Source organism: Halichoerus grypus, chromosome 1 (genome assembly GCF_964656455.1).
Source record: "Halichoerus grypus chromosome 1, mHalGry1.hap1.1, whole genome shotgun sequence".
In the NCBI taxonomy this organism is placed as follows: domain Eukaryota; kingdom Metazoa; phylum Chordata; class Mammalia; order Carnivora; family Phocidae; genus Halichoerus; species Halichoerus grypus.
Window position 1 is genome coordinate 87,191,237 of NC_135712.1, and position 63,358 is coordinate 87,254,594.

The 63,358-nt window shown below is 40.6% G+C and overlaps 1 long non-coding RNA gene across 1 annotated transcript; it reads left to right on the forward strand.

The window, feature by feature from the left end:
- Window positions 1-7,278: 7,278 nt before the first annotated feature.
- LOC144379893 (uncharacterized) lies at window positions 7,279-43,769 on the forward strand. Its single transcript, XR_013443385.1, has 3 exons — window positions 7,279-7,435; window positions 7,885-7,930; window positions 43,723-43,769. It is a non-coding gene; the product is annotated as an uncharacterized LOC144379893 (long non-coding RNA).
- The last annotated feature ends 19,589 nt before the right edge of the window (window positions 43,770-63,358 follow it).

The following is a 63,358-nucleotide window of genomic DNA, read 5'->3' on the forward strand; positions in this document are numbered from 1 at the left end:
AAACCACCACAGTCCTGTATGTGGCCCTGGTCCATCTTGCACCATGACTGAGGACAATATGGCAAACCGAGTTAAAATACTTAGAAAATGAGGATGCTCTACTGTATGAGGATGGGAGAGATACTGAGAAACAAACTGAATTTGCACATACGGAAACTGGGTCATGAGAAATCAAGGAGCTGTAGGAGTCACAGGGCTCATTAAGAGCCGACTAGAAGCAGGTCCCCCCACCCCCACCCCACCCCCTGCCCCCGTCCAGAGCTCCTGCCATGCCCCACATTGCTCCCACTCCAGCCATAGCTGGATTACTTCACAGACTGTAAAGTACTTAAATGCTGATTACCTATTTTCGACCTCTGTGACTGTAAATGAGATTAGAAAGTTTGTATGATGGGAAATTCAATGGCGTATCATGTGAGAGCAAGAAAAGAAATGTACTTATGATAAAATCCTTTCTGACACAAATAATTCAGCAAGCTATTGAGGAAGGCCAGGTCTGTACACATCGAGGTGTTATTATTAGCCAAGACTCTGGCTATGTTTATATTTCTGGTCAGGGGCAAAGAAAAAAAGACACCAAATTCCTAAAGAAAGATTTACCTAGTGTGCAGTTCTTCAGAAACTGAGTTATTTCCTGTTTCAATACGAAAATGTCTATTTTTATTAAATCGTCTCTCCCGAAACATGCCTTACCAAGGAATATTGTAAGACTTTCTCCCATCAGAAAATGCTCTGATAGAATCATCAGAGGCTTTTTGAGTGGAAAAAACAAAACAAACAGAACTTCATACACTTGAAAGCCTGTACTTACTATCAGGAATTATGGTCGTTGTTATTTCAGCCTCTCTTTCCAGGAGGATCCTATATGAACATTATTCAAAATTCTCAGATGGACCCAGCAGGTCCCAGATTGTGGCAGCCTGGCCCAAAGTCGGAAGGCTGAACGGGCTGTCACTGGGACTGATGCGGGAAGGGGAGGGGAGGAAGGTGCGGTGGCGGGAAGGAGGAGAGCCTGGTCACCCTGAACTGCTTTACTGCTAGAAATTCAGCCAGATTCACACAGATGCAGCTTGTCCTGCCTCAGGCCTTCCCCATGTAAGCCGAACATACGAGTATAGATTTCTAAAGAACAGCAACATTAACAGTTCATGTGAATCCTGTGCTTGCCACATTGCCAAACCCCAAGCTTAGCACTTTCTCCATCCAACTACTCTGAGAGGGTATAAGGGGAAAGAGAGAGAGGACGGGGAAGGGATGGGCTACAAAGATGACAGAAATATACTCTAGTTTGACCCATGAAGAACCCGAGAGCATGGATATTGGGGAGCTTGAGTAGCCTTTGCCAGAGTCTTCACTGGATTCACTATTTCATGCCTTCTTTCTCTGCTGCCCAACAATTATTTTTTAAGACGGTTTGTAGGAACCGTAGATACGGAAGACTTCCTGCAGGACATGTGATCTATTGATTTCTAAACGGTGCCGTGTGTATTTAGATCCATCATTTGCTCCCACACTCAATTCCCTGGAAGCACGTGCTCTGATTCGCATTGGTTGTTGTGCCTTTGGCTTGCACGGAGGAATACGATGAGAAATAGCGGCATGAATTCACTGCTGTATCTACCCAGAGGGTGTTCTTAAGGGGAAAATATTCTCTCTGGCCTTAGTGTGTGTAAAAGCTATGCCTCTCTTGAATTGATTTTTTTTTAATCTTATGAATATTCAGAATTTTAAAATCGCTCATCTATCCCACTTTGCTAAGTCTACTAAGCAACTCAGAGCCAACATTGACACCCTTCTCCAGACACTGAACAAAGACTTTGTCATATTTATTTCTGTGTACAGACTTTACCTATCTTTATCATTTTCCTATCAAAAACACAACTTTACCTTCACCCTAATTGTTCCTATTATTTATTTTCTATTTTTATATTTTACATAGAGAGAGAGAACCTTGTGAGATGAGATGGGTACAGCAACATGAATTTGGTCCTAGTTGCAATTCGGAATCTATGCCCGGGGTTATTCAGAAAGACAAATGTGACAGATACTCCCCAGCTGTCACACTGCCTCGGTGAACAGGAAACCCTGTCAGCAGCTGACCCTCCAAGCTGATCTCAGGCCAATGGCATTCTTGGTGGTATCCCCACAACATCTTAGTGGTGAAAAGTGCCGAATGTGGAATGTGTGACAAAATTGCTCTCTTTGTTAGGGCCTTTGCTTAATGAGAAGCTGTGACAACATGGGACCTGTGGGAATGGTTTAAGAATTACCCGTGTGCTCGCACTGCAAATCTACCCAGGCCAACTAGCTGAGTGACCTTGAGCAATGCACTTAGCTTCTCTGGGCTTCTCATGTCTTTATCTGTAAAACAAAAGGCATTGGACTAGATAATCTCTAAAGCCTCCTATAGCACAATAAACCTGTGATGAATTCTTCATACACATTAAAAAAATTATAATCTCAAAATTTCCCCAAGCATTTTAGAAATACACGACTATGTCGAGAAAAAAAAAAAAAAAGCTAGTGGGACACCTACACATGGTAAAGCAGGCTAGTAGTAAAGGTATTTAGAAACCACCACAGTAAAAGGTAGCTGCTTATCTTTATCTTTCCTCTGTGTACAACAGGAGGTCACAGCTCCACCGTACAAACATAAAGGTTGTATAGACACGATGTATTAATCTGAGTTGGAATTTGACTGGGGCACCTGGACAGTTACTCCATCTCTTGGCTTCAGGAATCCGATACCCGCCTAAGAACACTGCTGCGGAATTTCTAGGGCACGCTGGACATGGGAATCAGCTTGCTCCATTGGTGGGTTACGGAGGGGCTCATGTCAACGCAGCACATCTCCCCGAACCAGCCCAGTTTCCTGACTGCCCAACTCAACATGAACAATGTAAAGCATCTCTTCACTGTAATCCAGGAGGACTGTGAGTCGGCCACACCACTTGCAGTTCAGGACCTTGTGCTAAAAAGACATTTTATGGCGAAACAAGGGATTAGCTAATCTTTCGGGCTAACGGAGGGCCAGCTACAAGTGTTTCCTGTGTGTATTGTGAAACCCTGAGATGACAGAGAAGTTCCGCATTGCTCTCTGAATTTCCCTTCCCCCGTGACTTCCATTGGTCACACAAGCTGAGGCAAGCTGGCCAAAGCATGATGTTGTAATTTTTCTTGGTTCAGACTTCTAAATTAAATCTGCTTAGAAAAAGACTAAAAAAAGAAAAAAAAATTTAAGTCTTTCTCTTGAATCATGGAAGACTTTTCTTATTTTTCTTCACCTATTGGCTAGCCTTATTCTTTGTTAACAAATCCAGTCTTTGGATACTTACTCAAGGGCCAAAAACAAAAGAAAAAAGAAAAAAAAAAAACACCCTAGAAACTGGGTACTTAAGCAATAAGAACTCAGACACTTGTGGTTTGAAACAAATGCACTGACAGAGAACACAGCCCCTGAAATTTCACATATGAAGCCAACACCAACGATCCACTTTGATGAATAAATGTTAATACTATTTTCTTTGACTCATAGTGTATGCATTTAATATTCTCTTCGGCCTTACTTATAAGAGAGTTTCTCTCTTTCTTTCTTATTTTTTTTTGAGGGTAAAGGCATGGGAATTTCCCAACCACATTGTTCCACTTCATATCTTCTTCTTTCTCTTCTGATTTTATTTTCACTGCAGCCCGGAGGGAAGGCAAGCGTGTATTGTCTGGTGGCCTATGGGAACCGAGGAGAAACTGACTGGGGCCTGCTGGGGCAAGGCATGCGTCTGAAACCAGTAGGACTCCCACGTGTACATGGTACTGGCTAGCAAAAGCAGAGTCCTAAAACATCCAACGCCTCTTATAGCTGCGTTTTATTAATCTGTAAACACAAGTATAAGATGTCTGACATAAAAGAGTGGGGGACTTACCTTTGCAAGGTAAATGGGGAAATATGAGTATGCATTTGTATTTATTTATACTTGTACTAAAATATTGGAAAGATACACAAAAAACTATGAAATTGATTTCCTGAAGAAGAAAAAAGAAGAGTAAATGACTATCTTCCAATGATCATTTGCTAATTTTGTCTGACCTCTTTCTTTATTTCTTCAATAATTAATCTACGGTCATGCACTTAATTAGAGAAGGCTGAACCACCCCAAAACCTAGGCTGAGAGCACACTCACCCTCCCCAAAAGTATGAGCTTGTTTCTCCTTAGTTTCATTAATGCCATGCAAATTCCGAAATGATACTGGACAAGAGCAAGATTTTGAATGTTATCACACCACCAGCTGAGAAATCTCAATATACATTGTTATTTCACTGACATTCAGCACACGGCAAAGCAAACGTGGCGTTTCAAAGCCGAGCGAGTTAAAGCTTCGCAAGAGAAGTCTGCAGCCACAGCTTCCTGAGTCCTGTTTACATACCTCATTCGTTAAACCAGATTCCTCCCAGAACTCATCTCACCAAAGTTCGTGTTTGATTCCACTCTGGTTTGCATCTCCGTGAAAACACTTCAGTGGCCAAGGTGCAGGAGGGTCGCTGAGCTGGTTGAAACACACATCAAACCAGGAATTCCTGCCCCACAGCTGCCTGGGGATGGAACGGTTAACCAAGTGCCAAAGCTCTGTACAAAACCTCAACACCAAAGGTTTTAAGAGGCAAGGTTTCAGGAGAAATGTTTAGAAGCTGCACACCACACAGCTGGAAAATGAAGGCTGAGCTATTTTCTGGGGAATTTGAATTCTGCGTACAGCCAATCAGGAACAATAAATGGATTTGTGTCCAGTGATCATAATTCCCCTTAGTTACAGGTGGGTTTACAGTGGATACAGCATTTCCTATACATTGTCTCTCGCTAAAGCCTCGAAACAGTTCTGTGCGGCAAACAGGGCTGCTACGTTCGTGCTGTTTTAAGAGCTAAGAGCTCCAAGGCCTGGGAGATGAAATGCTTTGTCCCTTTGAACCAGATACACGTGGCAAGCTGGAACTCCCAAGTAGGTTTTCTGAGGATACTTTCTACTGAGCAGGCTGCCTCGGGCCTTCAGATCCAGGCACTGGATTAAGGAATTCGCCCACTTAGCCAACTTTCCATCGGACAAACGTGAGCGTCCTATTCATCTAATATTGAACTTTCCATCAGGCTATTTGCATTGTACTGAAACGCAAAAGATACATTCCCATCACTAAGTAGCTTGTGACAGTGATGGCATTTTAGGTCTCTTTGCCCCTCCTGCCTGTGTTCTCTTTTCATTTTTTTTCACAGCCTTTGTAACTCAGGCTGCATTAGCAATTAAAGGAGGCTTGAAACTAGGTATATGGTAACCAGGGTCTGGAGGGTGGCATCCAGCCCCTATTTCTAGGCTTTTGTGGGGGAAGATCTGACAATAGGAGCAGTCCAGTCAGGCCACTGTGTTCTCCACAGCGTCAATTTATTTTCCTGAAAACATTTGTCCTTGCTACAAGTGGATTAGAGGTTAGAATGCAGGATTGGCAGGCAGGATTTGTGGTTTCTATTATTAGCCCTGCCACAGTTTTATCACACAAGGGTGAGCCTTGAGCAGTGTGGTTTATTGGAGAGAGAACTTGATTGGGAGGCAGTGCCGGCCTTCCTGTGAATGAGAGAAGGGTAAGCACCACATCCAAGCGCCAGCCGAGGGTGAGGGTCCACAGGACAGTGTCGTTGGGTGCCAGTGTTGATAAGACTCATGGCCACAAGTCCTCTCTGGACAGGGGAATTGCACGGAGATCCTATTAGGCCTCCTCTCCCCAACTTTCTAGAGTAGGAACAACCTTTTAGGAAGGCCTGTTCAAGGAAGAGGGGAGGCCCCTGAGATTGTTTCCCCATGTGCTCCGGGGTCTGTGCACAATCCTCTAGGTTTCCAGCAGCGAGTGAATGTGTGCGTATACAGGTGCACACGCGTGTAGCAGGCCGAAAGAACACTAAGGCTGTTTGGAGAAGTAGGGACAGAGGTGGTCGTGGTACGTTCTCAGACGATCACTGGTGTTTCCGTGACCACAGATATCATACTTGAGGCTGGATCAAAGAATCTAGGTAGAGAAGGGGAGAAAAAGAATCTTACATGTGCTCAACTCTGAGAGAGATCTACATTAGCCTTCAGAGCTTAAAAAGACGAATTGAATCAAATATGTTCAAAACACAATGTGTCAGCCCTGCGTTGCTTCAGACAACATAGCCCCAAGACCTCTGCTGGGAACACCCGTGGGCACATACACTCGGTCCTAATCCAAAGCCCCAGGACCTCATGTTACCCTAGGAAGGTGAGACAAAGAACTTTGGCCCTGGATTCTGAGTCTCGGCACCTATGACTTACTTTTCTGGCCCCAACCCATCTTCATTTGATAACTGGGATGTCTGCCTTTTCCATCAGTGAAGCACCATGTGACTGCTCTCCCTGCTAACCCAGCCCCTCTGGGAACGAATGCAATGAACTCTAATTAGTTCACTTATCCAGTCAAGAAATATGTACCTCCCTGCTTATTATGTGCCAAACACTGTGCTAAGCCTGAGGATAAAGGAGCAATGATAAAACAAGACAAAAACACATGGTGTTTGCCAAAGGGGAGACAGATGCCACCCGCCTGCCTTCCCGGACTTTTCAATATTGCCCGCCCTCCAAGTCTCTCTCCATTTCTGGGAATTCTGAAGAATTCTGGCTCTAGATCCAGACCTCCTCCTAGAACCTGTGGTGGGCCACCTCCCCCCAAATGCTGCCCTTCACTGTGACAGCCCACTCAGCTCCTTCAGATCACAATGACCTTGTCAGAACTCAGTGATAAGATTCTGACACTTGGGCTCTTAGCAATGGCCCTAATGTATGGGAAAATTTCATTCATTTTCAAAGAAAAATTTTAAAAGCAAAACTAGTCCTAAATTTGTGGAAACGGGACAGATCCGTTCAGGGAAAGGAGAGTCCTGTGGCAGCCCGGGGCTGGTGCTTCATAGGTCCCTCCTTTCTATTCTCCCTATAAGATGGCATGGGTGTTATGGACTGAATATTTGTGTCCCTCCCAAGTTCATATGTGGAAGCCCTCACCCTCCAGTGTGATGGGTATTTGGAGATGCGCCTTGGGAGGTAGTTAGGTTTAGATGAGGTCTTGAGGGTGGAGCCCCCATAATGGGGTTGGTGCTCTTAGAAGAAGAGACCAGACCAGAGCAATCCCTCTCTGTCCCTCCCCCTGGCACCCCTCCCCATCATGTGAGGACACAGTGAAAAGGCATCTGTCTGCAAACCAAGAAGTTGGCCCTCACCAGTCACTGAATCTGCCAGCACCCTAATCTTGGACTTCCCAGCCTTCAGAACTGTGAGAACTGTGAGAAATAAATGCCCGTTGTGTAAGCCACCCCGTCTATGGCATTTCGTGATGGGAGCCCGAGCTGACTTAGACAGAGGATACTCAGAAGACACTGTTGTGAAGGTCAGGAAACCTGGTCCCTGGCTCGACCACTAACCCTGTCACCTGTGTCACTGTCTAGAGGTCACTGAGGAGTTTGATTTGCTTACTATTGGGGTGAGGCTCAGCTGTGGGGTAAGAGTATCTGTTGAGCACATTTATGGATTCTTTTCTGGAAGCTGAAAGTTTAGTGGTTTATTTTTTAGGTTATATCAAAAAGTTGCTTCTCTGTCAAAGCTACCACTTCTAGATGCCATGTACACTTTGTACATTATCTGTGACAGCCCAGCATCTTGTCACTCTAAATCATCCACTCTGGCTCTTGGATAACAAGCAAAGAAACCAGCTAGGAAAGAGTCAGGGCTCAATATGGAAGGGGGTGGGTATAGAAAGGGAGAGCGCGTGAGAATATGTGACTGTGTTTGTAGCTGTGAATACATTTTTTTCTTAATTTTTGTTTTTTGTATTAATAGCATTCTATTCAAAAACACACATCTCCGGACCACTTCTGACACACAGGTATTTCTTTCTTCCAGTAATCAGCATATATACGAGGAGCCTGAATTCACTGTAGATTTCGTTTAAGTAAAGCATAATTATGGCAGTATATTTTCATATGGTTTTATGAAAAAAAAATTATATAATGCATTCTAAGATCAAATATAAATGATTTTGGCTTAGCTGTATTTTTAAAAGTATCTTTGCCATTGAGTAGAAGTGGTTTGGGTATGATCTGTGGTTTGCATTATCTGTGCTTTTTCTCCACTGGGACATATAGTAATTGAAAGCTGAGTACAGACTTCATGACTATGTTTTTGAATTGACCAAATCATCTTACAGTTGCTTTGTAAAGCTTAATTAATGCTTCTTAAATGCTTTAAGATCTTATTAAAGGCCTGGAAAGAAAGTTTTATTCTGAATTCTAAAATATTAGACTTCCACATTAGATCTACAAAGAATATGAGATTTCTTTTATGTCTAAATCTGCTAAAGCAGAGTAGGAAAGGAAAGAATTGAGGAGATGATCCTGTCCAAAATAAAACATAAATGATGACATTTCCACTCTGCTTCTTTGTGCAACGCATTGCCTAGGAGAATCATTCCTATCTTCAAAGCTCCTGTAATTTACATCTTAGAATTCATAATGCCTAGGCTCATTGTGTGCCATGCTTACCAAAAGATGACCTCCAACATTCAATCAGAGAAGTTTCCCATGCAATTTACTCAAAGCCTGTATGCATAAAGGGAAAAAAAGTAATGCTAAAATACTCTTCCTGAATCCTTATGTACAGTTTCCACTTCAGTGATAAATGTGAAATAAAGAGATTCCAATTTCTTTGTTAATAATAGTCTCTTTAAACCAATGAGATGCATATTATTCAACAATAAATTAAATGGGCTGGATTTGATTATCAATTATGAAGAAGAAACCATTTAATTTTTTAAATTATTTGAAAAATAGATCATTCTTCTACCTGGAATGGCTAAAAATCATAATAACAATCCCCTTTATTCATTCTATTCAGGATAAAAGTCTTTGTAGAAATGTTAGGCAACTATTTTGTTTTTGTGATATTCTTCTTTTGTATGTAAGGCATTCAACAGAATAATTGTTTAAAGAAATGACAAGAACATAATCTTTTGTAAAAAAAAATCTTGGTTCACCACCATTTTGCTACGTAAATATGTATGTAGTAAGGATTTTTAAAAACTTAATTAAAGACTGGATTGCTAAAAGGGATTCAAAATCATGATGGTGATTCAGGAATATTAAATGGGAACATTTTCAAGAGAGAAAACAACTAGTACCCAAAGGACCTCCACAGATTAAACTGTCTCTTGTTTGGAATACCACACTCCCACCACCACTCACCACCACCCTAATATCCTCTTCAAGGTCTATCTAAGATGTCTCTTTTCCTGCCCTTTTTTTTTTTTTTTTTTTTTGCAAACCTACACAGAGTTAGTCACCCCCTTCTGAGAGCCAGGCCACGGACTGAGATACCAAGACCAATAGGAAACAGCCTCTGTTCTGCCCCTGAAATGGGGGGGAAACCATAATTAGATAATTTACAGTCAAACACAGAAGACATCATTAGAATATGATCAAGTGGGATCTAGGCAAAAACAGGAACATATATTTATAAACCTTGATGTTTCCACAAAACTCTCTCCATACTTCTACCCTATCAGTTTATTTGTATTCAGGTCAATCTCAAAAGTATGCATTTAGTTTTCCTCTATGGGCTAGGCACACCAAGCCTCACCCTGGTTCTGATCCAAAGGTAACCCTTGCCATAATGTACGCAGAGCCCAGCACAAGCCCAAAAAACATATAAGAGGAGCTTGATGAATTCTTGTTAAATAAACAAACAAAAACGAATTACTGAATGAACTCATGTTGGCAAACAGGGGAGGCTTTGAAAAGTGCAATGCAAAACATATTCGTTTGGATGTAATTGGGCATGGCTCAGGAAGTTGATGCATATCTGGATGCACAGAACCTGTGGTTTCATTTGGTCCTTCTCAACACTATGTCTATAACTTATCATCACTTGGGACAATTTAACTTTTCAAAACTCCTCAATCTTGATAACAATTGCAGAAAATCAAAACAAAGTGAAGAAACCAGGCAACAGTTTGTAAGAGTTACTGTTGAAGAACTTTTAGTGCTCTGAGAGATTTAGCCTGAAAAATGAGAATTTAAACATAAATTTTAATAATTTTAGGAAAATATTTATAGCAGCCTTAGTTGTGATAGTTGAAAACAAGAAACAACTCAAATATCCATCAACAGGATGATGGACAAACAGCTTGTAGTATCTTCATGACAAATAAAAAGGAATAAACTTCTGATATATGTAGCAATGAGCATGAACCTCAAAAACATTGAGTGAAAAATGCCAGACGCAAAAAAGTACATACTGATTGACCGCACCTCTATGAAGTTCAAGAAAAGACAAAACTAATCTCTGGTGATAGAATAGTGGTTGCCTGGGAGGGTGGAGGAACTGACTGGGAAAGAGCAGAAGGGGACTTTCTGGGATGATGGAAAGGTTTTACATCTTATATTGAGTGGTGATTACATGGGTACATACAGTTGTCAAAATCCACTGAACCGAACCCTTACGGCCAGTACATTGTATATAAATTGTACCACAATAATAGAAAAACAATCTTAGGAACATTGCACATGTTCTAATTTTGGTTTCCTTTCCAGAATTTTTATTTAAAATGTAATCTTAGAATCCTCACCTTTAGTTTGCAGAATTTCAAACATGCTTCTTGAAATCCATATCATTTTTGTAAATTATGCCACAATATATATATATGTATAATTATATATATTGTGGTATAATATAATCGGGTTAAAATGTTTCGTATAGATAAGATGTGGCCCTAAACCGACTAATGACAGAGCCTTCTACCATATCAGATTCTATTCAGAAACTAGAGGAACTTGGTTTGATATATTTCTTTTTTGTGAATCAGTTCAGATGGAGCAGTGTGTTCTCTCCTTTATAGGCACTCACACAGATTACAGGCATATCTATAGGACATTGAGTTTCTGCCCTTGGAGATGGCGAGGCCTTGTGCTGACTACTCACACCCTCTCACCTGGCCTCCCATAACCCAGCGCACATATTTGTAAGGCAGTTGGTGCGGGTTAGGGATTTAACCTGTGGTGACTGGAGCTGAACTTCTCTCTCACTAAGTGTATTTGACTGTACAGAAATGAGAGCCCTGACCTTGGCTTCATTAGCACTCTCCTCCAAACAGCTACGTGAATCAGCTACTGGCACATACCGATAATAAACTGAAAACATGTTGGGTTGATGGTGATATTAAGGTGCACATAAGGCCATTCTTTTCCCTTCAAGCTCTCTAATGCCCAGGACCTCAGTCCCATCATCACCGCTGCCCTGCTTTTCCCTTTTGTGCCCCAAAATAAAGACACAAGTAGGAGGTGGGACTTTTAATCCACACACAAGATTTTATGAGAAATGTTGCAATACTTCATTTTGTTCCAAAATCAAAATACATCTGAGCGTAAGTCCTCATCTTACTGGGCCTCCCTGTGTCGTACAAAAGCCCCTGGGAACTTACCTAGGTCACATCACTTGGGTGAAGCCCTCTTGTCTTCAGCCCAGACCAATAACTACCCATGTGCTCATTGTCTAAGCTCTCACAGTGCCTCAAGTTCAGACAGCTCTGCCATTCCTGCCAAGTTTGGCACAGAGCTCTGCCAAAGCTGAAAAGACCCAGAACCTAATATCCAGCCTCTCTAGCTACACCACATAGCCATTCCCCTCCCAAGTTCTTCCCCAGGCTGCTTCAAGGAAGCTGGGTGTGGATCTCTGCTGTGTGAAGAACAAAGTAAGACCACCATTCTTTCTCAGTCTTAAAAAGTCCCTTCTATTCCCCTTATGATAGGAATTGGGAAGGAAGAAGAGAGAAAAATAAGAAAAATATGTAAATTAATATTTCAATTATGTAAACATATGCACATCTCCCTAATAATATCACCTGTATCCGTATATCAATCAATATAGCTGGTTTTGATTTGAAACTCTGTTACTGATCAACTGTGAGAACTCAGACAAGTTCCCTGAATAGAGAAGACCTCACTTTCTTCATCTATACAATGGGAATGCACCTTAGCCTGTTTTACACATCTATTATAAGAACTAAAGTAAACAGCAGTGACCTTGCACCATTTACAGAATCTGTTTTCCATTATTAATTCATATATCTTCCACATAATTCTTAAAAGATGTGACAGTATTTTATAATGAGCAAAGAATGGCACAAAAGTCATATGATGTCCTTTTTAAATGAAGACCCAGTAATCCTATCTTGATATATTTTTAAAAGTTTCTCCCATGCCTGCTCCCAAGAACCATATTAGGTGCCACATACGCCACATTCTAGTTATTGTGAAGAACTTTATTCCAATTATTTTCCCATTATCTTCCAGGCCCAATTTCAACCTTTCATATGATGGCCCTATATTTGGGCAGCTATTACTCTAATAATGCTTTTTTTCTCTATATCAGTTTAAAATGTAAAATGGACTACCAGAAAATACCTTCATCATCTTGTCTTAGGGCCATGTCAAGTCTCTCGGCATAATCTAGTCTGCAAGGAACTTAATCCTGCAAGAGATTAAACCGGTCCATTGCACAGAGGACACCATGATGTTTGAATCTGATGAACAATAGGTAGCACGTCCATTAGGTACCCAAGACACATGCTCATCAAAGAGTAGAAGTTACAACCCATGAAATTTAAGAGTCAGTCACCTAGATGAAGTTTCTAGGAATCCAATACTCTGGATCATACTGGGATATTCCCTCCAAAGTGAAAGACAGTTCCTTACACCTTGCACCAACTATAACCAAGAACAATTTCCACCATTTGGTGGGCCTCCATATTTTGGAGGCAACATATAGCTTATTTTCAGTGTGCTTCTCGGACCAATTCAATGTTTAACCCATATGCAGCCAGAGTTGTGTGATGACAAAGTAAAAGAAGGCTCAACTAGTCCAGTGTGCAGACTGTAGACTAATCCAGTTTAGACTACTCCGTGCCACTACAGGGGCCTTATGTCTCAGCAGATCCAACAGCACTGGATGTCTCTGTGGTAAATAGGGGAGCTGTATGGAGCCCATGGCCAACCCTCAAAAGTTGACCATGGTGCATACCCTGAGGGTTTGAAGGAAAATGGTGCCCTCTTTTCCAGATTACTATTCTCCTTTTGAAAAACTGTCCCTGCCTTTCTATTGGACCTTGCAGAAAATGAACCTCTGGCCTTGTGACCAGCTGCCCATCATTGACTGCATATTATCTGATTCATTAGGCCACACAATTAGGCATGCACAGCAACACTTCATCCTCAGCTAGAAATGGCATATGCAATATCAGACTCAAGCAGGTCTCAAAGGAACCATAACGCCATGCATGCTGATGGCTCAGGCTCCTATGGCACATTCTTCTCCTGCATATCTCTCTTTCCATCATCCAGTGCTAGATTTTTATGGAGATATCCCTGTAAACAAATGACTGAGAAATGGTCTGGTTTACAGATGTTTCCTCCTCAATATGCTGGCAAACTAGGACTAGAGCCTTATAGCCACAAGCAGGAGTATGCTAAAAAGCAAACCAAAAAAAAACACTAAGGAAGAAAAGTCCTCTCAGTGGGCAGAACTTTAAGCAATCTATCTCGCTGTCCACTTTGACTGGACTGAGAGATGGCCCAAGATATGGGTGGACCTACATTGCTTCATGGGTAATAACTAATGGTTCGGCTGGATCATCAGGGATTTGGAAAGAAAGGATCAGAAGATTGTCTGTAAAGCGGTATGTAGAAGGACCTCTCAAATTGGCACCAAGCGTGGGGGTATTTGTATGAATTTTAATTATCAGAATGTTCACAAAGACATCTGCTGCAGACAAAGCTCTCAATAATCAGGTAGAAAAGGAAGACTGTCTGTCAGTTTCTTTCTCCAAACGCCCAGGTACTTGGTTAATAGGTTCGTGTACACAAGACAGGGCAGCAGGAATGGAGGCTGCGTTTGGGTCCAACAACATGGACCTCCCATCACCAAGTATGATCAGGTTACCACCACTACTCAGTGCTCAAGCTGACAGTAGCAGAAGTCAATGCCAGTTCCTATTATGGCACCATTTGGTGGGGCAGGGGGATAATTCAGCCACCCACTATACTGCACCCCTTCCATAATGGAGGGGCTGCAATTGTCTTCATTGGAATAGGCAGTTGCTCTGCTTATTGATTTGTCTTCTCTGCTTGCAACACTTCTGTGAACATACCATCTGTGTTCTTATGGATTGCCTTATTCACCTTCATGGTATCCCATACAAACTGCTTCAGACTCAGCAATTCATTTCACAGAAAGAAAAAAAAAAGTACAGCAATGGTTCATGATCATGGAACTCATTGATCTTACCACTAACACCTGGAAGCAGCTGGCCTGAGAAAGGTTGCATGGCCTCCTAAAAATTCAGTTATGGTTTTAGTTGAGAGAACATCCTGTGAGGTAGAGTCCCTATCCTACCGGAGGCAGCATATGCTTTAAACCAATGACCGATACATCGTGTTTTTCTCCCATAGTCCGAATCTGTGGATCTGGAAACAAAGAGGTAAAAATGACCCCAGTTCCTCTGTTACCCCTAATCATTCACTTACAGAATTTTTGCTTCCTATTCCCACAAATTGGTGTAATGAGCACTGGTTAGACAGCTTAGTTTCAAAAGGAAGGATGATAATTTTTTCTACTGAATTGGCAATTCAGATTGCTATCTGGCAATTTGAGTTTCTCCATGTCACCAAACCAATGGACAAAGGAAGGAGTTACTGTACTGGGTTGGAGTGACCACGTCTGTTGACTTCTATTGGTTGCTACACAACACGGGCAGGGAAGACTAGGTTTAGAACTGAGGGGATTCTCTAAGGCATCTGTTAGTAATTGATTATGTCCAAAAAAGATAGGAGCTAGGGGGAGGCGGATAGGGAGAGACTAGAAGGGAGAAGAGATTTCCTGCCCCCTGCAGCTGTCAGCATCTCTCTAGCACAGATAGACAGCAAAGACCACATAGTATCTTTGGGCACCCATGACAGCTCCGAAGAAACCCCTCAGGGGCCTGGATGCCAGCCATGCAGCACCCTCTCAGAAGTCCCAGCAGCCCCAGGGCTAGCCAAGAGAACCCTCCTCAGAGGCTTGAGGCAGCTGAGCGATGCCCTCCATGGTCTGAGCACGACTGCATGGCACCTTCTCAGCTTGCTCAAGGAAGCTAAGCAGTGGCTTCTTCCCACACCCCCCTCTGAGGCAGCAGCCTCTCAGCCCAGCTCCCTGGGTCTGCTATCTCTGCCTGTTCTCCCATCTGAAGGATGGCAACTCCTTCCACCTGACTAATTTCTGGGTTGGCTCATCAACCTGTGTTTTGTTTTGTTTTGTTCTTTCAGGCTACTCCTTGTATTGAATCCCTTCTGTTTAAAATACCTAGTGTGGGGACACCTGGGTGGCTCAGTCGGTTAAGCACCTGCCTTTGGCTCGGGTCGTGATCCCAGGATTCTGGGATCAAGTCCCACATCGTGCTCTCTGCTCCGTGGAGACCCTGCTTCTCCCTCTGCTTGGTGCTCTCTCTCTCTCTCTCTGACAAATAAATAAAAGCCTTAAAAAACAAAATAAAATACCTAGTGTGGTTTCTGTTTTCCTAACTGGACCTTGACTGGCATATATTTTATAAGTTGGTTAATAAAATATCTTAAAACACATAGGCAAAATAGAAATATTTGATGTTTATGAACATCTTTTATTATCCTGAGTTTTAAAGAATGTTAAACCTCTTCCAGAACCCAACCTGTTTCTGTCCCTGGATATTATGAAACTTCAGTATCCCCTGGGGTCACATAACTAGATGTCAGTCTACCAAGAGGTGTTTCACCCGGCTTCTGGGCTTCTTTCCTCAAACACAGAAACAGGATATATAGCCCCTCCCAGAGTGCTAAGAGCTGAGATGAAACATATTATTTAGATGTGAGTGTCAGGAAGTCAAAACAATGACTTTTTACAAAATTGCAGCCTCAGCATGTGCCCATTACACAGAATGTTTTCTACTTCTCAGCTCATGTGCTATAAAAACATAGTGATCCACTTCCTGTCTGCTAATGGAGGGGTCATGTGGGTCAATTGTTAGGCTGACACAAGTACTTGCTAGTTCTATCAAATGTCAGAATGAGAACGAGGATTTAAGTAGACACGTGTGCCAATGGAAGAAATGTTTTAAAGGACTGACTCCTAAGAAAAACAATCTTCCCTGGGAACATGACATTTACAGGCTTCCTAAATGTTCTATACAAGTGAGGTAGTTTCAAAATGAGACAGTGAGCAGAACAATCATGTGTTCCTCTTTGCTTTTCATTTTATTTCTGTGACCCACCTGTACATAAGAACATAAAGTAGTTTTCCCTTTGGGGGCTCCTTTGTAAGCTGAGGTAGAAGAGAGCTTCTAGAATAAAGTGAGGGCTCCCACTACCACAAGGTATGAGAATTCCTATTGTGGATAAACAAGCAAGGGCGCACTTTCTAGAAATATGCTTTTCTTTCACTCATTCAGTTCGTCCCACAGAGGTGGAGATGACAAGTTGCCATTGCACTGGGAGACCAGGGCTTGGGTTTAGTGTCTTCCCGGCTTCTGCAGATGGGCAACAGGCACATACAAGCTAATGCATTTGTTCACACTACCATCATGGGCCTCCTGTTAGCCTCTTGCCACCAGGTTCTTATCTTAAAGGGGTTCCTCTGAGTCGTATTACTTGTCACACCAGCTTGAATAATTGTCAGGCTATTGGAAGAAGAGTGAAGACGGGAAAAAAAAATCAGCCATTTATAAAATATTTTTATATGCAAAAAAGGGGACAATGGTATCATTCTGAATGTGAACTGCTGTTGATTATAAGAACAGTCGTTTTGGCCATGCCCTACAGATGAAGTAGGAGAAGAAACAGCACAGGAATATTGAGAAAGGGTTCTGTTGTTTCTTGGAGGGCTAGTCTTTCTAGAAGTACTTTGCCTAAATCTTCTCCTTGCTCCAAACCACAGGGACAGAATAAATTGCCCCACTGAGAGTGGAAATTTAAGATTAGAAAAAATGAAAAGAATCTGAGAAACCCAATAGAAACATCACCTCCTCCAGGGAGAATTAATTTCTCTTTCTCTGTACTCTGATGTTCACATTGGTTGTAATTATTTGCTTAGATCTGTCTCTTTGCTAGAAGGCAGGAAACACATCTTACTGCCCCTGGTGTGTGCCCAGCATTAGCCAGTGCCTCACACAAATGGTTCGATGAATGTGTAGTCATGATTGAACAAAGGAGGCATGCTTGGAAACTATGTCTTACGTTAACCTCAGTAATGAAATGCCTGGATATTCAGAATGAAATTCTTTTTTTTTTTTTTTTAAGGTTTTATTTATTTGACAGAGAGAAAGCCAGCCAGAGAGGGAACACAAGCAGGGGGAGTGGGAGAGGGAGAAGCAGGCTTCCCGCGGAGCAGGGAGCCTGACGCGGGGCTCGATCCCAGGACCCTGGGATCATGACCTGAGCCGAAGGCAGACGCTTAACGACTGAGCCACCCAGGCGCCCCCAGAATGAAATTCTTAAAGCACATTTCCCAAAGTTTCAGGATTTTAGCCATAAGTTAAGGAATGATAAACAATCTGGAGACCCCAGGTCAAGAACATGATGAAGGAAGGGGGAAAGCAGTGGGAAGGACTTCCTGCTGACTTGATATGTCCCATGTCCCAAAGACCTTACCTCTAAAAGCCATCTTCCGTCTCCCTCCCTTGGAGACTTAGAACGTCAACAGCTAAGATAACCCCCAGTGCATGCTCATATGCACAAATACCCACATTTGTGCAAAATATAGTGTATTTTCTGGCAAGCAGAAATATTTCGTAAAAGTATCTACCAGCAAAGAGAAAACAAAACAAAACAAAATTCCAAGAAGCAAACAGTGAGAAAAAAATGGTGAATAGTTGAAGTCTTAAAAACAACACTCATTCAAAATGATTGACTGTTGTCTAGAAAAAAGGAAATGCTCCTTTATTTTTCTGGACACAAGGAGAGCCAGCATAGCCAGGCTAGAGGCAGCTTTCCTGCATTGTTCCCTTCAGAGACCACCTAGATCTGGGAATCAAGACCCCAATGGCTCGTGGGAGACTGAAGTGTTTCCCGAGCATTGGAGATCACTCCAAATTATGTTCCTTTTTCTCAGGACAGGCATCTGCTTTAGTTCTGATCGTATTCTTGCCTGCATCTCCCTCAGGCATTAGAGTGCTGTGCCTATCTCAGACAGGTATTATAGCCTTCTGAGATGGTAACCAGGCTGCCTGACATCAAAGTACCATCCTCTCTGGATTCTCTATTCTTTCGTCCTGTTGCCTGTACCCATCAAGGATAATGCACCGAAGAAATCAAGGGAACTAGCTCACTTATGAACTGTAGATTTAAAAAAAAAAGCCTAAATAAAATTGTGGCGAATCCAGTCCTGCACTGGATTGGAATGTTACACAAATGATGGCGGACTTCATAATGGATGGCCCAGACTGCAACACCGAAACCACCGATCCATCCTGCCATCACGAAAAGTAGGACAATGAGGTTTTGCATGCCTCCTACTGTGGTACAAAATCAAGGACACAGCACCACCTCTGAAATATTCTTGCCTAAAATTTGAACATTAGTCCAATCAAGCCTCCAGGTCCAATTCCAAGTTATAGGAAATGCAGGGGAGACTTGTCAAATATCTTATCGGAATTAAAACCCATAGTGTTTACAGCGTTCCCAGTGTAATAATGTTATCAGAATAAACATCAGAGGCCCTATTGAAACAGTGTTCACACTAAACACCTTGAACTACCCTGAGGTAATTAAGTTATAGCCATTGTATTTTTAAGTAATTCCTATTTTACAACTCTGTATATATGTCACAAAGTCTGAGAAAATAAAAAAATGGAATCAGGTTTTATATGGCAGGAGATTCAGGAATTCCTTCTTTTTCATGTTTGTGATGATGTTATAAAGGACAAGAAACTATGGAGAACATTTTAGAATGACTTGTGTCTAGAGTGAATTCAATTGTTAAAATTTCAGTCAAAGGGGTAGCTCAGTCATCATACACACACACATATAGATACACACAAATGCAGTATTTCCTGATACTGTTTTCATGAAAAAAATAAGAGATAAACCCATAATTTTCTTAATCAAATACTAAACAAATTATTAGGAAATAGAATTAAGTTTTATTGTCAACTGCGTTGCTAAAAATCTAATTGTTGCTTGTACCATGTACTGATAGTACTGAAGTAAAAAAAAGGCAAAAAAAAAAAAAAAACTGAAATAAACTAAAAGGATTTGGATTCAACAAACAACCTCCTAAATTGCATGTTCTCTGAAATTCTGTCATTGAGCCTGACACTTCAGTTCCATTGTAAATCAGATTGAGCCTCTCTTCTCGAGTGGATTTGGTTTATTTTCAGCCTAATTATTAAATTTGCATGGTAGATATAAACTTGCTTGCAAAAGGGCATTCCCTAAGAAAAGTTAAAGTTTTATAATTAACCTTTAAAAATAAGCTCCAGAGATAGCTGGAGGAACAGCAAACAGGCTTCTGTCCTCATTCAAACACCACCTCCCCACCACCCAATTAGCACAAAGACTACTGTGACTTCACAGGGAGGTTGGTCTAATGAAGGTCAGTTGGACTGCATGCTAAATGAAGTGCAGGAATATTAGTTAGCATTTAGGAATATTGACCTTCTTCCTATATTCCGTTTTTTGCATCCTCAAAAATACAAATCTTGAAAATTCTCATTTTCCAAATGACCAGGGTAGACTTGATATGAGATGATCCTTGACTGGTGTGGCCTGACAGTTGTATGATACTATGTTCTTCATTCTTCTCCTAATAATAGAAATACACCCATCCAAGGAGTCATATAATCTAAATCAGCATACCTGATTTCCACATAAGTTGTTGCACTGCTATTTTAGATGAATAGGTTTTAGCCTATGTTTTCTCATCTCTTTGACATAGGTCCCAAACCACTGTTGAAAGACATGAATATATAATACTGAAAGTAAAATTTTTAATACTGAAAGTTTCAACTTGAGCCAAGTTTTGAAATACCATAAGACTTACATTAATAATAGTATTGTTTATTCAATTCCAGTGAATTCAAGAGCTACATGATATATCAAAGAACCTAACAAACTGCCATTTTTTAAAGTATTCTAAAAAATTGTTGATACATGTTTTATCGGCATGCAAACATGCAATCGTAGAAATTCAAAGAAAAACAGAACATTTAACCTACTCTTTTTTCTTTTTCTTTTTCTTTTTTTTTTTTTTTGCTGTAATAAAATCTAAAGTAGAGGTGAAGATACCACCCTATACAATAGGATATTCTTTAGTTGAGGTTTTTGTTTCTTTCCAATCTAAAATTTATTAGAGAAAAAGAAAATGGACACACACACATATAAACTACAGTGAATAGAACCCAGTGTTAATATCAATAAATTTTTTTAGAGTGGAATGATTATATCCATTACCAAGTGGTCCACATTTAATTTCTAGTCACAAAACTTGAGATAAATAGTCCTTTTCAATTGGGCACTAGCCTTTCTAGAAGGATTTCTCCAGAATCTATAGTTCTATCCATGTTCTTTCTTTCCTGAGCTTCAGATCCATCTCTCTACCTGCCACCTCGTCATTTCCATCTGGATTTCCTACAGATCATGTAGGTAACTGGAACTCATTTCCCCAGCCCTACATCCAACCATGCCTTCCCCTGAACTCCTAAACTCAGAAAATGGCGTTGCCATCCACACAGTCATACAGTTGTGAGGAATGGAAATTTTCTCTCGCCACCCATGCTTATTCAGGCACCAAGTCCCATGAAACCTTCCTCAAATTTGTATATGTATCCTATTATATTACCAATGGCTTTGTCCTATTCAGGTTATCCTTTCTCCCCAAGAATAATATTTTAAAGGACTCTAAACCGACTTCTCTTTCTGGCCAACATGAAAGAACAACAACTGAATTCATCCTCCCTCCTGAAACAACTGAACAAATATATGAAACAATGGTTCACAAAATCTTGGTCATCAGGCAGCCAAGGATGGTGATTCTTGAGAGATGAGAACCAAATAAGGTTAGCCCTGTGACGGCCCGAGCTTTGTGCCTAGACAAAGTTTCCAGGTTTGGCACAGGAAAGGGAAAATCAAGCAGAGCCTGACTGTCTCCCTGAGCAGGAGACAGAACTGTGAGTGTGAGAAAGTCAAAGCATCTAGAATCCACAGGGCAGGTTACCAGATGGAAAAGAGCTGGGCATCTATGGATTGACCCTTGGCGTTTAGCTGAGTACCTACGAATCACTGCATGCAGGTGTGGAAACTACCTGAGGCCAGGTAAAAAAAAAAAAAAAGAAACTGAAAATATTAAAGGGAACAATACCCTAATCTCATGTGGAACGAAAAAAATTTCCTGTTCCTATTAGCAAAACTAGAAAACCTCATCATTTATGAGGGCATCAGTTAGAGTACTTAAAAGGGGTTTGCCCCAGTAAAGGGGAAAAACAAGTCCTAGACTAAATATTGCTTTGGTTCTGCTTAACAAAGTTTTAAAGCCAGACACAAAAGGAGCTACCGTTTCCAAGAAATTTAGGCGCAACCCAGAACAGAGCTCAAGAATATTTATAGGAATATAAAAATATCCAACAAGATAAAAATCACATGTCTAGCGTCCAACCAAAATTTACAAGGCAAGAAGAGAAGCAGGAAAAAGTGACCCATGATGACTAGAACAATTGCTCAAAATCGACCTACAATTCACATGGTGATATATACAGATGATATATTTAGTGAATAAGAATATTAAAAACGTTATTATAACTGTATTCTATGCATTCAAGAAAGAAAGATTAAATGTGTTAACTAGAGACATGGAATATATAAAGATAGCTGAATCTCTAGAGATAGACACTGAAATGTCTAAGATGAAAAATGCCCAGAACTGATGGCAGATTAGACATTGCAGAAGAAAACATTGATGGATTTTAATACATAACAAAAGAAACTGTCCAAAATGAAAGTGAGATTTTAAAAATCTGAAAAAAATAAAAAGAGCTTCAGTGAGCTGTGGGGGCACCCTCAAGAAGTCTAATATGCCTGCAACTGGAATTCCCAAAGGAAAGGGGGAGGGGCAGAAAAATATTTGAAGTAATAATGGCTACAATTTTTCCTAATTTGATGAAAACCATTTACCCACAGATCCAAAAACTGAAAAGACACATGAATAAAACTACAGTAGGGCACATTACAATCAAATTACTTAAAACCAGTGATAATTAGAAAATCTTAAAAACAGCCAGTGACGAAAGACACATTACATGCAGAATAACAAAAACAAATATATATATATTTGAAAGCATATTTCTTGTTGGAAACAACACAATCTAGAAGATACTGGCATATAGTCTTTAAAATACTGAAAGAAAAAAACTGTCAACCTGAATACTTTAGCAGTGAAAATATCTTTCAAAAAATGAAGGCAAATAAAGACTTTTTCAAACTCAAAAAAAAGCTTCAAAAATTTATCATCAGCAGACTTGTAGTACCATAAATGTTAAAAGAGGTACTTTAACAAGAAAGAAAATGATACTATATGGAAATATATGTCTACACGAAGAAATGAAGAGCACCAGAAATGGAAACTATGAAGTATAAAGCAATTTTTGTCACATTTTTAAAGTATCTTTAAAAGATAACTGATGGCTGGGGAGCCTGGGTGGCTCAGTCAGTAACTGCCTGCCTTCGGCTCAGGTCATGATCTCAGGGTCCTGGGATCAAGCCCCACATCGGACTCCCTGATCAGCTTGGGGCGGAGGGTCTTCTTCTCCCCCTCCTCTCCCCCCGCCGCCCCCCCTTGTGCTCTCTCTCTCTCTAATCATTAAATAAAATCTTTTTTAAAAAAGATAACTGATTGCTTAAGGCAAAAATAATGACAATGTATTGTGGGTGTGTAATATATGGAGGCCTTAAATGAATGGCATCAAAGCACAAAGCCTGGGAAGGGAGGAAGGGAGGTATACTGTGGTAAGGTTTGTAGACTCTATGTGAAGTGGAATAACACCACTAGGTGATGATAAGTTATGTATACTATACTACCCATAAAGAAACCACTTAAATAACATAACAGAGATATGGCTAACAAGCCAATAAAAGAGATAAAATTAAGTCATAAAAAAGACTCAATGAATTCAAAGAAGGCAGCCAAAAGGAAACCAAAAACAGATAACAGTGGATTTCAAGTTTTGCTCATTTTTTTTTTTCTCAGCAAAACCTCGGATATATATACAACCTTATGGTTAAGCTGCATATAATAAGTAGATAAAAAGTAAGACTGCTCTGGTTAAAGCGGGAGTGGGAGAGCCAAGAGCCCTCTCTGCGCATGCCCCTGCGCGGTTCCCGAGGAAGAGCCGTTCTGCGAGCACGTGTGTGTGGCGTGCCCCCTGCGCGGGGAAAGCCTCCTTTCCGAGATGGAGACCGGAGACCTAAGGACAGAAAGACTAAGTGAACACACAGTTACCGACCTGGGACTAAACGCTGGGTGTTTTTACTCACAATTAACTCCACCATGCTGCTGAGACTAGAAAAACATGGGAAGCACGTGCAAACTACCAACTTAATTAAAGCAGAAGAAGAGTGAAGAGAGTCAGGAAAGCATAAAGTGTGTATCTTGACAAACCAAACCATAAGTCATTTTTTTATCCAAGATGAAGCTTGTATTAGGTATTTGACCTGATATTTCTACTAATGCTCATTAGTATTTGTTTTCCTCAATCTGTATTGGCCTTTTTTGGGTCCATGACACACAAAGACAGCCCAGGCAATGAACTTCAGATATGCTGAATCTGAAATAAAAACAACTTACTAGTTTCAGTGAATAAAAACACCACACCCGGCATGTCCTGCCAAATCAGCTAAAGGCTGAGGAAATATATAATTCTTTTGAAGAGGGCTCTTTCTCCCTTTTTTCTTTTTTTTGAATGGTGCAAAGGTGGTATAATAAGTTCTGTAATAATGACCTGCCTTATAGTATATTGAAATCAAAATTTCCACTTTCAATCTCTGTTTCAGGTTTGAAATAATTATGCTAATAACTAGTAAAGAAAACAGAACTATAAGGGACATACTTCCAAATAATGTGATGGATTTATTTCAATATAACATGAGTCCTAAAAACAAACACAGCCAAAATGTACTGAAGAACTGGGCTATAAATTTCAGTGGATGGTTCCCTGAACTGTAGCAGTAGGAATAGCAATTCTAGGGTAAACATTTAAGTGTTGGGTTGAGAGGACCATTTCATGAACACAGGTATGGCTTCGGACGGCAGCAGTGCCACACCTGTATACAGTGAAGCTGTCATTCTCCAAGGACAAGAACGGTCTTGGGCTCTGCCCAGCGTCAACACTTCATCTGAAGTCAATACTTACAAATGGTCGGCCCCCTGCTTGGTGTCTTATGACTCCATTTCTGTGGCTGCCATTGAGTTCCAGTGTTACAGGAAATATTACATAGATTACATAGATTTATTAGTAGAGTAGGCTAAATGAATGTAAAAGCAATAATATCACTTCATAAACTAAAAATTAAAAATTATAATCATCGTATAAAGAGTTTCTTTTAAAACTCTTCAATCCAATATTGCTTCCACCAAACCAAGATTATTTTGGAAGCATGAATAAAGTGGAGTGCAAAATCAATGATGTCAATGAGCTTATTTGACTTTCCAGAATGTGTGAGGGTATGAAACCTAGTCCTGTGTACCAATTGCCTTTTTAAAATATGCATATTTAAGAGGAAATTTTTTTAAAAATCAGTAATGTTGAAGTTGAATAAATAAAATGTCAGTTTTCAAAATAAAACTGCTAAGTGAATAACTCATTTAGTTTGCATGATTCAGCCTTAGTATTATTATAAACAAGGTTTATTACTCAAGTCTTTGTGGTCAAAGCTTTCATAGCTCTTCTCCTTCAAGTCAGTAGAGAACATATTTCTCATGCCTATGGTTTGAAAAGAATCTTAAAATTAAAAACTGCAAATCTCTTGAAAGCTGAAAGGAACCCATATAAGTATTAAAGTACAATCAATGCTATTAACTCTTTAGTATAAGGATTGCTTGGACGTCCTATCCATATTTATGAAAACATAGAGCTATAAGAGAAACTAAGTCACCTGCCTTCAGGTGGGTGAATCTCTAAACCTATTACCTCCCAGGGGAGATGAGAGATGGAAGACAGAATAACCTAAAAACATCCTTCAAAGGCTACACATTCCCTCTCCTTATCAGATGAAGAACAGAGGAAATGGGAATGCCTGGAAAAACTCCCTGGCTTAACCAGGTCAGCCACCTGACCCTGTTGAATCCCTCTCCGAAGGACTCTGGTCTAACCATCTTGACAACAATCTCGACAAATAAAAGCTCAATAACAGTAACTGTAACAACAAAACAATGACAACACCTTTTTATATGAAATGCCACTTTGCTATTTACAAAACCCTTTCATTTAATTACCTTATTTGAGCCTCACAATAGCTCTCTGAAATAGTCATGGTTGATACTATCATCCCATTTTACAGCTGACAAAGATGAGGGGCTTTCCCCAGTTTGAGCTGTACATGCTAGAGCTGTGGACTAGAATTTAAGGTTATCTGATGCTCAGTTTGGTTCTCTTTCCCTCTACCATACAGTCTACTTCTCCATAATGAGATGATGCTCCCTAAATTTAAAAAAAAAGAAAGAAAAGAAGGAAATAAATGCCATAAAACTCTGAAAACATAATACAGGGGAAGAAGAAAAAATGGGAAGGAGGGAGGAAAAAAGGACAGAAAAGAACCTAGAAGAAATGCATTAACATTTCGCTTTAAGCTATATCCTAAATAAAAGAGAATATGATTTCAATAAAGTATGAGCACAAAGATGACAAAACAGTAGAATGAGAGTAAAAGAAAGACTTGACCAAAGCATTATCATCATAGGGCTCATTGATAAACTAGAGATGGCAAGGAGGACTAGACACCAGTGAATATGAAATTGTAAAAGACAAACTATGAATTCAATTAGAATAACACTAATAAATGTTGAGGAAAAAATACTAAAATCGCAAATAATGGTCATTGGTGCCTCTGTGCTACAGAAACTACAAATGAGGCAGAAGGTGTGATGAAAGATAAAGTAGCAAAAAAAATCCCCCATACGCACACCCCAAGTGAAGGAAAAAACTGGACATGCAAATCAGTTCCGAGAAAATTTGAAACAGAAGGCTTAATACAGGCATTACCTAGGTCAGCTACTGAACATCAAGGATGAACAAAGAATACCTTAGATATCCAGATAAGCACATTCCCACTTAGTGATGGTTAGTTTTATGTGTCAACTTGACTGGACCACAGTGTGTCTAAATATTTGGCTAAACATTACTGTGGTTGTGTCTGTGAGGGTGTTTCTGGATAAGATTAACAGTTGAATTGGTAGATTGCCTTCTCCAGTGTGGTGGTTCTCATCCAGTCAATTGAAGACCTAAGTAGAATAAACAGGCTGAGTGAGAGGGACCTCATCCTGTCTGGCCACAACCTGGAACATTCATCTTTTCCAGCATGTGGACTGGGACTGAAACATGGGCTCTTCTTGCGCCTCAGGTCCACTGGCTTTCAGATTGGACTTCCCACCATCAGGCCCCCTACTTCTCAGGCCTTCAGTCTCCTATGGGAGCTACACCTCAGGTCTCGTGGGCCTCCAGCTTGCTGACTACGGATCCTAGGACTTAGACTCTATGATCACAAGAGCCAATTCCTTATCATAAATCTCTATATAAACATCCTGCATATAGGATGGATACACACACACGCAATGGGTTCTGTTTCTCTGAAAGACTCTGACCAACACACCTACAAAGGTGAAAAATATAGATTGGCCTCATCTCATAGGTCTTCACAGTAACATGCAATAGCAGAAGACAAGAGAAATAGACACAAAATTCAAGTGAAAAGGACTCAGGAGCATTGATGCAGTCCTGATAGCTTTCTAGTATAAAAACAACAGATGTTTTCAAACATGAAAGAACCAGGGAATATGGCACCAACGTGCCCCTTTTGAAAAAAATATCTGACAATGAAATCCAAACAGATAAGGGCTGAATCAAAGTAAAGATCAAAGAAACTATAGTATGAAAACTGGTGGGGAACAATACTTCTACTTAAACAAAGAAGTCATACTAAAACAATAGAATTATAATTACAGAATATAAACAGTATCAATCTGGATAATTTGAAAATAATAATACAATAGCATTTGAGAAATGGGCAAAGGGGAGATGGAAGAGTGACATTGTTAACATTCTCCTTTTATACCATCTAAAATCGGGGGGGGAGGGGGGTACTTTTTAATGTTCTTCACAACCTCTTTTATCACCATAGAGGGATATTTAGGAAATATCCCTCATGGAGAAGAAATATTTACTTGAGTTTCAACAAATTCCTCCAGTTGGGTTTTATTTGATTTTTCATCTATTAAATTCAAAGTTTCTCACTGAGAAATAATGCCTATGTCATGACACCATCTTTATTTTTTAAATTTAAATTCAATTAATTAACATACAGTGTATTATCAGTTTCAGAGGTAGAGTTCAGTGATTCATCAGTCTTACGTAATACCCAGGGCTCATTATATCACGCGCCCTCCTTAATGTCCATCAGCAGTTACCCCATTCCCCCCACCCACTCCCCTCCAGCAGCCCTCAGTTTGTTTTCTATGATTAAGAGTCTCTTATGGCTTGTCTCCCTCTCTGATTTTGTCTTGTTTTATTTTTCCTTCCCTTCCCCTATGCTCTTCTGTTTTGTTTCTTAAATTCCACATGTGAGTGAGATTATATGATAATTGTCTTTCTCTGATTGACTTATTTCACTTAGCATAATACCCCCTAGGTCCATCCACGTCATTGCAAATGGCAAGATTTCATTTTTTGATGGCTGAGTAGTATTCCATTGTATATATATACACACCACATCTTCTTTATCCATTTATCTTCCTGACGCCATCTTTATATAAAGTCTATCTATAGTGTGATGCATAGAAAAATGCATCTGTCCAGAACTAGCTGTGGCAATTTCTAGACAATGGATTCTGGGTGATTCACTTGCACTTTTCATTTTTGCTTTCCTAAATAGTTTGAATTGTTTTTAAAACAGTCAAGAAGTTTCTCTTTAAAAGAAAATATTAGAAGCTAATATGCCAAGGTCTTAACCATAATTCTTTACTTTTTTAAATAAATTTTTAATTTCTAAAAATATCAAGTCACTCCCTAGCTATTGTCTTGCTATTAAAATTTGACAGAGCGCTCAAAAAAGATGACCCAAAATTTTCTCATGTATCTTTCCCTGTACTCTGTCTCAATGGAAAGAGCCAGAGAACCTTTAGAAGGAAGAAAATTAGACCTCTTACCCCCTTCCACTTAAAACATGCATGACTATAGGACCTGCATTGTACCTCCACAGTAAACAAGTAAAAAGGACCCAGATACTGCCTTAAATACAGTAGAATTTGTGTCAGTGTGGACAGTGGCAGGAGGTAGGCCTAGGTTTGTATGTAGACTCCCTCATTTTCTAGGTGTATGACTTTGGCAAGTTCTTTCTAGCTCTCAGGTGATAACACTACCGAACATGATACGTGATGGGAAGAATTAAACATAACAGATGTAGATAAATTGGCACATATTAAGTCCACAGTAAATGGTAGCCTTTATTACTTTCAAGATAATTAATTATATCATTTAATTGAAAGGAGGAACTGGAGGAAGGAGCAATGGGGGACACTCTAGAAACCTCTAGAAAGATAGCTTTTCCCACTTCATGACATCTATTAAAGTAGAGATTCGCGTCTGCAGTGGGAATCTGAGGGCCCTGCCAGGGGGTCGAGCATGCCAACTGCAACAAGGGAAAGGACCAAAAGAACCTCTTTCCTCTTCAGCATAACTTGGCCCATCCTGAACTCAAAATCAGAAGGAGACCTTCACTCTTTCTTTCATTTCATGGTGTCAGCTTTATAGCATGTGTCTGGACTAATTTTTATGAGGCCTTAGAATATATCATTTACCAAGTTGTAAAGTGCAGTCAGGTTGCCCTACCTCTCAGAAACCAGGTTCATGAGATAGTGCTGAGCCTTTCCGGATGAATGAGTAACCGACGTGAACACCCTTCCCAGCCCTTCACTGAACCACGGCACTCCAGGGTGTAACTCTGCTTCCATCACTGGACCACAGAAAGGCTTCACAGGCCAGCTCTCAGAGGGTGTGCATTCCTCCTCTCCCTGCCTCCTTTGTAGGAGGGTGTTTATAGGGCGCACAGCTGTCCAAAGAGGAATAAATCCTTAATAAAATAGGCAGTGTACCTTAGGCTTGGCTTTTGTGAGAGAAGAATAAACACATGCTTTGTGGAGATTAAAGATAAGAAAATACTGTTTTCTGGCTACAGGTCCAAGTCCAATCTTTTATGCTCCCGGAGTCCATCTGAATCATAAGCACAGAGTTTACCAGGTGTAAGGGCATTCTCTCCTGCTCTGGGCCGAATCCTGAGTCAGCCTAGAAGACAAACTCTCCCTCCCTGAGGAGCTGACAGGATATATTTATATCAGGTTCATAATTACCGGAATTATTTCCCGCACTTCCATTTGGACTTTCGTTTTCTGTTACTCTGAGACAATGTATGAACAAGGGACAAAAGAACTTTGCACCATTCTCTTAGACACCCTGAAAAACCTCTGAACTCTCAGTTCTATGTTGAAACGGATGTGGGCCAGGCCTCAGGCCTACGTACAGAAGACTGGGAAATAGCTCCACAAACATTTGCTTACATTTCTTCCACCATATACATCTCTCCCCAGAATGGCGGGCTCCTTAGAGACATAGTCACCATTTTATTTCTCTTTAAGCTGTATGATGCCTGACACTAACAAGGGATCCATAAATGTCCGGTGAATCAAAGGATCAAGGAATTAATATGGATTATATATATATATATATATATATATATATATATATATGTATATATATATATATATATATATAAAATAACTTTCCAAATGGACTCCTTAGTCCCAGTCTTTTCCTTCTAAGTCACTCAATGTTGTACTACCTCTCCTCCCTCTTTCAAAAATCCTCCCTGGATTGTATTTGCCTACACGGGAAAGGCCTAACTCCTTCAGCTGGCAATCAAGGCCATGCAACCCTTTTCCAATATAAGAGCCCCAGATTTCCCTTCATACTTCCTGGGCACCTACTACTCTTGCCCACTCCCTCCCACAACCCCATGTACCCCTACATGCTCCCAGCCCAAGTTGTTCTATGAACCTGAACCCCCTTTCACTCCCCTCCCTACACATCTGCTGGGTTTTAAGACCTGGCAGAAAGAGGCCCTCGATAAATAATCAACAGTCACTGATATTCGCGAAATTACATTCTTCTCTCTTGTTATACTCTTTGAGTATAAGGCTACACAACAGCTTCCATGATTTAAGAAGAGCTCTGAGTGGGCAATCTCCGTGTAAAGTTTGGTTGTAGGAATAGCTTCTGTATTAATTAGGGTTCTCCTCAGAAACAAACCTAATAGGATGTGTGTGTGTGTGTGTGTGTGTGTGTGTGTGTGTGTGTGTGTAGAGAGAGAAAGAGATTTATTTTAAGGACTTGGCTCATGTAACTGTGGAGGCTTAGTAAATCCAAAACGTGTAGGACAGGCCAAAGACCCAGGAAGGAGTCCAAAGGCAGTCTGCTGGTATAATTTCTTCTAGCTCAGGGGAGGCTAGTCTTTGTTCTATTGGAGTTTTCAAACAATTGGATGAATCCCACCCATGTTACAGAGGGTAATCTGCTTTACTCAAAGTCCACCAATTTAAATGTTAACCTCATCCAAAAACACCTTCACAGAAACATCCAGAATGATGTTTTACCAACTATCCGGCACCGTGGCCCAGCCAACTTGTCCCATACAATTAACCATCTCAGCTTCTAAACACTTAATACAGCTTCCTGCCACTACCATCATTACCAACCACAAAAGGGGGAGTTTCTCTTGACCCTTGGAATTTTCTCACTGTTATTCCAGAACCATCGCCAAGCTAACCCCATGGATATTGGGCTCCTCCCATAAAGAATGGACACAGAAAGTCAGAGGGTTTGCATGGGGGTAGGGGGGTGGAAGTTTCCTCCAGCACAGCTGAAATATGCCCTTGCCTCCGAGAAAACATTAAGAGAAATAAAAGGAAGTGATTACAGAAAACTCCAAGTGATTGCAGAAAACCAGTTGCTAAGTTCCCAAAGAACAGATCTCTGGTTCCAGCATCATACGCTCCTTCACAGTTGTCTAGGCCTGGCCGCACCTGATCCCTGCCTGGGAATCAAACATTTCTCACCAAATGATCCCTCTTGTTAATTCCTAGAATTGTGGCTCCCCCTGCCCAAACTTTTTCTCTCCCCCTCCCACTGGAAGATTGGTTGAAACATCTGTGGATAGACCTTCCGAGGAGGACTAAGTAGTTGGAATTTCAAGTCCAGCCCAAACCCTCATCCTTGTCTCACTGACACTTGTCATATAAGGAAAGAGTTATTTTCTCATAGTTTTTTTCTTACCAGTTTTACCCTTAAACCAGGAGCTCAAGAACAAACCCCCACCATGTTGACCCCGGGCTTGAACAGACAGATCATGGTTTACATTCTCTGTGGTATGAGGTGGGGAAGATGTGTCCTCCGTGAAGGTAACGACCTGTGGAGTTTCCATAATATACAGTCATCCCCCTGATTGAGCTGAGCATAACTTCAGCTACTATAGGCTGGAGGGTTCCACGATAGGCCACCAGTGCACAGCATGGAGTACAAACCTACGGGATTTTCTGCCCAGCACATCTTTTCCAGGAATTTGTCCCCTCCCTACCTCTATTCTCACAACCCCTCCATACATACATTTCTGCCACAGGAGCCACCATATGCATACATTAGGGCCTAGCTTCTTGGCTATTGCTCATGCATCCACAGGCTAGCACCAGACTTAAGCTGAGCCACAGTCCTTCTTTGTGGCTTGTGGTCTTGCAATGAAGTAAGAGTCAAACTAAGCTCTCTCCTGTGGGTCCACACTCAGCTCTAAAACTCAGGTACTTTTGGCAAGCATGTGTTCCACCAAGTGGAGAAAGCTAGTCTGAAGTGAGAGAGAGTGGAGCCAACATCTAGAGAGATACATGAGATTGAGAAGAATCTCGACGAACTTCTAGTCCCTGGCTTGAAGTAGTCATAACCCACCTGTACCTCTGGCTCTCCCTATGTCTGGACTATTCAATGCTTTCAAGAAGTCTGTGGAAGAAAAAAAAAAAAAAGAACAATAATAACAACAAAAAAACCACATCAGTATTCTTCCAATAAATTGCCTTTCTTACCTAAGCTAGGTTTGGGTTTCTCACATTTGCAACCAAAAGGTCCTAAACATGCTATAATGTGGAACTCTTCAATGCCAATTTGTATACTGGTAACAGCACCACAGATTCTGGGAGAACTAAGTGAGATGATTAATGTGGAAGTACTTCATCACCTATAAAACACGATGCATGAATGTGATTCTTCTGAAGTCCTTATAGTCAATTAACTGGGAACTAAAATTTCTCCTTAAAGACCAGAAGGTTGGTCATGCTTCACGATTTTCTTACTTTTTCATACTTTTTGTGATATATTATCACTTCTTGTGATCTTGAGGTTTACCTAATATGAAGTCATCTTTAGATTAATAGAACTTTGAATACAAAAGCAATGTATGTCTTTTAAGCACAACAATAGCATTTGTAAAATGGCCTATTATCCATCTCAATAATCTGTAATACTGGATGCTCAGGGATCTGTGAAGTTAGCAAGACATCCTGGCGCTATTTTAAATATTTTTAGATGTCTCAATACAATTTTACATATACCACATATTTACTTATACAAGTTAATTATAACATCTTATTTCTTTCATCTTATTTCTTTGCTTTGGGCTAAAATTACATCAATTCAGTCTGGCAACTGATCAACTCCTGTTGCTCAAAAGTTCTGATCGCCTGTTAATGATACCGAGGGCATGCATCTGACGGAGTCAGGGGGGTCAGACCGTTCAAGTGCCATTAAAATGCCATCTCTCTCGTTCTTGAATCCTTTTTGCTATTCCCAATACAGATATTCCTGAGATGAGAAACAAATTAGGCCACATTTCCTGAAGCACTCCCAGGAAAACACCTCTAATAGCAGAGCAGGGTGAATGAAGAACCCCAGAGAACTGAGTGAACCAAGCCTGAAGCAGCTGAAAGTCCAACATTTAAATCAAGTCTCCTGTTGGATTTAGCATTCATACACATTTTACATCCTACACCATAATATATGCAGGTTTGCTCTCATATAAAGCTTGGCAGCAAATAGAACCAGTCCTGTAAAAAGATGCACTCCATTATAGCCTGCGGCCGTAGGTGACCCTGTGACACACTGTCCAGCCAGATGAGGAACAAGCCCTGGGAAGGGAGCCTGGTAAGACCCCACGGAGGAAGTCAGAGAAGGAAGGCACTGAAATGGTGGCAGGTGAGTACCAAAGCGAGTGTACGAGGCCAGGGGATGTGTTTGTCATTGTGGGCAGACTCACTCAAGGGGAGCCTTCCCCACAGGCCCCAGGGAATGGGAGGAGGGGCAGAGCTGGGGAAGTGGAGCTGTGGGAGCCGGGAAATGAAGAGGCAGGCCCAGTTCTTCCTCAGGAGGCTCTGCTCCCTTCCCTTCTGGCTGCTCTGGGCCCACAGTAACCCTTCCCTCCACTTCCTCTTTCCTCTCCTGTTCCTTAACCTCTTTTTTGTTACTCCTTCCACTCATTTTCCTTATTTCCTCTTCCACTCTCCCCTTAATCTAAATGTAGGGTTTCCTATTGTCTGTGTATTGGGAGGTGGGGGGATGGAAAGGAATGGGATCAACACTGTATCATCTCTTCATGAAGAAGGAAACATTTTCAGTTCCTTTAATTTCATGCCAAAAGATCTAAATGGATATGAACACAATGGAGAACGGGGAAAAAAAACATTCTGCCATTTTTTTCCACTCTGTGCTAACAGATATGGATGCCGGTGTTGGAAGTAGCTTTCAACATCACTGAGCTTTAGCGGTTCTCAAGCTTTTGCAACTGAGGAACTCTCTCAAATCGATTTATCAGAAACAAACAAACAAAAAAGTATTATCTTTAGTGTATAAATTAAACCATTATGCTCAATATTCAGGGCCCATGAAAGGTAACAGAAAATATGAAATGGTCAGGAGAAAGAGGAGAGGCAAAGGGGCAGGGAAAGTTTCACTCAGCAGGTGCTGTGATGGCTGGCACTGGTGTCCGTGGGACCCAGGAAGTATGTAAAGTTGCCTTTTTCTCTCCTGGGTGGTTGTCATAAGTTCTTGGGAGACTCTCACTTCTATGGACTTTCATTTGCTGTTCCTGTGACAAATGTCTGTCAATGTCTTTAGACTGGTGACTAATGAGTCTTCCATCAATCCCTACCTCCAGGCTCTTCTCTTGAGGTCACCTTGCCATCCTAGGTAGCTTTCTTACACAAAATCTAAGGCAACCACCAGCTAGCTCTTGCTCTTTCTTACCTGCATCTGGTCCATAAGAAGCATGCACCTCCGGTCTTTCATTCAAGGAAGCACGGCCATGTCCTAAATCACACCCTCCACTCCACATGGAGGGCTTTAGCCAGCCACTGGCACTAGGTCTCTGACAAGGGGGTCAGATATAGGTCCATGGGGTCTCCTCAAACTGCAGGAGGCACAGATCAAGTATGCCAAGTGGTCTTCCTGAAGCTCTGCTCACTGATCATGGGGTGAGGGAAAAGCACCCACTTTTACCCCCTCCATGGGGAAAGAATACTAACAGCATACTGGCAACCCTCTCTAAAAAACTTTCGACTCCATCCATCCTTGGCCTCTTCAACTTTAATTGTTTTGTCTTCCAAATTGGGTGAGGGATAAAGTTTGCAAAACTAGTGTTGGTTCTACATAGCAATCTGGTTTCTCCAACAATACATCTTAAGTTCACATTTATAACAGCTGAACTAAGATACTATTGAAATGAACTCAGACATTTGTAAACAGGTGTTAAGAATGGTCAAAGGTCAGGCTCTGCCTCCATGACGTCAGTCAGGCATTTGCAGAGCCTTGGAAATGCCCACATGAAGCCATCCCACTGACAAACACTGGTCAGGTCAAGCTCTTCCTATTAGAAAGGAGGAACCTGAGGCCTCGATGTGTTAAGAAATTCTCAAGATCACACAACTACAGGCAGCAAAATGACAACCAAATCCCAGTCCCTGGGGTGCATGGGTGACACAGTTGGTTGAGTGTCCAACTTGATTTCAGCTCAGGTCATGATCTCAGGGTTGTGAGATAGGGCCCCAGGTCAGGCTCCACACTCAGAGTAGAAGTGTGCTTGAGAGTCTTTCTCTCCCTCTCCCTCTGCCCCTCTCCCCACTTGTGCTCTCTCTCTCCCTAAAATAAAATTAAATATAAAATAAAATAAAATAAAATAAAATAAATCACAGTCCCTGGATGCCTACCCTGGTACGTTTATCACCACATAGTCTCGGCTGGCTCCTGAGTCTCTTGGAGAAGTGTAGGAAACTTGCATGGGCTGGGTAGCCCCTGTGACCCTGTAGTCAGAAGGCTGGCCTCACATCCTGGCTCCTCACGTACCCCCTGAGTGATCCTGGGCAAATCTCTTATCCTCTCCAAGTCTCGGGTTTCTGTCCGTAAAACGGCATTGATAATGGTATGAGGAACATAATGGATAATTTACAGGGAAGTACTTTCCAAACTACTGTGCCTTGGGCAAATGTTAGTTGCCATTATTATTATGACATGAGGGAGGTGGTGATCACAGTTTGTTCAGGATAACTTTAGTCTTAGAATTATTACGAGATTTATAATTTGTGACGGTGCTTCGTCACAAGAAATGCATGACCTAAACAAATTCCAAAAGCCTTTCATATAACCTTTATGCAACTGTAAGGCTATCTATTACCTAGCCTGTTAAAAATATATATTTTTTTTAAAGAGAGCAGTACCCATGTTCTACCAATGCTATGGCATTAAAGAACAAACAGCAAAGGACAGATACATTTAGTCTCCATCCAAGAGCTGTGAAGACAAAGCTAGATAAACAAACAAAGGGAGATTACAGAACACCCTAGAACAAAGGCATGGGCGTCGCCACAGGCCTGGGCAACACCTGTCCAGAGCAAGAGGAATTTACCTCCCAAGTCTGTGGAAGAGCGAATGGCCTTGCCCTGAGGAATCATTCAATAGCAGAGCACAGGGCACCCACTTCAACACCATGCGCTGCCTGATAGGCTTTCTGACACACAGAGGAAAAACACACACCGGGTGCCTCCCCCAACAGTTGATGCGGGACCTACGCCAAGGCGAAGGCACAGAAAATGTCAGGAGACATCTAGGAGTGTCTATAGAGGCTCCAAGGGAAGGCTGCTGGCATTGGAGGGTGCCCCGAGGAAGAAACCCCCTCCCTTTATCCTTGCTTGATCTCTTCGGATTGCAAAATATGTGCAATGCTCTTGTCTGACCTAAGAGCCCTTCCGAAAGAGGAAAAGGGGGTGGGGAGAGAAACACTCGACAGAGGGAAAAGCTTTCATCTTCACGGTCACCATTTTGTGAGAGAAGTGAGATGGCAAAAAGGAAAGGGTTTCACTCAGACCAGAAAACTCTAGGAGTTACTAGCCAATTTCAGCCTTCCTAGAAGGGATCATAAGGCCAAGCTTACATCTGTTGTTGTTTTAAGATTTTATGTATTTATGAGAGAGAGAGAGAGAGACACAGCATGAGTTGGAGGGGGAGGGGCGGAGGGAGAAGACTCCCCGCTGAGCAGGGAGCCCAACAAGGAGCTTGATCCCAGGACCCTGAGATCATGACCTGAGCCGAAGGCAGACACTTAACCTACTGAGCCACCCAGGCACCCCCTACATTTGTTTTTATTTACATTTATCAAAAGCAAGAAAAGCAAGTTTGGGATTAACCACAGGTAAGTAAAAACACTGAGCTAAAGGACCAGTATGTGGGAAGCTAAGGCCTGGGTGCACCATGACACAAGGTGACTCAGGTAAACCAAAGGGTGTGGCGGCCCAGTTAACTCCAACAGGCAGTTCGGATCCATTTATGTCTGATACTTACAGCTATTTCATCTTTCGTGTTTCCTCAACATAATCATATATATACATACTAAATCAATTTAAAAGAACTTATGCACACCAACTTTATTTTGTTTTCTATTTAAAAGGTCATTTTTCCTTCAGTTTTAGGGCACAAGGGCTCTGAGGACAATCACTCTACCAGTCTCGTCTACAAGTCTAGTCATTCTATTACAAAAGGCCAAATTTGGCCCAACCCTGAAGAGATACTATGCAGTCTATTCAGGGCACCTGGGAGACTCTTGGGCATCCAGGCAAGATATGCCTGAGTGTGGTTAAATGGGGAATGGGAAGAGCAGTGAACATTTTGGAAAGTGGCCTTAAAATTAAAATCTCTTAAGATAAAATCTGCATTCAGTCAGCATCCATTTGCCAAGTTGGGGGCCAATTCTGGATGCCCTCTGGAGTTTTCAGACTTACAGAGTTTGCTTTCTGTGACTCTGAGCCCTTCCACTGGAGACCTGGGGTTTTAACAACGCATGTCCCCACAAGGAGGAGCCTAGTCCCTGGAACATAGTACCAGCTCAGTGGACGTTGAACTGTATGACTATTAAACCCTAAATGTATTTTTTTTATCTAACCATACCCTCTTTGTTTACTTCTTATCTCTCATAGGGATTGGTGCTGTACAGGCAGGAACTAGTGAGTGAATAAATGAATAAATGGTGTGTTAATTAATGCATATTGTCTGATTATACATAAAAGCATTTGTATAGCTTATGAATGTAATAGTGGTTTTTTTTTCCTAATGCTCTTTGCTTGAATGTGGTGCTGTTATTCATTATGATAAATGCACCTTTATATTTGTAAGACTTTGTGCTATTTACAAAATGCTTTCACATGCATTATCTTATTTAATCCTCATGGTGCTGCAAAGTGGATATTATTATCCCCCACTTTAGATAAGATAGGTGATTTGTCCAAAGTACACAGTTGAGCACAGAGCGGGACTTGAATCCAAGTTTTGCCACATATAATTAGCAGTCTTTTCCCCTGGGTTGAAGCGTGAGTCGGAAGGCACAAGTTATACGCATTTGTAAACAGACACCTGTTCCGGAAGATGTGCTAGTGCGTCCTGTCCAAATAGGGGAAGTGGCATCTCTAAACTCCTGACAGCCTCTCCCACAAGGCAGCCGGCTTGCTGCTGGCTACATCTGTTCCTGAATCACAGCGATCTTATGCCAGGCCACTCCACAGGACTTACATTTGATTGTAGCCACTTGATTCGAACATAACTAGTGTGAAGGGGGGATATTCAGGCGATTAACCAGTTACCATTTTGTTTACACAATGATAAACAATCTTTGGGGGAGATTTTCGTCTTTGAGTTGAGTGGCTATATTCACGGAGATACCCCAGTTGTTTCCTCTCCAGTTAAATGTCAGCCCACAACAAAGAAGCCAGCAGGCCCGAACAGCAGGAGTCAATAGGGAAAAAAAAAACAAAAACAAACCTAGGCCTCAGAATGTGGCCTGCTTCCTAAGGCCGCGCCTGGTGCTTTTTTTGTGTACGAATGATCTGTGTGGTTGGCATTGCTGCTTACGATCCTAGAGCCGTAAGGACCTTAGAAACCATTTAGTGTGGTAGGTTTCACACTTTGAAAAGATGGTACTGAACGCTTTACTTAAATGAAATCGAATATAGAAGTCTGATGAGTAAAGCAAATCCAAGCACATTTGCTTTGGTTGATGAGGAGATTGGGATGAGCCTAAGGGTCCCCTCTCAACAGAACTCTAAAAGCAGGGGAGCCCTCGTTTTACATCTGAGGAAACGAGGCCGAGAAAGCAAAACGACCAAGGTGAAGAACAAGGGAACACACTCACGTGGTTCTGCCACCGTTTGGATTTCTCCACAGCCCAGGTCCGTTCAGCTTTCATTTCTACCTGGTTTCCAGTCTCCTCCCACATCCCATCCTAACTCCACCACGACGCCCGCTTCCGGCACACATAGCCACCCCAACATTCTAAGTGTGCCACCACCAGGGAGAGAACGTCCTATTTCCCAAATGTGCCTGGTCAGGAGACTTAACAAGATCCCTTGTTAAAAATGCAGATTCTTAGATCGCCTTTTTTGCAGATTCTGATTCAACTGGCTTGGGATGAAACCTAGGTGATTCTTTTTATCAGTGAAGTTTGGGAAACCCTTGTTGGACGTAATGGGTCAGGGACGTCCCCTTACAGGGAACGTAAAGCCAATACCTAAGTGGGCGGTTTGTCTGTCACCCATAAAGCGAGAGGAGATCTGAGTATTGTCAGAAAAGTTTTCTCTCTTCTCCACAGTCAAGGAATGTCAGTCAGTTCACAGGCAGAAAGGAAGAATTTCAACCAAAGAAATATTTCCATTTGCTTTTGAGACCACAAGGCTTAGAAGGCATATTACTCTAGAAGGTCACGTGTGACTTGCGTCAGTAGATGTGCTCTCTGCTCCCTCGCTGACCACTACCTCCTGACTGCCCACGTCTGCTCGGGGACTCTTGTGCTACTTGCCCTCTGCCCACAGGGTCTGCTCCAGGTCCTTATTCTCTTCCTAAATCCTCGGTGTGCTTTGTCTAACACACCATTCCTCCAACGCAGCCTGGACTCCAGGATCAACCATATCTGCAGGGCACCCATTTAGCCACCTTAGACCCGCCAGGACATCCTGTTTGACTATGTCTGTAATCCAGGCGTCTGCTCCCTGGAAGTGTCTCAGCCCTCCAGTAAACTGGTGCAACCCTTTCTTTTAACATTTACACTTACCCTTCCAACCCATATATGATAATCTGCCCCCATTTTGCTTTAGGAATATAAATATTTGTCCTTCAAAACCTGGGGCCTGTCTCATTTCCTTTCTGGAAGCCCTGTGTCTATAACCTGTGTCTCCATTCTACTTGACTCCAGAGCCCTCTGCCTTTGTCTCTGATTGCTTTCCTGCTAATCCTAGAACTAGAGGACTACTCTTTTCCTTTGTAATAATACAGCCATCAGTGATGCTGGCCTCAGAGGATGGGGCCACAGAGAACCAGGCCTCTCGGTGCCACATCGTCCTTACTCCCCTACATCATAATTAACACAAGGCTACTGTGTAAACAGACTATAATGAAGATTGGGGGATAATCAGAGGGAACATATCTACAACTGGATGCTGAATATAGTTGTTTCCAGAGTCCACGGAGAGAGGATTTTAAACTCATGATAGAGGTTTTCTCATGGACAAATTCCAGTTACTAGTCCTGTTTCTGTCTCCTCAGGTCTTCAGAGAGATCTCCTCCATAATCCCTTACTATATGAATAAGGATCCTCTCCATAGATTAATTATATTTACCCTAGAATTTGTCCCAACCATACCCACATTGCTCCCCAACACACACACACACACACACGCACACAGACCTATATGCATGCACATTAGGACAATTCATATAATAATCCATAGCAGCACTCTGAGAATATCACACCTGTTCATGAGCATGGGACATGAAGATAGTTGGGCTAGGCTCCAGGGTTCCATATCCTGTTTATTATGGGTTACTGTGCATGTGTAAGATGAAGCTATACCTCTATATTCTCTATTTCTACTCCTGCTTATCTTCAGGTCACCTTTAAGAAATACATATATGCATGCTCCCAAGAAGAAATAAAATTCAATTTCCCAAAACCAATGTAGTCTATAAAATTTTCCCAACCCCCCCAAAAAATACCCTTTATACAATTATGCAGAGGGACTACAGATCCCTTTAACCCAATCTCCTTGTTCTAGCTTCTGCCTTCTTACCCACAACAATCAGACTGAGTGGATTGCTCACATAGCATATTGGTAACACTACAAAAATGTGATTAAAGTCAGTCCTGTGCTTTCTCTATTCGGTTATGATCTTATCCTCTCCCAAATACTGTGAGGGGGGTGGAGCAGATAAGGTATATCACTAGTTATCCTTCAATATCCATCCTCCCCTTTCATAGTAACAGAGTTTGACCGGGGCATATGGCTTCTTAGCTATAGACCTCTACCGTAACTAACCATTCCTATAGCTACAGGCGATCGTGTGACCACTGGTTCCAGCCAACAGAATGTCAGAAGTGCTGCGTGCCACTTTTCTCGGTTTTGCCCTTCAGAAGATCGAGTGCCTGCTCCTGGCCCTTTGCTTCCTTCCTGCTGGCTATAGGATGGCTAAAACAAAACACCTTAAATCCAGATGCAGACTTCCTACCTCTCTGGGCTTCTGCAGAGAAGGAAATGGGCATCTACTTTGTGTAAGCCAATGTCTTTGGGGGTACTCTTTATTACAGAAGCTTAGGTGGACCCTGTCAAGTACAAATTCTCATGGATGCCAAGTTCCTTAAAAGTGACGTAACCAGTAAGAGGCAGAGCTGAGCCTTGGCTCCAGTTCTCTAAACATAGGGCATTCCTCAACCATCCTAAAGATGTCATTGTCAGAACTTGGACACTTTGTAATAGAGTAGAGATAGCATATTATGAAATGTGACATTTTATGGCATGTCCTTTTGTATTTTCCTTGTTATAAGTTTGCTTCTGTTAAGATATTGCTGTCCAATGATCACCAACATCTACTGCAACAGCGGCCTCCCTCTAACCTGGGGGCTTAAGCATATAGCGCACTTCTGGAAGCAATGACTTCTTTCTCTCTGGCAGATTTAGCAGGGAATTTACAGTCTTGAAACTTAAAGGCAGAAAACTTATAACCAACAAGGATAATAGAGGCTTTACAAATAAGTAGAGGAAATGGAAGGTCTAAATAATGAGAGCTAATTTCTACTGACTCAGTAAATGTAACTCCCTCCCTCGATCCTTTTCCAACAATCCTGCTAAGACCCACAGTGGGTAAAAGTGAAATGACCTTATCATTGCCAAAAAAAACACTGGGAGGCAGAAATTTAATTTTAAACCACCATTCCTCAACCTCACCAGGAAGAATAAATCACTATTTGACAACTCCACACTAACTCCATCCAAAGAATGGATGTGATTAACCCTATTTTTGGATTTGCTTTAATCACTAATAGCAAACTCATGTAGCACTTACTATGTACCAACACCATTCCATGTGATTTTCACATACTGACTCTCCTTTTCCTTACAACTCATAGGTACAACCACAGGTGCAATTGTTTTGCTCATTTTGCAGACAAGGAAGCCGAAGGCACCGATATATTTTACATGCTCGTTAGTAGACTAGTTAGATCTTAATAGGTGTGGAAAATGCCATCTTGTGGCATTTTTTTGTTGTTGATGGTATGCTGGATGTTAGTTGTTGATGAAGTGTGACTATTTACAATTTCACTCACCATTTCCCTTCCCCCAAAATCATACTCCACTGAAACTAACCTGCTTCCTCAGTGGGCAAAAAAGAACTACCTGACTATAATGAGTTTGTACCTAAAAGATCATTCTCAGCCAGATCAACTGTTCTCCTGTTCAAGAAATTGTGTCTTCATGTTTATGGAGCACACATCTCAGTGTTGAAAATTGTCATGTTTTCCAACTTACTTAGTATCACTCCACAGTTGTTTTTAATAGAACATCTGGTTTATTGCTATATAAAATGACCGTAAGAACTAGAATACTAATATTTATCTTTGCTTTAGGAAAAAATAAAAATGAGTATTTAAATACTTTGAAAAACCTATGCTCAATGAGAATCGACATTTAACAAAGATTCCACAAAAGGTACAATGGATTTTGACTGTTTTAGTTATGAGGATGCTCTTCTAATGAAATTTATTTGTAACTCCCTGTTTTCTTTGAATAATTCCAAAGATTTTTATAAGTTTTTAGTGTCAAGACAATACTTGTCAAGACAAGTTTTTAGTGACAATACAATACTAGTATTGTATTGTCACATTGTTTTATAGTATCCAATTCTACCATTGAAATTGAAATATTTTGTTTTGCTGTTTGTCAATTCAAACAGTCCAAACTGCTTTTCTTCTTTAAATAATGCTAATTTTTGCCTATGCTGTATATAGCAGTAATTCATAATTTTCTCCATTCTCACCTTTTTCCATTTCAGACAGCAAAGTGCTTGACCAAAAAACAAACAAACTAACTAACTAAATGTCTTAACAATATCCCCTTGCAGATAGAAGTGGCCCTGTGTTCTCACCAATGAGATATAAATGGATGTCACTGGTTGGGACTTTGAGAAAACCTTGTTAAAAGCGGCAATACAGGGGCGCCTGGGTGGCTCAATCAGTTACGCGTCTGCCTTCGGCTCAGATCATGATCCTGGAGTCCTGGGATCGAGTCCGCATTGGGCTCCCTGATCAGTGGGGAGTCTGCTTCTCCCTCTCCATTTGCCTCTCCCCTCCCCCCACTCATGCTCTCTCCTCTCTCAAATAAATAAATAAAATCTTTAAAAAGGGGGGGGCAGTGCAGACTCAGCTAACATATTTTCCTTTGCCCTTACTCTTCTTCTTCCTTCCTTCTTAGAGAGTAGATATGATACCAGAAGTGGCACCAAGATCTTGGCTCACGAGGCAACACGCATCCACTAAGGAGAGCTGAATGGAGGCACAGAGGGGCCTGGATTATATTGGTAGCAGGCAGCTACCGTACCAACCCTGTAAAGCCTAGCTCCAGACATCACATAATGTGAAGAAATAAAAACCTTCATTTGTTTAAGCTTCTGTTTTTCTGGTTTCTGTTACTCACAGCCAAGTACAATTTCTAACTTCTAAGTGATTAAACAGTAGCAGAGTATATAAAGGTTTTCAACATCTTGAAGCTTAAAAATTGGGATAGGTCTACAAAGCATGGTTAAACATTCTGTTATACAGCCATTAGGTATTTTCCAACAATATTTGAAATCAAATCATCTGTTGGTGAATCAGATCAATCATTTGAAAATACGATTCAGTTATTAAGAAAGACAAAAATACTAATGCTACTGTCCACCCTCCATTTATTTCAGTAAAATAAATTCGGACATGGTGGAAAAAACATGCAATATAATTTTTTCCCTTTGGAAATTGACAGGAAGTACAGAAGGTTTGGGGGTTTTTAACATGAAGAATTCTTGTGCTCAGGAATATGGATATATGTACTAGGAACCTCTAAACTGTGGAGTCCTAAAAAATATGAAAATACTAGTAAGTATATATATATATATATATCCTCCATTTAGAATGTGTCAATCATGGGCCAAGCTCCATAGTAGATCTTGGGACTTGGAGGCAGGCCTTTAGACTAACCCTAAAATCTGGGTTTTCTTTCTCTCAGTCACCAGTCAAAACATAAGAATCCTATACCTGAAGAAGAGAGGTATTCAGTAGATTCGATGATGTATTGTTGAGTTTATTCTCTTCTTGTCCCATAACTCTGAGAAAGTCTCCATTCCCAAAGCAAATACAAAGTGAAGAGATGTGGAGAGGTGTTTTATGTGATTAAAAATTCTCTCAGTAATAGCTCCTAACCACAACTGTATAGTTTTCTATTGCTGTATAACAAATTATCACACATTTAGTGACTTAACCACTACCATTTGTCACTTTCAGTAGGTCAGAAGTTCAGCAGGGATAGTGGGTTATCTGCTCAGGGTCTCGCAAGGTTAAAATTAAAATGTCAGTCAAGCCATATTCTCATCTGGGGACTGGGACCCTCTTCCAAGCTCACTCAGGTTGTTGGTACAACTCAGGTCTTTGTGGTAGAGGACTGAAGTCCCTGTTTTCTTGCTGGCTTTCAGCCAGAGGTATTTAGAGTTTAGCTTCACGTCCTCCTTCTCTCACCACTTGGCAGTTAGCTTGTCTTCAAGACCAGAAAGAATATTTTACGGGTGCTATACCTTCTTTAAAAAGCTCATTTGATGAAGTAAGACCCACCCAGGATGATCTCCATTCAAGGTAGTGGTACCCCCTCACATTCCCTGTCCCCACTCACCCTCCAGGGGAGGGGATTTTAGAGGGTCTGTGCACCAAGGGACAGAATCTTGGGGCCATTTCAGAATCCTTCCTACCACAACAACCAAGAGCATTTTGTTGCTTGAAAAAGTAGTCATAATGGTCACTTTTAATTCACAACTCTGAAGAGGGAGGCAATGCCTACATTCTTGACCTAATCTGGGAAAACCATTGTCAACACTGCACTGTCACCACTGCTTTGAAATTAGGTATTCAACATTTTAGGACGACTATTCCTTCAAGCTAGCATTTTAAAAGAGATTAACTGTTACTCTTCCATTCTTTTGTATAATATGCCATAAGCAGTACACTTTGGCCCCCACCCATGAGGCTGGAGCCCAAGAGTTGCAATAATGACAATCCCCTCATTGGGCTAGTTCTTTAGCATGGCCCTGGACTTTACTGATGAAAACGTAGCAGTTTTCTCTAGCCTTCCCAATTATCCACCGAGCTACTTAATAACCTTTATTAAATCTATTCCAACTAAAACTAGCCAGAGTGAATTGTTTGCAAACAAGACACTGACCAAGATAATAGTTAATGGCAGATGTGGTGATGGACAACAGATTTTTCAAGAAATGAAGATGTGTGGCTGGTGAAAAGGTAGTGAGAATCCAGAGAATCCAGACCATGGCAACAGTGGAGAGAGAGTTACTTAAGTTATCACTTGATCAAGGATGGATGAGGAGCCTATCAATGGCAGGACTTTGGCAGGGACCATGTGATTGCAGTTGTACAAGAGTAGGCAGGAATATGGAAGAAAAGACTGAAGATCAGTCTGGATGCTTCTAATTGTGATGAGAACAAAAAGACAGTGTGACGGTTAATTTTATGTGTCAGCTTGGCTAGGCCACCGTACCCAGATATTTTGGTCAATATATACCCATACCCATTATATGTATATACATTCTCTCTCTCTCTCCCTCTCTCTATTGGTTCTGTTTTTCTGAAGAACTCTAATACAGATAGGCTTAAAGTTTGACCATGACCTGGATTAAGTTCTGGTAACAGAATGGTGTATGCCCTTAAAAAGAATGCCTTATGTGGCTACAGACGGTTGTAACAGAAAATATAACACACAGAGTATCCTATACATTGTTGAATTACACCAGCTGATTTCACAGTCTCATCGCTTCTCTTGTATGAAAATGAAGGTATTTAGGGAAGAGTAGTACCACTCCTCAGACCCCTAATAATTAGAGTGGGAGATATGGGAGGAGTATGATGATTCACCACACTCCAAACTTCCTAATTTCACTGAGCCATTTCTGATCTAATGACGCTGTCCCTGTCTTTCTTGAATTCCACATAACAGCCTAGACAGAGGCAATTATTTTACAAGGAAAACCTACTTCTCCTTACTCTCCTCCCATGAGAATCCTCATGGCCTACAGGCTTATAATTAGAAATTTCCAGAGGCTTATTACAAAGTGAAACCAGAAAAGAGAAAGCTTGTACACATGAATATTACACACATATAAGCAAGCAAAATTTTGCTTATTTAAATCAGCCAAAACCTGGCAAATACATGGGGGAATGGATTTTGAACATGCTTGAAGTGGACAGATTTTCCAATAATGGCAGAACAATATCTTCCATCCCATATACTCCCCTTTGATTTTCCTTCCATCAGGAGTTGAATTTTCTCATTCCATCACTTTGAATTTGAGTGGGCTTGTAGGAAAAGTGAAGTTATGTAAAGTTATACAACTTCAAGGCTGGGTCATAAAGAGCAATAGTTTCCACCTAGCTCTCTTTTTGGAATGCTTACCCTTAGAATCTAGACACCATACTGTGTGCAAGTCCAAGAAACCACAGGCAGAGGCCACATGTGGAGTTCCTAACCCATGGTCTCAGCTGAGTTCCCAAGCAGAGGCTTAGCATCAATCACCAGACAGGTGAGTAAGCAGGCCCTCACTTGGCTCCCCACCACACCCCAGCTTTCAAATCTTTCCAGTTGAGGCCTCAGACCATCATGCAACAACCATGATCTGTCCCCACCATACCCTCTCAACCCTCTCAATTCCTAACGTTTAGAATGCATGAGCTTAACAACAACAACAAACTTTATGGCACTGAGTTTGGAGTAACTTGTTACACAGCCCTAGTAACTGAAACCGCACCAAGGCAAATGAACATAAATTCAGATTGGTCTGAGTTACTGATATGATTATACTTTTTAAGATTCTACAGTCAATATGCTAAGTCAAATAGTTAAAGTTCTGCTGAACTGGTTCACTGAAATCTGGATTCTGTAGTGGTCTTCCCTAAATGAAGATGTAAAAGTTGTCTGACAGGGATGCCTGGGTGGCTCAATCGGTTAAGCATCAGCCTTCGGCTCTGGTCATGATCCCAGGGTCCTGGGATCAAGTCCCACCTTGGGTTCCCTGCTCAGCGGGGAGCCTGCTTCTCCCTCTGCCTGTCACTCCTCCTGCTTGTGCTTTTTCTCTGACAAATAAATAAATAAAATCTTAAAAAAAAGAAAAAAGTTGTCTGACATTATAAAGAGGAAGAAATATAAAGATTTGGGATGAATAAGAATGTTGGTGAATATTTATAATTTGCAAACCACACACACACTATGGTCCTCAAGAGAGCCCAGAAGAAAATCCTTTCACGACACCATCGAAAAACGCATTGGTGAGAGCCAACATCTTTGAAAAGAGCTATTCTCTGTGGACAAGGGACACTGTCATGGAAATGGGCTCTCTGATTAGCAGATCTTTGGTTGATTTAGTAGCAGTTCTTAACTTCAAAAGACAAGGTGAATCGGAGGGGGAGACGAACCATGAGAGACTATGGACTCTGAGAAACAAACTGAGGGTTCTAGAGGGGAGGGGGTGGGGGGATGGGTTAGCCTGGTGATGGGTGTTAAAGAGGCATGTACTGCATGGAGCACTGGGTGTTACATGCAAACAATGAATCATGGAACACTACATCAAAAACTAATGATGCAATGTATGGTAATTAACATAACATAATAAAATAAAATTAAAAAAAAAAAAAAGACAAGGTGAACATGGTTATGGTAACAGACAACTGGGCCAGTACAATAATCATATGATTCATGAGAAAGTGATCTTTGACAGTGCTAATTGGTCAAGGGATCCCCAGTACAAAAACATAAAAGCAACGCACTAAGATCCTTTTTGATATAAAAACAAAACAAAAGTAAACAATGACAGAACAGTAAAAGCTTCAGAATTATGAAGGACAAAGGCATAAAATGAGCTGCCATGATAGAGTCTGAACCCATTAATCAGTGCCCAGATCTGAGTCATTTCACAGACCTGGAAGCCTACCAGTGAAGGAGGGAGCCCAAAAAATCCTTGAGAAAAGACCCTAAGATGACATCACATGTAAATGATGTATAAATGATGTATAAATCTTTCTTCTGGCCTTCTCCAGTGGGATCTGCAGCCATTTTGCAAGAATGAGAAAAAGAAAAACACTTTTGGAGATGACTGAACATTGGCTCTGAGCTACAATTAGTCTATGAAAACCCAAGTTTTCACTATGTCCCACTGGTCAAAATATAAGCTAATGGGGGCCAGTTGATAAGTGAGTTTTGTAGACTTAGTCACTCTTGAAGTGGATCTGGGACTTCCACAAAACTATCTTGTTAACATTTTCCCAGTTCTCAAAATAGAATTTGAATAGAAATACTCAGCAACTGGCAAAATCCCCATATTAGCCCTTGACTCCCATAATAAAAGTTTACATTTTGGTAAAAATGACCAAATGTAAATCCCAAAAGGTAGCTACACTCTCAAAATGTTGAATCAAAGGCAGTACCACACACCTGGGGTAACCATAGAGACTAATGGTCACCATTTGACTATTATCATATTCTTATCTAATTTACCTATCTGGCTTTTGCAGAAGAGAGATGGATCTTGCACAATGACAAAGAACTATTTTACATTTAGTTGGGCTGTCACATTGTAAGGATGCTATCATTTGGCAGAGAAAATCAATCCAGCCCCTGGACAGTAGCTGGAATATAGCTATTGATCTGGCCGATGCTTTTTCCTCTGTCCCAATAAATAGAAAACACTAGGTGTAGTTTGTTTTCACCTGGCAGGGACAGATGCACACCTTCACTGGCTTCACCACCTAAAAGCAATATGAACTCACTGACTGTGCCATAATTTAGTCCACAGAACATCATAGTGGTCTATAAACTGATGACTTTACACTAATGCAACCCAGTGCACAAGAAGAGTAAGTAAGTACCCTAGACATGTTCCTAATATACACATACATATCAAAAAAATAGAAGATATGAAAAATACAGAGACCTATTACTTCAGTGAAGTTTCTACAGACCAATGATCTCAGAACTTCTCGAAATGTCACCACCAACATGAAAGAAAAGTATTGCACTATACATCCCCTATCACTAAGAAAGGGAAGCTGTGCTTGCTCAACTCTTGTATTTTGTAGAAAATACACATGACATTTGGTTACGCTTCTCCAAATAATTAACTGATCATCCAAAAGTCTTCAAGCTTTGAGTGTGGTGCAGAGCAATAGAACATTCTCTAGAAGATCTATACTTTAAAACATATCCTCAAATTTCAAAGTACTGTATCTTTTTCAGTAGGTACAGCATTTTCCTTTTGAGAAACCCTTGGCTTGCTATTGGACACTGATAGAGACTGAATGTTTGAAAGCAGTATGCCATGAGACTATAGAAATTAGGCAGCCTACCATGAACTATGTGTTATTTCATCTATTGAGCTCTAGTCAGCTATTCCTTGCAGCATTCCATCATCCCTGGGAAATTGTTTATATTTGAACAGGCTCAAGTAGATCCTAACAACACAAGTTGCAAGAGTAGATGACTCATATTCTCAGTGCATCTACTCCTGCCAAGCTGCTGGTGTTCTCTCAAACCACACCTCTGCTTCATTAAGAGAGCTCTATGACTAGGTGACTGGGAAGATAAATAACGCAGTTTACTATCAACTCCATTGGACATGACAATACTAAGAAGATCCCTGTAGGAACCTCTATATATTCTTCTGGCCCACATCATGTAGCAGTATTTCCTTGTCCCTTTTAATGCAGCTCAATCACCCCTCCTACAGAAGTGGACTGCTACATTATGCAAATCTCACTCAGAGGTGACCTGATGGTCAGTGTAGAAAAATAAATATTCCCAAAGGGCAGAACTTCAAACAGTATACATCATCATCCACTTATCTGGAAAGGGAGATAAGTTACAGGTCTACATTAATTTATGGACAATAGCTAATAATTTCATTGGATAGTCCGGGATATGGGAAGAATAAGATTGGAGAATTAGTGAAAAAAAAGATTAGAGCAAAGACCAATCTAGACTTTTAGACTATTCTATAGTTGAGAAAGTTTGTGTCCCATGTTAATACACAAAAAGACTGACACCTTATACAGAAAGTTTTCAGTAGATGGTTGGACGAGATAACCTGCCATGTGGATTTGTTAACCTCTTTCGATAGCTATGCAGTAATTATTGAATTATAAATACATATAAATATAAATAAATATACATAAATAGCTCATGAGAAAAAGTGGTCATTGTTTCAGAGTTTATGCATGAGCTTAACAACTTAGACTTCCTCTCCCCCAGATGTCTGGATATTACTTCTGCTGAGTGCCCAGTTTGAAAGCAACACTGAACAAACATGAGCCCTGCCATATGGTCCCATACCCCAAAAGGAATAACCAGCCACCTGATGGCAGGTTAATTACATAGGGCCTCTTCCAACATGGTGAGTGTTGGAATCTATCCTCTCTGAAATTGATACATTCTAGATATAGATTTGTCTGTCTTGTCTACCGAGTTTCTGCCAGCAACACCATCTGTGGACTTACCAAATGCTCACTTGCTGTCACTATAATTCACATAACATCACTTCCAACTAGGGATCTTATTTTATAACAAAATTATTAGGACAGTAGGTTGATGCATTTACAAAGCATTAAGATTTCCAACCAGAAGCAATTGGATTTATAAATCAGTGAAATCACTTGTTATAGGTTTAGTTTTGGTCAGGAGATACCTTACAAAGTCGAGATGACCTCTTGTAGAATACAGTATATCTACAAAATAGTAACCAATGCATAGTGTTTTTTCAGCCATGGCCAGAACATATGAGCTTAGGAACCAAGAAGTGAAAATGGGAGTGACACTTCTCACTATTCCCTTAATGGCCCACTAATATAAATTTTATTTCACATCCTTGCCACTTTCAACTACATTGGTTTAAGGATCTTAGTACTCAAGGAAGGAATACTTTCACCAAGAGACACAACAGTGTCTCAAACCACTTAACAAAGCAGACAAGAAGATTACTATGTTGGCTGCAGGGTTAAGCATGTTTAAAAAATAATAATTACTGCTATACAATGTAAACATGAAATAATATTTCTTTAACACAAGGATTTCCATAGGGTGCTCCTTAGTATTTCCGTGTGCATTAGCAAATATTAATGGAAAGCCAGAGCACCCTCATAGATGCAGAAACACCAAGGGCTCAAACTGTAAGGAATAAAATTCCTAAGTAAAGAACCCCAGTTAACTGAGCCAATACTAAGCTAAAGATAAAAGTAATATGGAATGGTTAGTTGTTGATGAAGAAAGCTATACACATCAACTAAAGACAATATGCAGAAAATATAACAGATTTTCTGTTTTATCCTTGCTTTATTTAGTACATTTTGATAGTATTTACTTTATAATTTAGTCCACATATTAAAAATATCAAGGCAGAACTGAGGAAACATAACCATCATTACATATATTAGACCTAAAAAAGACTGTACTAAATAAAGAATCTTAGAGTCTCCTTATCTGGGAAGAGGGCAAAGATGTTGTTTATATGAGAAATTGTCACATTATTGGGTGGGAACATAGTTTTTGTTGCTATTGTGGTTTTAAGTCTGGGAAATGGATATATGTCCAGATAAAGGGTGACATCTGTTTTTCTTGACTGCTCAAAACATTTTCAATACTCAAGCAAGATGCTTTTGATTGTTTCTTATTTTGCAAATCTTATTTTCCCAGGTGGAATCCCAGAAACTACATCCTTACAGATTCCTTTACAAACAGCACAAACAATGTTATCTGGTTTCTGCCATGTGGGAAAATAGGATCTGCATGGGGAATTCATTTTTCGATGGTGTGAATGGCACCAGAGGTAGAGGCAGAGATGGAGGCCCTCCTTGGAACCGATCTGTGGCGTGGTTCTGGAGTTCATGGTGGTGATAAACCACAGCTCCCCCATTAGTCCAGTTCTGTGGTGTACCTCAAGATATCTTTCCTGGAAGCTTAATTTATTTTTCCAGCTCTTCCTGTGTAAGGAGCCCTATGGTTTACCATTTGAACTAAGACACATTTGGGAGGGGAAGGGGCTGCTATTAATAATGTCAAGGTTAAACTAGAATTACACTGAACAGATGGGACACGTAGTAACTCCAATGCTGTGATTTACCTCATACATTTTGCTGATGGAATTAGTCAGAATAGACTTGTTTTTTACTAAGAACCCTAACCAAAATACCATTGGATTTTTAAGAGCATAAAATGAGTTAACAATATAAGTGGACCCCGTGTACTATTATTGTATCTATATAATGCAAGGGAGAATGTTCTGTTCTACAAATTCATAAAGCAAGTTCAAATTAATTCAAATTTGTGGTATCTATTATATCAATATTATTTGACTTAACATAACCATATGCTGGTTGCCTAAAGAACCATGACTTACACTGTTGTTATATGTCCTTAATGAAGCCTGGGGAATGGAAATAAAGATTCTTGTAATGTTCTTATAAATAGTGACTCACTAACATGTAGGTGAGTTAAGGTTGTTAAATGCAATCCTACTAGGATAGAATATATACTTTAAGAAATCTTTAAGTTACATTCCGTGTTAAAATTGTCATTATCTAATTTCTATATATGTTGTTATTTTATGCTATAGACATATAGCTATAGGCATATTGTTACATGCTATAAATATAAGTATTTGTGCTATCATACTACTAATGTCAGAAATCCAAGAAGAAAAAGTATCAGTCTCGACCCTCCCCCCTCTCATGCGCTCTCTGTCTCTCATTCTCTCTGTCTCAAATAAATAAATTAAAAAAAAAAAAAAAAAAAAGTATCAGTCTCACTCATCATTCCAGGGTCTTCATTCAAAAAATAATACTGAACAGTTACTGGCACTTTACTTACTCACTGAGCAATTCATATAGGCGCTAGGCTAGCAGCTGAGAAGATCATGACGAGCAAAACAGACATGATCCTAGATACATGATTCTAGGTTTCTCAAACAGGAAATGCAGCAATCAAATCATAATACAAATAAATAAATGGTTACAAATTGAAATCAGAGCAGCGAAGGCAATGTATAGGATGCTCCTGAGCCCCAGAGTAAGTGGGGAGTCAGGGAAGAGCTTTCTGAGGAAGCTGCATTTGGATGGACACCTGAAAATGATGAGACAATAACTGAAAGTGGAAGTTTGTGTGGGAGAAGAGGCAGCTCTAGACACAGAGAAAGCACATCAAAGGCTATGAAGCTTACCTGGGTGTGGATTTCTGTTCAAAGCACTGAACTGGAGACCTGTGCGGGTAGAGCTGAGAATGAGGGTGAGTGGCACCTCGGGGACACTCGACACAGTGTTCATCTCCCCTACAAGGGCCTGGGGAGATGAACAGGAAGGAGGCCTCGCCCAAGACCCCTCTCCTATGCTGGGGCGCTGGGTAGGTCAGTAACCGCCTTCAACAGAATACCAGGAACTAGTGCAGTAATTCTACCTGAAATTATAAAAAGCAGAGAGAGGAGCGAGACACTCACACCAAAGTCCTTGTGGGAAAGCCAAAAATTAGGAGTCCAGACAAAACCATCAACACCAAAAAGATGACATTTTAGAACAAGATGACAGACTGAAACAAATACTACCTATCCTCTTTTTCCCAAATCCCTTAGTCTATGGGGGGAAAATTAACTTTCACTTATAAAGGATAATTGTGCTGAAAAACCAACCAAAATAATTATACCATCACCTAACCAGAAATTCGAGGAAGAAATAAGCAGATGGGAAATTGAAGGGGAGTAAGAGCCAGTAAATCCCAAACAAAATAAACAAAAACTCCACCCAGCCTAAAACGCAAACAGCAGAAAAGTATTTAAGTGAATTTGCAGTTTATAAAAGTTGTTTCTAATCAAAATTACCATTGAAGAGGGCTTTATTCACACTGCCCTCATTTGTATATTTAAACGTAGTGCAATATGCATGTATGATGTTGGGAATCATTTCAGGAGGCCCGGGTCTGCTAGGGGCTTAGAACACCTGGAAAAACAGCCTGAGAAATTGATCTCCAATTCATCCGTTCTTACAGTAAGCACTCAGGAATGTGCTGGGGTGCTCACGAGTCAGTTTGCATCTGGTGAGCATTAGAATCTTAACCAAAGTCTCCAGAACAGTTGAGAGTGATCAAAAGGGAGTGAAAACCTCTGAGTAATGGCAAAAAGACCTCTTAAAAACCTTGAAGAGTTCTCTTTGTCAACAGGGGGCGCTACCAGCAGCAACACACCTTGTGGCAGTGACAGTACGCGCGCTGTCACTCCAACAAGGAGATTGCTGTTGTGCCTTTTGCCCCCACAAGTGTCCTGATGGAGCAGCAACTTATATCTTTTCTACTCCCAGTTAAGGAAGATGTGTTGCGTACCTGAAATTGTGTTGTCTTCCAGTCAATACAATCATCTTTATAAAACTGCACGATTACCTATTTAAAAAAAAAAATAAACGAAAAACTATCCCTGAAAAGCTCTTGAGAAGGGGCCACATTGCAAACAATCAAAATATCTCAGAAGCACCCAGCACACGTGATGTTTCCTTGTTGGAACATTATATTTCTTTGGTTAAACACCTTACATTTAGAAGCCATGCTACAAAAAAAAGCTATACCTCTAAGCATTATCGTCACAATAAATGTAGTGAATGCTTTTAGGACAAGAGGTGCGTGGATGCCAAATATGGTGGAAAGAACCACAGACACACATCTCCCATCTGAGATTTGCATGTTCTGGGACAAACCTGATTGAACAGAATGACAGGCAAAATCATCTATCATACTTAAAATTTTGTTTTTATGTTTCTCCTGTAATGTTTTGTAATTCTGAAAAATTAAGTATGAATATAATATAACTCCGCTGCAAAAATAAGACCATTCCAGATATACTAGACGTTTAGAGGCAAGAAAAATAAAAAGCGGAGTAACTTCAGCACAGTTGTCAGAGTAATTCATTAAATTGTGGTCTTTGGATAAGCCATACGAGTCAGCTTTTCCTCTTCCCCTGAAAGTGGGAAAGGGGAGCTACTCTATTTGCCCCTCTACCACCACCACCAAAAGCAAACAATCTGCCTAGTGTACGAATGCAATGAGTGTTGGAGCTAGAGAAAGAAGAAAAACAATGAAGTTACTCCAAACCTCCATTTTGACAGGAGAGAAAGAAAGAGAAAAAAGAAAGAATAGATAAATCGGGTACTTGTCTCCAGTACAGAATTTTCAGATTTTGTTCTCTAAGGTGGGTTTTCTGACACAAGAAGATGTAATTGGGACCAGAAAAGCAGTGAAGAATGCCAGATATTTCAAGTTGCCCAAAAATGATAGGGAACCCTACCCTCAAATCCAAAATCAAGCTATTCACAGACTCTGCCTAATCATATGCCCTGCCCAATCCTCAAAGAGCACTGAGAATCACTAAACATTTGGGAAAACACTTACCAAAAATCAATCTAAGGAAAATTACCTTTCAAACAAATAAAAAATCTTCTAAGTTGAAATACGTCCTTAGCAATGTCTGGATATCTAATACTGCATAACAAACTACCAACCTGTGGCTAAACACAAGCATTTTACTCTATTTCACCATTTTGTGAGTCAGGAAATTGGGCAAGTGTCAGTGGGATGATTTTCCAATTCCTTGTGTCATCAACTGAGGTCACTTGATCATATGCAGCCGGCAGAAAAACGGTGCTAAAGTTTCCAAGACAGATTTATTCAATGCTTGGTGGGGGTGGCTGGAAGAATGGACTTAGTTGGAACTGCCAACCAGACACCTACAAGTTGACTCTCAACATGGCAGCCTCAGAGTAGTAAAACTTCTTACATGATGGCTGGCTTCCCCAGAGCAACTATTCTAAGAAACCCAAGTGAAAGAGTCTTAGGCCCTAGGCTTTCTCAGAAATCCAAGACCATCGCTTCTGCCCACATTTTAATGGTCAAGCATAACTAAGGCCACACCAGATTCAAAGGTAGAGAATGAGAGTCCACCTCTCACTGGAAGGAATAGCAAAGAATTTGCGACCACGTTGAATCTACCACAGATGGGTAATTTCCACTTATGGCCATGATGGAATATATGCAAGGTCAATATACAAAATTCACTTGCATTTACATATACTAGCAACAAATAATGGGAAAATGAAATGTAAGTAATATCATTTAAGGTAGCATTGAAACACAAAAGATACTTAACAAAGTATATGCAAAACCTGTATTTTGAAAACTATAAAACACTGCTAAGAGAAATTAGTGAAACCCTAAATAAATAGAAAGATATACCATATTTCATGGCTTGCAAGACACTAAATACAGTTATGATGTAAATTCTCCCCAAAGTTATTTATAAATTTAATGTAATCTCAATCAAAATTTTAGCAGATTTTTTTTGCATAAATTGGCATACTGATTCTAAACTTACATGGAAATGCAAAAGACCAAGAATAACCAAAACTATTTTGAAAAATTAAATTGGAGGACATACACTACCTGATTTCCAGACTTACTACAAAGCAAAAGTATGATATTGGCATAAAGACAGACATATAGATTAATAAAACAAAATTGAAAGTCCAGAAATAGACCTAAACATATATGATCAGTTCAATTTTTACAAAGGTGCCAAAGTAATTCAATAGGGAAAGAATTGTCTTTTCAGCAAGTTTGCTGAAGCAACTGGATACCTATGTTTCCAGTTGTGGCGGGGGGGAGAACCTTGAATAATTCGTTGCATCATACACCAAAAGCACTAACCATAGAAGAAAAAAATTATAAATACTTCATGAAAATTAAAATTTTCTATTCTTCCAAAGATAGTACTTTTCAAAAAACACCAAGAAATAAGAAAATAAATAGTTAAGCCACAGATAAGGAAAACCTATCTGCAACACATATAAAGGTCTTGCAACCAGAATCCTTATGAATCAATAAGAAGACAAACGACTCAATTTAAAAATGGGCAAAAAAGATTTGAACAGGTATCCCAAGGAAGACATATGAATGTCCACAAAGCACACAGAAAGATACACTACATCATTACACATTTGGGAAATGCACATTTAAATTATAATGACATACATGCCTATTAGAATGGCAAAAATTTTAAAGCCTGAAAATAACAAATGTTGATGGGGATGTAGAGCAAATGTAACACCCATACATTGCTGGTAGGTATGCAAAATAGTAGAGCTACTTTGGAGTACCATTTGGTAGATTCTTATGTTTGTTTGTTTTAAAGATTTTTTATTTATTTATTTGACAGAGAGAGAGACAGCAAGAGCAGGAACACAAGTAGGAGGAGTGGGAGAGGGAGAAGCAGGCTTCCCATGGAGCAGGGAGCCCGATGCGGGGCTTGATCCCAGGACCCTGGGATCATGACCTGAGCCGAAGGCAGACGCTCAAGGACTGAGCCAACCAGGCACCCCTCATTTGGTAGATTCTTATGAAGTTAAACATATATTTACCATCAACCTAGCAATTTCATTCGTTGGTATTAACCTAAGAGACATAAAAGCGTATGTCCACAAAAAGCGTATGTCCACATAAAGACTTGCAAATGAATGTTCATAGCTTCATTCATAATAACCTCAAACGGGAAACAACCCAAATGCTCTTCCACTGGTAAGGTGATAAATAAATTGTGACATATCCATATGAGGGAATACTACTCAGGACTAAAAAGAAGCAAATTACTGCTATATGCAACAACATAGAGGGATCACACAGGCATTATGATTAGCAAAAAAAAAAAAAGCCAGATATAAAAGACTACATATTATATGATTCTATTTATATAAAGTTCTAGAATGTGCAAAACTAATCTATGGTGATAAATTGCAGATAAATGGTTGCCTGGTATGAGGAGAATGGGGGAGTATTTTCTATGCCAAGGCACACTGAAACTTGGAAGTGATGAAGATGTTCTATATCTGGATTGGAGTAGTATATATTCTATACACGTGAGTGTATACATTTGTCAAAACCCATCTAACTACTTAAAATTGGACTATTTTGTTGTATGTACATCATACCCCTATTAAGTTGATTTTTAAAAAACAAAAACCTTGGGGTTCCTGGGTGGCTCAGTTGGTTAAATGTCTGACTCTTGATTTTGGCTCAGGTCATGATCTGAGGGTCCTGAGATCCAGCCCCACATCAGACTCTGCACTGGGTGTGGAGCCTGCTTAAGATTTTCTCTCTCCCTCTCCCTCTGCCCTTACCCCCCCTCCAAAAAAGAACCAAAAAAACCATCTTTATTTTATAAATGAGAAAAGTATATCTCTGAAATTAAAAGGTCAATAGGTGCGATAAATATGGAATATAGACTCAGTTAAAGATCAAATCAGTAAACTAAAAGATCAAAAGCAATGTTTCTTAGCCCAAAAGGTCAGGCAATCTCAAATATTATAGAGTAGTAGGATATTTCGGAAAACTGAAATGTTCCAGCAGTCATCAACAGAAGTCCTAGAAAGAGGAAATAAAGAGGAAGATTTTTTTATAGAAGGAAGATACAATTTCCCAGAGCTGAAGAAAAGTCAAGAGGCTTCACATGATGAGTAGCACTGGCTGTGGAGAAATCAGGACAAATGAAAAAAAATTTTTTTTAATTCCAACATAAATACTGGTGAAATTTTAGGATTCTCAGGAAAACAAGAAAATCCTCAATTTAGACACCAGACAACCTACAAAGGAACAAGGATCGATTGGAATCAGATTTCACATTGGCAACACTAATTGTTAGAAGACAATAATGTCTTTAGTATTCTGAGAAAAAAATGATTCGTAGTCTAAACTTTTGAACCAAGTCAAACCAGCATCTACACATGAAGGTAGAATAAAGATATTTTCAGACACACAAGAACTCAGAAAAGTCACCCTCCTGAGGCTTTTGCGGAATACCTCAGATCTTTCCACTGATTTCCATCTCCACTTGATTTACTGCCTAGTCTCTGCATCTGGTCCTGGTCTGTCCCAAATCTGTTTCACTCTGAAGCTGGGACGATGTTTTGAAAATGGCAAATCTCATCAATTACTCCTCTAGTAAAACCCTTCACTGAATTTCTTCTCCATACTCATCTCCAGCCACTTTCCTTTTCCTCCAGCTACTTCTGGTCTCCTGGGAGACCTTCCTTCTCCCTTATTTCTCTCTGAGCTATAGTCTCTGAGTTTCTAGAATGTACCATGTACCTTCCTGATTATTTTCACTGGGAAATGCTCTTCCCTTGCCTCATTCCTCATCTTCCTTCAGGCCTTTCTTGGTTTTGACGTTATTTCCTCAGAAAAGTGTTCCTTGGACCCTCACTCCCACCCTTACCCCTCCAGCAGATTAGATTTGATTCCTTTGTTCATGACCCTAACAGTACCTGTACTTTTACTTATAATTATAGTAATTACATGATACAGCTATAACTAAATATGTATTTGCAAACTGTTTGTTTAATGTCTTTTTTCCCCCCAATAAGCAGTAAACTCTATAGATGTGATCTCATTTTTCCCACAGCTCTGTGGGTAAGGATGCTGCCCGTCCCTAATATTTGTTCTTCCCTCCACGAGGAACAGACTAGATTTTCCAGTCTCCCTTGGCTATGTGTCCAGGTTCCGGCTAATGGGGTATGAGCACAACCTGTGGATTGTACACTTAAAGGGAACAGGTTTGATCTTCACTTCCCCATTTCACCTTCTTGCTTGCTAGTAAACCAGCATAAACCTTACTAAGGTCAAATTCTTAGAGACAGATAATCAACAAGGTAGGAACAAGTGTTCCTGACTCTGAGGGGCCCCCTCATACCAATCCTGGAATGATATTCTTGGACTGTTACATGAATGAAAAAGGAAAAATACTCCAGATGAGATTACCAGAACCCAGTCTGAAAAATACTACTCCTTCCCCCAAACAAGGAACTCTAGAATTGCCTCTCGTTTCACTTATGATTTCTTACACACTTTCTCCTTTCACTGATGGGTACCAGAAATATTTATTATATTCAATGATCTATTTATATAATCTTTCAATTTTTTATTCAGAATAAAGTTATCTAGATGCCCTCTATAAGACCCACTGCTTCCACATTATCAATCTTAAATTATAATGGGGAAAGAGGACATAACTGCAAACTACCTTCTTATGAGTTATATTTGGAGTCCTAAATGTGTCCTCACCTCAAGGAGAGATAGGCTAGCCACGCCAAAACAAGCAAATTTGAAGTCAGTCTGGAAAGGTCTTACTGTCTCTTGAGTTTCAAGGGACATTGACAAAAACAAGCTCACACATAGATGGGGCAGTCGGCTGTGTAAGTGTAGATACCCCCGGAGGATTGCACTAGTCCCTGAACTGATCGATCTACTTCCACTATGAACCCTTCAAATCTGTCGGCAAAAATGATCCTTCTAAAATGAAAATCTGATCATGCTATTTCCCCTGCTCAAAATGCCTTCATTGGATTTCCATTGCTCTTGGGATAAACACCAAAACCATCAGTGTGGCTTGCGAGCCTCTTTAGGATCCTCTCTCTGCTTCTCTAATCTTGCACCTCCTCCTCCCTTGCTCTCTGAGTGACGGCCACACTTGCCTTCTTCAGTGGCCTCTGAAGCACCAAACCCTTCCCCCTAAAGAGCAAAAGGTTGTTCCTTTTGCTTGAAATGTTTTTCTCCCTCATGCCTCCCTTTACTTATTTCATTCCTACTTAGCTGACTTAACTCACATGTCACCCTTTTAGGAAAGCAAGCCTTGCATGAGTCTTCAGTCACTCACACTCCCCATTCTATACATTTACACTCTTATACTTTTTCCCAGAACTTACACAGTTGTAATCATCTACTTGTAAACATATTTAATTCAAGTATATCTTGAATCAAAGTATGTCAAGCATATCTTATTGGCCACAAGACTCAAGAGAGCTGTCTATGCTGCGCACACTGTATCTCATGGCTTATGAGAGGATTTAATAAATATTGGTTGAATAAAATGAATAAATGAATGGGACATGATTTGCAAGGTAAGGGTAAAAGGCAGTCCTGCCTATCTTTTCTTTTTTAAAGATTTTATTTGTTTATTTGACAGAGGGAGAGCATAAGTGGGGCAGGGGGAGAAACAGGCTCCCTGCTGAATAGAGCCCAATGTGGGTCTTGATCCCAGGACCCTGGGATCATGACCTGAGCTGAAGGCAGCTGCTTAACTGCTTAACCGACTGAGCCACCCAGGCACCCCTGCCTATCTTTTCCATCGGGCTGCTATTAGGGCCTGGAATTCTCTCCGTTGTTTTAATCTAATCCAACATGGATTAAGGGCTTCTGGAATGAACCCGTGCATGAATGAATGAATGAATTTATGATTTTATTTATTTGTCAGGGAGAGAGAGCACAAGCAGGGGGAGTGGAGGCAGAGGGAGAAGCAGACTCCCTGCTGAGCAAGGAGCCCGATGAGGGGCTCGATCCCAGGACCCTGGGATCATGACCTGAGCAGAAGGCAGGCGCTTAACTGACTGAGCCACCCAGGCGCCCCGGGCTTCTGGAATTTAACTGTTAAGACAGAAACATATGCTTATGAGGCTCTATTTCCACCTGTACCTGCCAACTAGAAGTAAAAGAGTTATGCCCTGTGGAAATTTTAGGCAAACCCTACTTGAGTACATAATGTTCTGGGCTGGAAAGGGGAAGGAGAGGCTTCCAAGAGGAGAGATAGCATGGAGTGGTGGTTATGAGCTCAGACTTTCCAGCCCGACTCTGGTTTTGAATCTCTGCCCCAGGGCTTATGAGCTACTAGTCCTAGACAGTTTTCTGTCCTCTCTCTGCCTCAGTTTTCTCGATTGTAAACTGGAGCTTAAATATTAGGTGCCTCCTAGGCTTGTGAGGATTCACTGAGCTAGTATTAATAAAGTGCTTAGCACCGAAGGTGGATTCCTATGCTCACCTCCGGCACTGATCTCTTGGTTTTGCAGAATTAAAACTTACTCTGGCCATTTCTCAAGTGCTTTCTTTATTCTCAGCAGCATCAACTAAACATAAAATGCAGGCTCTACTCCATGTCCCCCGCCTCCCCCTGCCAATTCCACTCTCACAATACTTTCATTATTCAGTTGACTTTACTGCACACTGGGAGCACAGAGAGACAGTACAGGCATATTTACCTTGTACGGTCCATGGGGCTTCAAAGAGAAGAGCAGACATTTTGTGCGACATTCTCTTTAGCTCCACTCTACCCAAGGAAACTACGAGAGATAATCCTCAACCTCGCTAGAACCCTTCTATTCCTTAATGCTCTGCTGTCGATGACTGCCCCAAATATGAGAACATCATATTTTTCTCCCTGGAGTATGGACTACAGCAGTTTTAATTTCATGAAATTCACTTCTAAACTCTAACTTTCAGGCCCATCTTTGCAATGCCAAACCCATCAAGGTCATCCTCACCGCAAGAGGGCTCTCTGTGTTTCAAGATCCTTTTCCCAGAGACGCCAAAAATACATGATCACTCCCACAAGAGATGTACAGTCTCGTGGAAAAGAAAAATACACACATAATGATAAATCAGCGTATATGATTACACCTCGCAACCAAGCTACTTCTTTCTCACCCCACAGGATTCGGGGAGGAAGGAGCAAAGCTGTCATGGTTCCTCTCCACTCTGTTCACTAACAAAGATCTCTGAGCTTTGGGGGAATTAAAAACCATTTCCCCTCACAAAGGAGAAGGACCTTTGTTCTACAGCTTTTTAACTTCATGACAGTCTTCTCTCTCCCCACGGAGAATGAATTAAATTGTAACTCTCCACTCCCAACTCCTCAAACAGTAAATTGAGGCTATAAAGACAATTCCAATTCAAGGTTTCTTTTTGT